At 36.0% G+C, this 72,089-nt stretch overlaps 2 protein-coding genes, 1 long non-coding RNA gene and 1 other non-coding gene across 4 annotated transcripts; 3 read left to right on the forward strand and 1 right to left on the reverse strand.

Annotated features, from left to right (window-relative positions):
• The first annotated feature begins 10,819 nt into the window (after window positions 1–10,819).
• LOC132054976 (U6 spliceosomal RNA) lies at window positions 10,820–10,922 on the forward strand. Its single transcript, XR_009414448.1, has one exon. It is a non-coding gene; the product is annotated as a U6 spliceosomal RNA (small nuclear RNA).
• Window positions 10,923–29,605: 18,683 nt separating this feature from the next.
• LOC132053493 (3-ketoacyl-CoA synthase 1) lies at window positions 29,606–32,128 on the reverse strand. The gene is made up of 2 exons (XM_059445554.1): window positions 30,730–32,128; window positions 29,606–30,347 (listed from the first exon to the last, which is right to left on the reverse strand). The coding sequence occupies exons 1-2, from the start codon at window positions 31,905–31,907 to the stop codon at window positions 29,924–29,926; spliced, it is 1,602 nt and encodes a 533-aa protein (XP_059301537.1). The 5' UTR covers window positions 31,908–32,128; the 3' UTR covers window positions 29,606–29,923.
• A 9,041-nt stretch (window positions 32,129–41,169) lies between these two features.
• Window positions 41,170–43,035, forward strand: LOC132054168 (uncharacterized). Its single transcript, XM_059446221.1, has 2 exons — window positions 41,170–41,213; window positions 42,423–43,035. Exons 1-2 carry the CDS (start codon window positions 41,170–41,172, stop codon window positions 43,033–43,035), a joined length of 657 nt encoding a protein of 218 aa, XP_059302204.1.
• A 13,479-nt stretch (window positions 43,036–56,514) lies between these two features.
• LOC132054846 (uncharacterized) lies at window positions 56,515–58,293 on the forward strand. The gene is made up of 2 exons (XR_009414377.1): window positions 56,515–57,642; window positions 57,747–58,293. It is a non-coding gene; the product is annotated as an uncharacterized LOC132054846 (long non-coding RNA).
• Window positions 58,294–72,089: the final 13,796 nt, after the last annotated feature.

The following is a 72,089-nucleotide window of genomic DNA, read 5'->3' on the forward strand; positions in this document are numbered from 1 at the left end:
CCCACATGTGGGAGCCTTTAGAATAACCTAAGGCCTAAGGTGAACCCCACCACCTCCACCACGCTCACCATCATCTCCATCCCCCTTCTTCCTCTTAATCCATACATGCTCTATGGCATGATCATCCTGTGTTCCCTTCCTTGGGAGCTTGTTCAAAAGATGCTTCCTATGGGAGATGACGGTGGCCGAAATGTGAGCTTCAGGAGACGACTCAATCTCAATAGGAGACGGGTCCACAGGCGCAGAAGAATGAACCTGAAACAACATATAAATAATTTAGTTTAGATTTATGCTAAACTAAACATGGAATAACATATAAACAATTAATTAATATATTATTTTATTGTAAAAAATCAAACCTGTGTGTCGATGGGCTCCTGAGATGGTTGGCGAGAGTGCTCATGAGTTGGATCCTCAGCAGTCTCATGAGCGGGCCCCGTAGCCGGAGATGTAGATGGTGCCGGAGCAGGAGACGGGTCCACAGGCGCAGAAGAATGAACCTGAAATAACATATAAACAATTTAGTTTAGATTTATGGTAAACTAAACATGAAATAACATATAACCAATTAATTTAATACATTATTTTATTTTAAAAAAATCAAACCTGTGTGTCGATGGGCTCCTGAGATGGCTGGTGAAAGGGCTCCTCAACGGTCTTCTTTGCAGGCCCCAGAGCCGGAGACATGTCGAAGTCATCGAATAATAATCGAAGTCCAGCTCCTGCCACCTTGTAGATCACGAGATGGCCGTTACCTTGTGGATAACGAACTAGCGGCTGTGCAGGCGATGGCCAGAACATGTGATCTGAAAATAAATCCGGTATATATACAAGTGTCAACGGATGCTCTGAAGTCGACGGGTTCTCTGAAGTCGACGGAGGCTGCTGGGCTAGAGCTGGAACTGGAGCATGCTCGTCAGGCTCATCTACTAGACCACCACCCCCTCTGTGACCAGCTCATTTGGCCCTACCACCTCGGCCACCAGCCCCTCTACCCCCTAGGCTACCAGCCCCTCGGCCACCAGCCCCTCTGGCATGACCACAATCACGAACACCCGCTGCCTGATGCGGGACTTTTGGAACACGCTCGTCGAGACATCCGAGCTCTTGGGCCTATAGCATACCACCCTCGGGTAGCTGAACCATCCGCGCTGTATATTCGACTGTCTCGGGGGTATCCATATGGTCTAAGCTCTACCAGCGCGTCCTCTGTACGGTCCGTAGCTGCATTTGTTTGGAAATATTAATGATTGAATAAATTTGTAACGAAATACATAAAACGATTAATTAAGTTTAAGACTAATAAAACTTACCAACGCCTCATACTGTCCTGTGAGTGCTGCATATCCTCGGCCATCTGCACGAGGCCTCGCGGGGTTGCTAATCAAGCTATGAATGATCCACGTGTACCACTCCATGTACCTCTGGACCGGAGTTGTATGTCCGACCACCACTAACGCCCCCACCTTCTGATCCCAATTGCGAACCTGGAGCTGTATAAAGGCCCGCCATGCATCCGTGACGGCCGCACTCTCATCCCGCGAATAATGGTCGTGCTTCCAAGTAGCCTGCTCAGGTATATTCTGTACATGGCCGAACTGTCGTAAGACGCGGTCGGACACGTGATCCTCAACGATATCCATATGTATCAACAGACACCGTAACCTTCACGTGTGTATACCAGTCCTACAAAACACCGACAATTGATCCAAAATCTGATCATACGGCATCCATATAAAAGCCTCTAAAAAGAATTGAATTAGTTAGCAAAAAAATACTAAAATAGTCAAAAAAAAAAAATACTAATGTTAAATTAAAAAAACTTACTGTGTCGGACGTCATACGATCTAGTTGATCCTTGAATGGGAGAACTCTGTGGTGCGTATTCACATCTCGGATTACGCCTCCCGTCCATCTCCGTCCGTAGGGCGCCGCCTCAACAATATAGTCAAGCGGAGGGTGAGCAGCTGTGAGCTGAAAAGGTCTCATCCTAGTCCACACCCATATCTGAAAGGGTCATTAAAAAAATATTTTATTAGTCATCGTTGCAAAAAGTTATATTTAGAATAAAATTACACACACATAAATATATTACCTGGAGGAGCGGGCAAAATGCAGCGACATCGGTCCTTGCGCCTATAGATGCTTGACAGAATCCGCGATTCATGTAGGCCAAAACAGCAACGCTGCAAATGTAACATCCCAACTCGCCCAGATGCTCCAGAAATGGCAATACCTCAAGCTCACATGGGAACCCGATGTGTTCGGGAACAGGATGCCCCCGAATATAACGAGTAGGTACAGACGAGCACGTCGATCAACATCCACCTGAGGTGTATTCTCTGTAATCGGATGCTCCATGTCTACGAGGCGTAAGTAAGTGCAGAGGGAATGCATCGACAGCCGACTCTGTCCCCATATGTCAGGCTCCTACGACGCGAAACCAGTGAGCCTAGTCAAATCCTGCCGATACGACGGCATCTGCTGAGGCTCCTCAATATACAAAGCGCGTCCATCTACCTGGAGATCGTAAATGACCTCCACATCCTGAAGGGTGATGGTGGCCTCACCAGTGCGGAGATGAAATGTATGGGTCTCCGATCGCCATCGCTCAATCATGGCCATCACAAGAGCCCTATCATGCTGTACGCGACCAATAGCGACGCAACGGTAGATACCGCCCTGATATAGTATATCTAAGCGGCTAGGATGTGGGGGCCGAGCTGCTAAAATATCCTATGCTTGTTCCATCAACCTGGGACGGACCAAGTGGCTGACATCTACATCCGAATCCCATACTAGCTAGGACCTATGCTGCTGCTGTAAATGAGGTACTTCTGGCTCGAAGGGCCCCGGGTGAAGTGGGGCGGGATCCATAGAGGTGTCGTATCTGTTTTACGCATTTTTAATTAATCATTAACATGTAATATTAATTATGTAATCTTTTATTGAAAAATTATACTAAGGATGTTCAATTATACTAACTAACTAAGACTTTAACGAAAAATTATATTAACTATCTAAATTTGCGAATTAATAATTGTTAATTAATTATTATACTAACTACAATTAACTAACTAATATTATATTAATGCTATTTTAAATCTTAAACTAAGGATGTTCAAATCTAACCTACGGATTAAATATAATTAACTAACAACTATAATCTTAAGGATATTAAGGTTTAGCTAAGGATGTTCAAACCTAAACTAAGGATGTTCAATTATACTAACTAACTAAGAATTTAACGGAAAATTATATTAACTATCTAAATTTGTGAATTAATGTGCGTTAATTAATTATTATACTAACTACAATTAACTAACTAATATTATATTAATGCTATTTTAAATCTTAAACTAAGGATGTTCAAACCTAACCTAAGGATTAAATATAATTAACTAACAAATATAATATTAAGGATATTAAGGTTTAACTAAGGATGTTCAAACCTAAACTAAGGATGTTCAATCCTAAAAACTAACTAACTAAGACTTTAACGGAAAATTATATTAACTATCTAAATTTGCGAATTAATAATTGTTAATCAATTATTATACTAACTACAATTAACTAACTAATATTATATTAATGCTATTTTAAATCTTAAACTGAGAATGTTCAAACCTAACCTAAGGATTAAATACAATTAACTAAAAAATATAATCTTAAGGATATTAAGGTTTAACTAAGGATGTTCAAACCTAAACTAAGGATGTTCAAACCTAACCTAAGGATTAAATACAATTAACTAACAAATATAATCTTAAGGATATTAAGGTTTAACTAAGGATGTTCAAACCTAAACTAAGGATGTTCAAACCTAAATTAACAAATATTTCACAAATAAAAATATAAAGATTAAAAATTCATTATCATACAATTAACAATTAGCTAGCAAACAATTAGCAAATAATTAATAAATAGTTAACAAATAATTAACAAATAAACAATTAACTAATGAAACTATTAACAAATATTTAATAAATAATTAATAAATAATTAACAAATAAACAATTAGCTAATCCGACAATTAAGAAATACTAACTAAATAATCAACAAATAAACAATTAGCTAACAAAAAATTAAGAATTAATTAATAAAAAATTAACAAATAAACAATTACCTAACAAACAATTAACAATTAATTAATAAAAACATTTTAAAAAAAAAAAACTAAAAAAAGGGGCAGTGGACTGCCCCATTTGCGCAAAAAAAAGTGTGTAGTATTTTTTTTTCGAAATCTGCAACTATTACACAACAATCATGCTTAGGATAATAATATATTTAATAATGTAATAAAAAATTCGTAGTGAAATACCTAGATTGAAGGTGATTTTTAGTTTTTGAAATCGAGTTCTACGCCACTTTATTCCAAAATCAAAGCTTTGAAACTTGTTCCTTGCCTTGAATATACCAAGAATATTGACTTTCGGGTTAAAAAACACGAAAACGACGTATTTGGAATGTGGGGACCACTGTTTTTGCTCGTTAATGGAGCTTTTTATTTTTTAAAAAGGGGGGGGGGGGCATTGGGGTGGGAAATGGTGGGGACTTTTGGTAAACACCTAGTGCGCAGTAAATTAGTGCGCAATAGGACTTAACTATAAATTTACAGTTTGGTCCTATTGCGCACTAAACAAGGTACTTCGGTAACTTTTTTTTTTAAAGATTATTTTGGTATCTTTTGTCACTTTTTGGGTCATTTAAGTTACGGACTCTAGTAAAAAGAGAGGTTTACATTACACAACAGCTAGCTCACAAAGCCCACAATAAAAATTACACAAATGACTACATTTTGGGGGTTTTTGTTTAGGCATAGCTACACTTTTACTAATTACATTTCGTAGCTACAGTAACATGTATTCAAATTTGGCTATATTCCAATTCGGCTGTATTTCGCTGTATTCCAATCCGACTATATTTCAATTTGGATGTATTCAAATAAGTTGTATTCATTCCTAACTAATTTTACACTGTATTCAACTTATTGTATTTTAAATTCGGTTGTATTCAAACAACATAAGTGCTAAAAAAATATAGGGATATTCAGTTGTATTCAAATTCACTGTATTTTTTTGTATACAAAAAAATGACGAAAAATACATAAAGAAACACTGTATTTTACACTAAAAATATGACGAATAATACACTCAGATTTGAGACACAAGACAAAAAAAATACACTCAAATTTGAGATACAATAAATAAAATACACTCAGATCTTAAATCCACCGCCAGAGATTTTTTCACCGTCGGCAACGGCCGTCGCCGGTAAGGATACACCGGTAGAGTATATTAGTAGGAGTAGCAAATTTTGTAAACTTCTTCAACTCTGTCCACTGGAATATACATAGAAACCCAATCTCATACCACAAATTAGTCAAGTTCCTTTTTTTCTTTTAGAAGAAAACCTTGAGGACAACGAAAGCAGAGCTTGTTTTCATTCCTTCGCCTGGAGCTTGAATACATCAGAATGATGCCAGATCTGAGAAGAACGGCTGTGGCAGTTTCTTCACCGTTAAAACGTCGTTATTGGCAGCATCGATTATCGCGCCGCCGTTATGTTCTACTAATATCGACGAAGGTTTCTTCACGGTGAAAACGTGCAAAAAAAAAAAAAAAAAAAGCAATGATAAAGAAGGTTTTATATGAGAAGAGGGAGCAGTGGTTTCGCCGGAGCTCCGGCAGCGATGTCAATGGTGAGGAGATGGCGCCAGATCTGAGAGCAGTGGTTTTGGCCGGAGGTCCGGCGACGATTTGTGGTGGCCGGACGTCCGGCGACAGTGGCAGACGGAGAAGAACATCTCAAAGCTAGCCGTAAAATTCTCAGTCAAGATAAAAATAATAAAAATAGAGTATTCTATTTTAAACATATAGTAAGCTATGATAGGTAATTCAAATACAACTTTTAGTTATGAGAAGTAACTAATGCAAACTATAGCTACTAAATATAATTACCTACTACAATTGCCACACCATGTAGATTTCCCTAGTTTTTTTTTTTTTTTTTTTGGTAAATTTTAGCCACTATGCAGGGTACGTATAATCAATGTATAATTACAGTATACTGATCATACACTAGTTATACACTAATACACCATTGACGCCTACAAACTACTACGGCTAGATGGGTAAAACATTTTTAGCTAGCTGGCTAAATATATTAAGATCCTTAGTAAAAAAAAAAAAAAAAATATTAGCTACAATCTCAAAACTAATTAACATTTAACCACTTTAATGCAGAAAAAAATATTTAGATAAAGATATTTTTACCTAAAATACGATACGGTGCTAGAGTTCGAAGCATAGGAAAACATACAGGGGCGGATCTAATAAGGAGATATTGAGTGCCACGCCACCCGTAAGCTTCCACCATTGTAGGCTCCCTCAGATTCCTTGTTTATTTCTTTGCCCTATTTGGCTATTTCCTTTTTTCCCCTCCATCAAGTATATATAGACTTGCTTTGCTTATGTTCTATTTAGTTGGATTTCGGCATTCTCAATAAGTTTTGTTATCATTATTTTGAATTTTTTTGTTATGTATTGTTTAATTTGTTACATAGAGTGATGTATTTACAAATGTAAGTAATGATGTCATTGAGTTGAACCGAATTAATTCAAAATGGATCGAGCCAACTAAACGTAGACCTTAATTCAATCTTATTAACTAGCGGTAAGTTTGCATTGAAGATAGTGCACTACTAAGAACACACCCTTTTCCGAGGGACAAAACCGACGGGTAGTTATCGAAAATTATCATCTCAGAAAAAATATCGATGGACTCCCTTCGATTTTTTTCGATAGCCTCAATCAATAATTAAATTAAAAACAAGATGATATTAGAACTTTCTTTTATAATTTTTGCGCATTTTTGAGCAAAATTAACCTATAGACGTCTGTCGGTTTCATTAAGAAAATTTTAAAAAATAATTTCATTAGTCTTATGTAGCGTCTATTACTTATCTTTACAGAATAATAGACCGACAGGCTCCGTCAATATTTATCTCTCAGGAAAATGCGGTTTTAGTAATGTTGGCAGCGTAGTCATCAAATTCTAGATCCGCCTCTAAAAACATAGATTTAAAACTATAGTCATACACATGACACATGTATCTTAATATCCAGTTGGAAAAGTGATTATCCCAAAAGTTAAATAGTAGTCTGCAATGCCTTTAAGACTTGCTTGCTTCTTGTAGTGAGTATTACACAACGAACATGGTAAAATGAATTGTTTGGAATTGAATGTGTAAATCGATAACGGGTTTGTCTCCAACTAGGACCACATTAATTTATAATACGGACGTACAATTTTATAGGATAGATATTTTGACATGAAATTTTTTGATATCACATATAACTAAATAATATGTACGAAAATCTTATCGTTTTGAATAGGCAGATGAGGATACGTTTTGATCAAAACTTGAAGTTCAATTAATACACAAGAATGATGTACGATTTAAAGAGAAACCTACCCTTAGCTTGAAAGGCCAGTATAACATTAGTTATGTAGATGCTAAAATATTTGAGGTTCCCCACACAGATCTTTTCTCTTTTGGAAAGTGCACATTACAAAAGGCAAAAAGTGGAGTTTGCACATTTGAATTTAATCAAATGGGGAAAGCTGGAAGACTTTGGAGTTTGAGGTCAGTGAAAGTAATAGCCCTGTTATGGGTGTCCGTGCCCCGACCTACGGCCTTTACGCTACTATTATTATGATGTGAACGATTTAAATTGGTTGAATCTTTCCTTATTATTCTGGCTGGACCTTGTATGCAGCACTTGGACGGAGGTGCATGCATAAAGATTTTGAAATCTTTTTCTTATATGAATAGGACCAGTATAGTTCTTTAAAACAAATGACTACCTAGACGTGGATTCATAATTTAAAGTTTATGAATTTTAAATTCTAACCTTTTAGCGTTATTAGATCCTAAGTTTATATTTGATATATATATATATATATATATCAAACGAATTATTAAGATAAATATAAAATTTAAACTAAAATTACTAAGTTTTATCGAACTCTTACAGTAAATGGTACATTGATCCCTGTCTTATTCCCTCCATCTGCTAATAATTGGTCTAACTCAACAACTGTACCTTTTGCATTAATTACAGACTTATTTATCACCAGACATCCATAACATGGCACTGCTTCCACTTTTATGTAGGATCCTTCCTTGTCATTTGTGTGATTTTAGGATTATGGCCAAAAGACCGATACACGAGGCATTGAAAGATCTATTTACAATGTGATTCTCAAGTCTGTACTTACTTCTTAATTCTCAAGCTAGAATTTTTGAAATAACAACGATAATCATATGGAAAATTGTACTTCCCTCGGTGAATCTTATCTTTTTCTTTTTAAAATAAAAAATTAAGGATTGTTCGCTTTTCAATTTCCCAACTAGGGTATATGACATTCATAACCAAATGACTTATCTAACTCGTAAATCACGCCCCTAATGCTCATCGTACACCGTATGGAAAGGTGGAGTTGAGTTTTACCTTCTTGGAGAAATCTTAAATTTTTACCCTCTTGAGTTCTTGAAGTTTGATTCTTGAAATATAGAGTTTTGCCGCCGTTTTTGATGTTAGGCGCATGATTAAATGGTGAAAATTTACTCAAATGGCCATTGAATTACTCACTTTTTTAGGATCTTGAAGTGCCTAGGTAGAAACCCTTCCAAGAGCTCTCAACCAAGTGTCCAAGTCGGAAAATAAAGTGTTTTTCTCTTTCCACGAAGTCCCTTTTCATTTTCTGGGCCTAGGCACTCCCTGCGCATTAGGCCTGTGCACGAATCGGTTCGGTTCGGTTTTGGTAAATCATCGAGTTGAAATTTCGAATTTCGATTTTAAAATTCTCAACTAAACTCGATCCATTCTAGGTCCAATTCGATTCGTTTTTTATTATTTCGGTTCGGTTACACAAATCGATTTGTTCGAAATTTAAACAAGTAACTATTTTCATTTTAGTTTTAGAGTAAACATAACAAAAAATAATGAGATAGTAAATTTGCAGCCTTATAACCAAGACATTAACGAAGAAAAAAACATAAACTTGCAAGCATAATAGCATATAAATAGCAAAACAAGAGCTTGATAACTTGTGCAAGCATACAAATCCACCAACACCACATTACATATACCAAATTAATAATCCAGCATCTTGCAACTTGCAAGCAGACAAGCATAATAACTCAGTTTGCATCCTCAAAAAAACCCAAAAAAAAAAAAAAAACTCTAATTTGTACAAGGCTAAGATCAAAGAACAAACAAAGCCATGGGTGGAGGCAATGGCCAAAAGGCAAAGATGGCTCGTGAGAAGAACGCTGAAAAGACGAAAGACCAAAAGGGAAGTTAGCTTGAGGCCAACAAGAAGGCCATGAATATTTAGTGCAAGGTGTGCATGCAGACATTCATTTGCACCACTTCTGAAGTTAAATAAATATTACTTCACTATAAGTATTAAGCGCATATATAGTTAGACTATTAGAGTATTAGTCATATTAGTCATTAGTGGCATATAAATTCGGTTTGTTCGGATCGGTTCGGTTGACAATTGAAGCCAACCGTATCCGAACCGTTAAACCGTAATATTTGACAATTGCATTTGTAAATCGAAATCGAATTGTATTATCCAAATTGAATTATCCGAATTGTTTCGAATCGGTTCGGAAATTCGGGTTGAACCAATTTGTGCACAGGCCTACTGCGCATTGCACATCCATAGCGCCAGAGCAAGATTTTTTCCAGGTCCCGCGCGACGCATGGCTAGAGCACTCATTTTCGTTACAAGAATATGTTTTGCGTCATTTCAATTGCGGACTCTCTTAATATTAAGATCTTATATCAAGACTACATTTACAGCGTGCAAAAGTCCAATTTTGATCAGATTTGATGAATTTTATCAAAATAGTACGGTATACATTTTCTAAAATACTGACTCAAACGAACCTTGACACCCTCGTAGTGTCAAAATCTCATTAATTCCAGACAGCTAAATATTGGGTTTCTTGCTTTCTATCTACATCTCTCATTTTCTTTTTGTCCCACCTTTATCAAGTAGTTATAAGATATCATTTATTTAAGAAGTAAATAAATGCATATGTCGATTGCTGATTAGGATTTACAAAGGGTTCACGGAAATATGCATAAAGATTTTTTATACAATTAATATAGTTTAAACTATTTTAGTAATTAATATAATTTTAATCAGATTATAGTTTTTCTAATATTTATAATAGAGATTTACATGTAATTATCTTGGATATAAATGCCCATAATCATTAATACCGCGTCCACTAGTTCGTTCTCAACAATAGCATGATAAGCATAATTTTTTTCTTCCATTCGATGTTCTATACCTGCTTCATCTGGGTCCTGGCCAATTTCAGGAACTTACACTCAATGACCTTGTAAATGGTTATCTTGAACTTCGATCCTCGCTTGGACTATGGGTAAATCTTTAAAGGTAAAAGGCAAAATTTGTTGACCTCGAAGTTTTGCTCATGGGACAAGCGATGTCAAAAGTTCAAGACCACCCACCTCCTAGGCCATTCTTGTAAATCACTCGACTAATTCATATTCGTGACGTGTATAATGTCCATTAAAGAGGGAAGCGCTCCCTATAAAGATTTTTTTATTCTTAGAATTCGAAACCAAGACCTTTGATAAAAAGTAAAAAAACAATCCTATCCATCCAATTACAATCCTCGGAGATGATAAGTAAAGTTAAGTAGCATGGTAGCCTCAAATATTACAAGTATCATTTCAACAAATTAAAGAAAGATGATAAGAAAAGCAAAAGAGTCTCTTCGGGGACATCCGATAAAATTGGAGCGATACAGAGAAGATTAGCATAGCCCCTACCCAAGGATGACATGCACAAATCGAGAAATGGTCCAAATTTTTTTACAGATCAAGTCACCCAAAAATTCTCTCTCTAATAAATAGCTCCCAATGATAATATTTCCCATAAGGAAAGTGTGTGCCCCTACACGCCATCACCATGGAGCCATCAACGGCAGGTCAACCAGCGCGTATTACTCAACCAAAGGACCCCTCTTCGGTTCCAATGCAGGCTGAGTTAATATCAAAGCAAAAATCTTGGTATATTAAAGCTTTCGCTGGAGTAATCTGCTTCTCTTTAAGATTTTAACTATGATGAACATCATAATATGGAACATTAGGGGAATTAAGTCAAAGGGTGCTACTGAAAGGCTCAAGAAACTGATTAGAAAACACAAAGTAGAGACTATGGCTCTTTAAGAGCCATTTCTTGAAAGTGATCAAATTGAAAATTTTCAAAACTATCTAGGAATGGACCATGCTACTTGTTGACACCTAATTTTGGCTCGACGTGCAGGCTGAGTTAATATCAAAGCAAAAATCTTGGTATATTGAAGCTTTCGCTGGAGTATGGAGCTCCAACATTTCTCAATCCATCGCTCCAGTGATAGCCACACATTCTACTCATAACGGTATGTATCTTTGTGCTTTTCAAAGAATCTGATTACTACGGTGTCATGGTGGAAGAGTGCAATTAGACTTTGGTTGGGAAATTCACAATGGGTAGGCCAAAAATTGAGATTATTAGGACGAAATTCAAGGGAGTAATTCCTCTTGAAGGCAAAGCTCACATAGGGGCATATGACTATAGGCACGTTTTTATTGTGTTTAATAACGAATTGGATTTTAACACTGCTTATTTCAAGAGATTCATGGAAATTGCTGGATCTATGATGCGAATGTTCAAATGGACTCTGGACTTTGATCCGAATGAAGAAACTTTCTTGCGCCAATTTGGGTACTTTTACCACAATTAAAATTTCATCTTTTCAAATGGGAATATCTCAAGCAAATCTTAGCAGTTGTTGGTACTCCATTGAAGGAGGACTCGGCAACAATGGGAAGGACCAGACCTCATTTAGCTAAAGAGAGAGTAGAAGTCAATTTGATAAAACCTCTTTCGACATCTATTTGGGTTGGCCTTGAGGGAGATGATCTTTGGTAGGAAAGGATATGACCAAAAACTGAAGTATGAAGGGGATCTTGCTTTCTGTATAACATGCAAGATGTAGGGTCATGATTTGGCAAGGTGTAAAATTGTAGCGAGGAAAAGAGAGCAAAAAGGAGCAGAAAAAGAAAAGCAAGCTAACAAGATTGATCAGCAAAAAACTACACAGAATCCTAAACTGATAGAGAAACAGGTGGAAACCAAGTTTGATGAGGTCAAGGACCAAGATGAAAATGAGGGTTTCATTAAAGTCAAGAATGGAAAGAGGAGAAACAACAATAAGACAACACATGCTAAGGAGACTGTTTTGAGCAATCCCGCAAGGAGCTCACCAAAGAACATGTAAGCACATCAGTAAATCAGGAGCAAGTAAAAGGGAAAATTACAACAACAACAAGCCCAGTATAATCCCACCATGTGGGGTTTGGGGAGGGTAGAGTGTACGCAGACCTAACCCCCACCTTGAAAGGTAGGGCGGCTATTTCCGAAAGACCCTCGGCTCAAGAGAGGAAAAGAGAGGAAAACAAGAGGAAAACAAGACAAAAGGTCAGATAGGGCCAAGCATATCGAAGACAATATGATAACAACGAATACCAAAAGCGAGAAAATCATGATAGACCAGTCCGGAAAGAAAGGAGCATTAAGTACTATAGATAAATAAGATAATTTCAAAGTACAACGGCCCAACATATATAAGCAGCAATCAAATGCATAAACAAAATGGCAATAAACAAATGAGCAAAAGCGTAACTACTATGGTGAAAGGGTAAGCCACACAGCCTCATCTAATCCCGAGTCCTCCACAACCTTCTATCTAAAGTCATGTCCTCGGTGAGCTGAAAGCTGTGCCATATCTGTCTAATCACCTCTCCCAATACTTCTTCGGCCTCGCTTTACCTCTCCGAAACCATCCATAGCCAACCTCTCACACCTCCGCACCTTGAGCATCATCGTGTCTCTCTCTTCACATGCCCAAACCATTTCGGCCTTGCTTCCCGCATCTTGTCCTCCACCGATGCCACTCCCACCTTGTCTCGGATATCTTCATTCCTAATTCTATCCCTCCAGTGTGCCCACACATCCACCGCGACGCATTCGCATTTTCGCGACTTTCATCTTACGAACGTGACATTTCTTGACCGGCCAACACTCCGCTCCGTACAATAAAGTTGGTCTAACCACCACTTTGTAGAACTTGCCTTTAAGTTTTGGTGGCACTTTCTTATCACACAGCACTCCGGAGGCGAGTCTTCATTTCATCCACCCTGCACCAATATGATGTGAAACATCATCGTCGACATCCCCATATCCCTGTATAATAGACCCAAGATACTTTAAACTTCCTTTCTTTTGAATGGACTGGGTACCAAGCCTCACATCCTCGTCGGCCTCATGCGGTACGCCTTTCGAACTGCACTCAGTATTATTGTCTTGGTCCTGCTAATTTAAATCCTTTAGACTCCAACGTCTGTCTCCGGCCCGCGGCTTATCGTTAACTCCGTTGCGAGTCTCGTCAATCAGGACTATGTCATCTGCGAACAACATACACCAAGGCACCTCACCTTGTATTTGTCGCGTCAATTCATCTATCACCAAGGCGAATAGAAACGGGCTAAGAGCTGATCCCTGATGAACCCCATCAGAACAGGAAAGTGCTCCGAGTCTCCTCCTACCATCCTTACCCTGGTCTTAGCTCCATCATACATATCCTTTTTCGCTCTAATGTATACCGCAGGTACACCTTTAGCCTCCAAGCATCTCCATGGGACCTCTCTTGGCACCTTGTCGTGGCCTTTTCTAGGTCAATGAATATCATGTGCAAGTCCCTCTTCTTGCTCCCTATCTTTGCTCCACCAATCTCCTTACAATATAAATGGCTTCTGTAGTCGAGCGCCTCAGCATGAATCCAAACTGGTTCTTTGAAATAGACACACCTCTCTTCACCGTCATTTCCACCACCCTTTCCCACACTTTCATATTGTGACTTAGCAGCTTGATACCTCTATAGTTGTTGCAGCTTTGAATGTTTCCCTTGTTCTTATACACGGGAATCATTATACTCCATCTCCATTCTTACGGCATCTTATTTGTCTTGAAAATGACATTAAACAACCCGGTCGACCACTCCAAGCCTACTCTGCCGCATTCTTCCAAAATTCCCCAGGAATCCCGTCAGGTCTGGTCGCTCTTTCCCTGCGCATCCTACGAACAACTCCCTTAACCTCCTCAACCTTTATACTCCTACAATAACCAAAGTCGCGACGCCTATCAGAGTGCTCCAAGTCTCCCAACACAATGTCTCTGTCCGCTCCTTCGTTCAAGAGTTCATGAAAGTATGACTGCCATCTCTGTCTAATGCGGGTTTCCTGTACCAACACTTGGCCATCCTCGTCCTTGATGCACTTCACTTGATCCAAGTCGCGTGCCTTCCTCTCTCTCGCCTTGGCGAGCTTAAATAGCTTCTTATCCCCACCTCTGTCCTCTAGTTCTGCATAAAGGCGTTCAAAGGCTGCCGTTTTAGCCGCCGAAACTGCCAACTTCGCCTCCTTTCTCGCCATCTTATACTTTTCCCTGTTCGTCCGCTTCTCTTCATCATCCTTGCTATCTACCAACTTCACATATGCCTGCTTCTTTGCTTCTACCTTCCCTTGGACTTCTCCATTCCACCACCAATCCCCTCGGTGCCCACCACGGCGGCCTCGTGAGACCCCCAATACCTCTCTAGCTGCTTCCCTAATGCAACTGGCCGTCCTATCCCACATACTGCTCGCATCCCCCCTACTATCCCACGCTCCCATAGCCATCAACTTCTCCCCCATCTCTAGGACACTAGACAGAGTCAAACTCCCCCACCTAATCCTTGGTCGGTCATCCATGACCTTATTCTTCTTCTTCTTCCTTCTTATCTCCAAATCCATCACCAATAGCTTATGTTGGGTCGTAAGATTCTCACTCGGTATGACCTTGCAGTCCTTACAGAGGCCTTTATCATCTTTTCTAAGAAGCAAAAAGTCTATTTGCGTCGCAGCCACCGAGCTACGAAAGGTTACCAAGTGCTCCTCCTTCTTCGGAAAACTCGAGTTGGCTACCACCAATCCAAAAGCTTTTGCGAAATCCAGGAGTGAGACTCCTCCACCATTCCTGTCCTCGAAGCCAAATCCTCCATGCACCTCGTCATAACCCCTCGAAACAGACCCAATGTGCCCATTGAAATCTCCTCCTATGAATAACTTCTCAGTAGGCGGTATACTTACCACCACTTCGTCCAAGTCCTCCCAAAAGCGCCTTTTTACCTCCTCGTCCAAACCCACTTGTGGTGCGTAGGCACTAATAATGTTCAAGGTGAACCCTCTAACGACTAACTTAATCGCCATCATCCTGTCGTTGATCCTCCCAACCTCTACCACCTGATCTCTAAGCTTACTATCTACTAAGATCCCTACCCCATTCCTATACCTCGACTTGCCCGAGAACCAAAGCTTGTACCTATCCACATCCTTAGCTTTAGGTCCTACCCATTTAGACTCTTGGACACAAGCTATATTAATCCTCCTCTTTTTAAGAATCTTAATTAACTCTATGGACTTTCCCGATAAAGTCCCAATATTCCAAGACCCTACTCTCAACCTAGAAGCTCCCTCAACCCTTTTAGCCCTCCTAACCCTAGTCCCCGATCCCAACCGAGAACATGACCCTTGTCTACCATCCCTCACCAAAGCCAGTAAAGCAAATATACGCTAGTGAAAGGTTAATCTAAGACAAACGAAGGATCATTAATAGAGCACAAGTTAGCAATAGTCTATAAGCGGAGAAATAGGTATTCAATTAGGCGGAGCAAGCAAAATTTATAAGGCTAAATGACAGGAAATGGGCTATTGGAGTACCCGACTCCAAGTAAGTAAAACTGTTGTTCACCGAGAAATCTCGTTTGCAAGTCGGAAATCTTTCTTGGCCGGAATCAGCATTCACCGACCGAAATCCTTGTTCATAGCCGGGGCTACCGAAAACTCGAGTGCAAATGCGAAAGCGCTCGAAAACCTGCGGTGGAGGGTTTCCGATCGCGATGTAGAAGAGAAAGGAAAAGAGAAAAAAAAACAAGAAAGGAAGAAGGAAAGAAAAGAGAGAACGGAGAGGAGAGAGAGAGAGAGACGGCCGGCGGAACTAGTGGTGGTGGTCGCCGATAGCCGGTGGCCTGTTGGGGTGGCTTGGTTAGGGGGTGGGTGGGGTGGGTGGGGGTTGGGGGGGAGCTAACTTACCGTTGGAGAGAAGATGAGAGGAGAGATAGTATACTTAACATCAAAAAGGGAAAATTGAATCTCCCAAAGTTTAGGACCAAGCTAAAGGCCAAGCTAAACATCGCAAAGTTTAGGAACAACTGGAGAGTGATAATGAGAAAGCTCAGGATGACAATATGCAGAAAAAAGTTGCCAAGAAAACCAAGAACAATATGATGCAGATGCTAACCAACAATTTTTTAAAACAGGTAGTTTGGGCAAAACAAAGGTTAAAACAAACACCTGAGGAGAAGAGCAAAATAGGATCAAGGAAAGAAGTGCAAAAACAAACCTGGGAGAAAAGAATTGTTATTGCAGGCAACAGTAAAGAGGGAAACAATAAAAGCAAGGACAACAAGAAGGTTACTAGAGAAGTGCAAAATGCAAGTAAAGAAAATTCCATCTACTATCAACAGTAGGATCAAGTCAGCAAGATTGGACACCATTTTGATAGAGGAGAGATTGAAGTAATATCCCCAATGACATAGGATCCTAATGACACCCCTGATCTTAGTGGTAAATGGGTGGTTGATTTGGGATCAATAAAAGTGATCCATGAAGATACTAAGAACAGACATGGTCCAGATTTACACCAGGTACAAAGACGGAAACAACATCAATGGAAAAGAGAAAACAATATCATCAGATGAAAAAATGACAGACAAGGAAGATAGAGATTACTCAGATGAGGAGGTTGCAGAAAGCCTTATTAAAACTTTTACCCCCAACAGGAAATATGATGATGATCTAGTTACGAAAGAAACCATGGAGGTGATAAACAAACAAAATTTATCACCAAGAGGTAACAGACACAAACAAAAGGGATTTAGAGGAGGTCATTCAAACCTCCCTGGTTCCCAAAAGTAATCTTCTCCTCTCTAAGATTTTAATTATGATGAACAACATAATATGGAGCATTAGGGGAATAAAGTCAAAGGGTGCTACTGAAAGGCTCAAGAAACTGATTAGAAAACACAAAGTAGAGATTGTGGCTCTTCAAGAGCCATTTCTTGAAAGTGATCAAATTGAAAATTTTTAAAACTATCTAGGAATGGACCATGCTACTCATAATGTTAATGGAAGTTATGGATTTTATTGAAGGATTTATATGAATGTGAGATTATTTCCAATAAGAAGCAACAGATAACCTTGAAGTGCAACAAAACTGGGGATGTGACTTATTTCTGGTTTTCAGCTGTGTATGCCAAATCTACTCAAGCAAGGAGGAGGAAACTTTGGAGGAACCTGAGGGACGTGAGCAATTTTATTAATGGTCCTTGGGCTGTCTTTGGGGATTTCAATGTTATTCTATCCCCTGAAAAAAAAAAGAGGAGGAAGACAACACAGGTTAAGCAAGAGTTTATACTTCATCAATTGTATAGAGGATTGTAACATGGAAGATGCAGGTTACTCTGGTAATGTTTTCACATAGTGAAACGGAAGGAGGAGAAGGAAAAGACATTGCAAGAGGCTGGACAGGGTTCTGGAATGACAAATGGCTAGACACTTTTCAGAACATCAGAGTGGACCGCAAGGCCAAATCAGGATCAGATCATAATGTTTTTCTCTTAAAGAATTACAACAACAATCAGGATATCATCAGATACTTCTTAAATTTTTGTGTTCAACAACTAGGATACATAGAGTTGGTTGAGGAAGCATGGAGAATTGAAGTACATGGTAATGCTCAGTGGTTATTGCAACAAAAGTTGAAGAATCTTTCAAGGAAGTTGAGTACCTCGTCTAGGCAAAACATTGGCAATGTATTTGAAAAAGTACAATAGATGGAAGAACACACCAATGCTATGAAAGAGGCTTTTGAATAAAATGCTACAGACATAAATAGAGAAAACATGCATAAGGCACAAGCAGAATACATTCACTGGCTTAAACAGGAAGATTCTATTTTGAAACAAAGAGCCAGGATTAAATGGGCAGAAGAAGGAGACTCAAACTCTAAGTACTTTCACAGTGTTATTAGGTAGAAAAGGAGAAGAACTAAAATCCACAGAATAAAAATAACGAGGGTCAATAGATAGAAGGAAATGAAGACATCTCTGAAGCAGCTGTTATATCCCGTATTTCGTACATTGGGACAATCCGAGTTAATCATGATAAGTTAAGGACAAGGTTATTCCGGGAGGCGAAGTAGAGACTTTTAACTACGATTTTGTTTTAAGACATGAGTTGCTTATGATTTTGTTGGCATAGAATATTAAGGAAAAATTTGGGGGTTAAAAGTGAATATTGGAAAGTTAAAATTCATGAAATAAAAAGGGCCATGTGGCCGGCCACATGGGTGTGGGCCATGGGCCACATGGATGTTTTATATATGTGATTAGAAGATGACTAATTAATCATCTTCATCATTTTCACCCTTAGAAGTTTATAGAAACTTGGAGAAAAAAAGAAGGAGAGCATTCGGCCAAGGGCATAGCCGAGCAAGGTCCAAAAATTTTCATCACAAAAATTATTTTCTTCTAGCAATTCAACCCATTGGAAGGTCCTCTTTAACGTGAGGTGGTTGTTGGAACAAGCAAAACACTTATTCTTGCAAGAACAAACCATAGCCAAGTTGAGAAGTCAAGTGCTAAGGTAAGGTTTACTCTCCTTCTATGTATGTTATGGATGATTTGTGTATGTGTAGTATGTAGAAATGGATGAAACTCATGAAATGTTGCATGTTGAAGTGGAGCCGTGTGTGTTGTTGTGGCCGTGTACATGTTATGTTATGTTATGTAAGAGTGATGAATTAATTTTATTTAGCATGTTTGGTTGTTGTTGTTGTGGATTCTAGGATGAAAATGAAGGTTTAGTAATTCAAGTTGAAGTTATAACCGTTTGTAGATTATGGTCGAAGCTAATGCGATTCTAATATAGTTTCTTGCATTTATAAGAATAATGTTGCTAATGTGTGGATTGTTGGTGTAGTTCATGAGTTTTGGAAGAAAGAAATGTGTTATTGTTGTTCATGTTGAGTTGGGGAGGTTTCGGGTGGAATGATGGTTTGGTTGGGTTATTTTGAATATTGGGCGGATTGCTTGAAATGTTCTTGAATCTGGTTTGAACGATCTCGGATTAGTACTTGAATGTGCGAGCATTAGTGTTGGCTTGATTATATGTAATTGAATTGAATGTAAGTGAATGTCGTCGCATTATGTGGGAGAAGGTTGTTAATGTTAGAATGCGTTTTAAATTGATTATTGATGTTGTTAACATGGTTGTTGGTATTGTTGTTGAAGATTTGGCCGAGTTGAATTCTCGCGGATGTTGAAATTACGGAAATCTTTTGCCCAAATTTCTCGTAGATAAAGTGCTAGCTTGGAATTGGATTCCTAAGTGCTTATGACTAATGTTTGGTGTTTAACGACGTTATTGTAGATCTTGAGAAGCCGAGATTTAAGTTTGGATTAGCTTAGGAAGCGGACGAGGTATGTAAAGCTTACTCTTTCCTTCTTTTGGCATGTCGTAGACGTAAGTAAGGTATGACGTGATATGTGCCTCGGGGGAAATTCCATTCTTAAATCCCGAGCGCGTCTACGATTCTGATTCATCTCTTATGTTGGCATTTTTAATATGGTTAAACTATGGCCCATATGTCTTTGGTATGATTGAATTTCAAATGTGCATAAAAAGTTTGTTCTAAAGGATTCTACGTCGAAAAAGGTTCGTAACTTTCATAGACGGAACCGGATTGCTTCGATATGCTCGTAGGAGGTTCTGTAGCGTATAATGACCCTAACATTCATAGGCGGGCTCGGATTGGTTTGATACTTGTCCGTGGGGCCCTGAGACTTTTCTATGTTTGGCTCTAACGGCATTTTGAAAGAATTTAGCATGATTATCGTTTGATACTCGAGCGTTGATTTGTTTACTTATCCATTGAGTCTGTAATGATGATTTATGTGTATGTGGTTACTTACTACTCTGCTCGTGCGTATGATTGTTACATCTTTTCGAGTCCCGGGCCAGGACATGCTTTCGTGCACAGCTCTACTGTATTATTCACCGAGTCCCTCATTAGAGGGCCGGGACACGCTATATGTATACATGATGGAGACAGGATCTCCTCCACCGAGTCCCTCACTAGAGGGCCGGGACACGCCATTCACCGAGTCCCTCTTTAGAGGGCCGGGACACGCTATTCACCGAGTCCCTCATTTGAGGGCCGGGACATGCTATATGTATATATATGATGGTAATATGATCTTGCTTACCGAGTCCCTCATTAGAGGGCCGGGACACGCTATATGTATACACATGTGCAGAATGATTGTCTGATTGTGTCACTAAGCCCATAACAGGTTGGATATGATATTGTTATGCATGGTTTGTGTTTAAGAGTAAGCAGGTCAGGTATTCTGATGTTCGTCCTCGCTTCTGTACTTTTATCTCAGTTATGACTCTGTAATTGTATTTCATGCTTTACATGCTCAGTACATATTCCGTCGACCCTTTCTTGAGCTGCGTTTCATGCCACGCAGTACCTACGGATAGAGAGGACGTTATTGAGAAGATGTTCCACTCGGGATTCGCGAGCTCCATTTCCTCGAGTGCCGCTGCAGTAGAGTATTTATGTTGTGGCATCATGTTCTATGTTAGAGACTTTGCAGATAGAGTCACATATAGTATATGTCAGTTTTGTAAGCGGCTCTATAAGCCGATGTATTATTATGCATTATATTACAGATTTCATATGATTACATATTTTATTTGTTTTGAGAAAGATGAAAAGCGTGTTGTTCTTGAAAAGCTTTTGTTATGCATTCTCGTCATGGTTTAAAGGCCCAGCATAATTATGAGTATAACGAGAGTCAGCGGGTTCGCTCGGCCCTAAGTAAGGGTCGGGTGCCCATCACACCCTATCGAAAATTAGGGTGTAACAGCAGCAATAGATCATTTCTCAGAGGAAGAAACAGAGAACCTGAACAATATTTTCAGATACGTGGAATCTATCATCTCTGATGAGGACAATCAAATGATTCAGGATGTACCTAGTGAAAAGGAGGTGAATGAGGCAGTTTTTTCTATCAATTATGAAAATGCTACTGGTCCGGATGGTTTTAATGGCCTATTCTTTCTGAATGCATGGGAAATTATCAAATCTAATATTTGCAACGATGTTCAAGCCTTCTTTAATGGGGCAAAGTTGAGTAGGTACTTCACCCATTCTTGTCTTGCCTTGATTCCCAAAGTCAAGATCCCAACTCAATTCTCCCATTTAAGACCAATAAGCTTGGCCAATGTTACTAACAAGATTATTTCTAAGATCTTGGCCAAGAGATTTGCACCACTTCTCCTTAACATTATTTCAGAAAATCAAGGTGATTTTTGTCAAGGGCAGATTCATTATTGAAAATGTGTCTCTAGCACAAGAATTATTCTATGGTATTAAACATCATGATGTTTGAGGGAATCTTGTTATAAAGCTAGATATGTCTAAGGCTTATGACAGGTTGTCTTGGTCTTTTTTGATGGATGCTATGAAAAAGTTTGGTTTCTCTGCCAGTGTGGTGAATATGATTTTCAGGCTTCTATCCAATAACTGGTACTCAGTTATCATTAATGGTACAAGGTATGATTTCTTTGGATCTTCAAGAGGTTTGAAGCAGGGGGATCTTCTTTCCCTTGCACTCTTCATCATTTCAGGAGAAGTACGCTCAAGGAGTCTTACCAACCTCAGCAGTGATCCAAACTATAAGGGGTTCTCAATGAGCAAAAGAGGTCCTCAAATCAATCACATGCGTTATGCAGATGATATGATTCTGTTTACTTCAGGGGACAAAAAGTCCGTCACAATGGTTATGATGGAGCTTAGCAATTATCAACAAGCTTCTGGCTAACAAATCAACAAGGAAAAGACCAATTTCTACACTTATGACTGTTCAGATTAAAGATCCAGAAGAAGGATTAGAAGATGGACAGGATTTAATAATGCTGAGTTTCCTTTTACTTATTTGGGTTGTCCAATATATATTGGAAGGAAAAGGGTGTCTTACTTTGCAGATATGGCAACAAAAGTTCTGAACAAAGCACGAGGTTGGCAAGGCAATATGTTATCAGCAGGGGGCAGAGCCATTATCATCAAGCATATCCTACAATAAAAAACTTTGCATATCATGGTTGTTTTGGTTCTTCCTAAAACTATTATTGAACAAATTGAGATGTATTTTGCTAAAATCTTTTGGGGCACAAAGGAAGGGGAAAAACAAGTATCATTGGAGTTCCTGGTTTTCCTGGGATAACATGTGCTATCCCTATGATAAAGGTGGTCTTGGTTTCAAGAAAATTCAGGATATCAGCTATGCTTTCTGTGTGAATAGATGGTGGAGATACAGAAGTGAGAAGTCTATTTTGTCTAAGTTCTTGGATGCAAAGTACTGCCCAAGATCTAATGCAGTTTCTAGAGTCAAGAATTCCAAAGATTCCTCCAATTGGAGAAATTTAATTGACACTAGAAAGAAAATGGAGGATAACATTTACTGGAAGATCGGTGAAGGGAATCTGCTATTCTGGTTAGATAAGTGGCTTGCCACTGGTCCTTTATACCTACAAGATGTGCAACATCCTAAGCCTAGAAATATCATGGTAAGCATATTTATTCAGAACAATATATGGGATGAGGAAGCTCTTAAAGTGGGATAAGGAAGTTCTTGAAGCTGTCATTCCTAGGCAAACGTACGGTGGAGGACATTATCGCAGTGAGGCTTGGGGATGGATAGACAATGGACAAGGCCATTTGGAAGCTTGAACCAAGTGGAACATTCTCTTGTGCTACAACATACCAGGCTCTAAGACAGGAGAGGGAGCACACTAGTCAACTTGATTTTGTTTGGAACAAATCTATTCCTTTTAAAATTTCTTTCTTGATGTGGAGGCTCATTAAGCACCACAAAAGTTGCAATTAGCGGAGGCTAAAACCCCAGCGAATTGCAACTTTCAACCTCCTCAAGTTACCCATTTTTTTGTAGTGAAGAAAGAGCTCCCACATGGGAATTCAGTAGCTAAATTCGGTGGCAATACTAATGTTGATTGTGTTTGTTGCAGGGTACCAATACAAGAGTCATGCACCCACTTATTTGCTATTGAAGAGATGGTCAAAATCACTTAGAAGTGGATATCAAGACCTCTTGGAATTGATTCTAGCAACAATAACATCATCAAATAGCTTCAAATTGGTGGAATAGCAAAGTCAACAAAGCAGTGAATAGGATGCTTGTAAGGATCACTCCTAGTATAGTTTCTTTGGACTCTGTGGAAGGCAAGATGTTCCAAAAAATTCAGCAACAAAGAAATTTCTAAGGCCAGGATTAGTCAGTAGATTATGTTTTAGGCCACAATTGCCATAGCTAAAAATTTTAGCAGTATGGATGATCTCTGGGGCTGATACAAAGTCTGTAACATCGCTATATCCCATAAACCAAGGTTAACTAGTACTTTGGTGAAATGGAACTGAAAGAAGTTATTTCCTTGCCCTTCACAACCAATTTCCCAATGATATATACAAGCTAAGCTACATAAGGTAAGGCTCTAAACTAGGACCTACTTACTTGCCATTCAGGAGCTAAATATACAATGTCCATAAATAGAAGATCTACACTAATCAGAAGATATTGACATATATTCTAACACTCCCCCGCAGTCGAAGCGGGAGGTCGTCGAACGCTTAGACTGTCCCGAAAATCCTCAAATAATACCAAAGGAGACCCTTGGTAAATATATCGCAATCCGATAACGGGATGGGACATGGAGCACTCGAACCCGTCTACGAGCAACCTTTTCGCGAACAAAATGAATATCCATCTCAACGTGTTTATGCGTTGATCGTCGAACGGATTCCCGGCAAGATATATCGCACTAACATTATCACAATAAACCAAGGTAGCCGTTTGGATAGGACAGTGAAGTTCCAAAAGTAGATTCCGCAACCAACAAGATTCGGAAACCACATTGGCTACCCCTCGGTACTCAGCTTCTGCACTCGAACGGGATAAGGTTGCCTGTCGTTTAGCTGACCAAGAGATCAAGTTATCCCCAAGAAAAACACAATAACCAGAAGTAGACCGCCTGGTATCTGGACATCCACCCCAATCTGCATCTGTATAAGAAACAAGAGTCGATGTAGAAGAAGGATAAAGATGGAGTCCATGGTCGAAGTGCCTCGAATATAGCGCAAAACGCACTTGAGCAGCGTGTACGTGTTCATCCTTCGGTCGTGCATGAACAAGCACACTCCGTTGCACGAAAGATATGTAATGTCGTGTCGCGTGAAAGTGAGATACCGAAGTGCCTGACAAGGCTCTATAGAGGGATGGATCCTCGAACGGTGTGTAAGAAGAAGCACCGAGCTTCGTTAGTATCAACCGGGAGTAGGCGAGGACTTACATGAAGACATGCGGCACGATCAATAATTGCTATGGCATATTTCTTTTGTGACAAAAATAAACCACGTACGATGGGTGGCCTATGCCCAAAAAATAGCTAAGCTCACCCAAGTCCTTCATAGCGAATTCGTGAGCTAAGAAGGTAACGATGTACTTACGAAGCTCATCGATAAGCAACAAGATAATGTCGTCCACATATAACAAGATAAGCCATAGATGTACCCTTCCGATAGACAAACGAGAGAATGATCGGATGTCTTGTGAGAAAACCCAAGAGTATGAACATAATCACCAAATTTCTTGTACCAAGCCCGTGGAGCCCGTTTAAGCCCATAAAGAGACTTCTTCAATAAACACACATGATTGGGTTTTTGCAGATCCCGAAACCCCATAGGCTGCGATGTGTGATGGCCTCCCTTAAGGTCACCATGTAAGAAAGCATTCTTGACATCAAGTTGATGAATTGGCTGCTTTAGATAAAGCCGAAAGCCGAGAACCGTGCGAATAGTAGCCGATTCGACCACCGGCAAAAGTGTCACCACAATCCACTCCAACCCGTCGAGTTTTGCCATCACCTACAAGCACGGGCTTTATGCCTCTCAAAAGAACCATCGATTTTTCTTTATGCAAAAATCCACATAGACCGAATTACATTAACATCGATGGACGGGCACCAACTCCCACGTCTTGTTTTTAATAAGAAAGCATCATATTCGCATCCATAGCCTTTTTCCAATTCGGGTCACGAAGGGCCGACACCGGGTTACGGGCAAAGGAGATTTAGAGACCGTGGAAAGAAGATTGAAGTTCTTTTTGGGCTTAAAGATCCCATTTTGGTCGCGGCACAAGCAAAGCGGGGAGGGAGTAGGAATTTGCGGGAGTTGGTATGGGAAGAGTGGGAGGAGATGGGGTTGTGTAGGAAATGGGTGAGGCCCGGAACGGGTTGGGGCGACGGCCCAGCAGTGAAACGGGGAGGGCGTGGAGGCCGGCGTGCCCCGGCCCCGGAGGAATACGGACGCTAGCAGGGCGGCGACACTTCGCCAGGCCGACAACGGGGAAGTGGGCTCAATGTGTGATTTGTGGCGTAGAAAGATAATGGATGACCGAGGGGGTAGTTCATCATCGAAGAAACTATATGTGTTATTTTTGGGGAGTATGCAACTTTGCAAACGGAATTGTGTTTCATCAAAATCACATAACGGGCCATGATGATTTTCCGAGAAGACAAGTCATAGCATTTATATCCCGGTGATTAGACGGGTATCCCAAAAAACACAAGGAGTTGAGCGGGCTTGGAGTTTGTTTATGGTAGTTGAAGGAAATAGAGGATAACATAAACACCCAAAAACCCGAAGACGTAAATAGTCGGGTCCTTTTGATAAAGAATCCGAAGAGGGGATTGATAGTTCAATAGCTTATGAGGAAGAATATTGAGAAGGTAAGTTGCCATATGCAAAGCATGATGCAAAATGAGGGAGGTAACGAAGCATGTGCAAGTAAAGTGCGAACGACATTGTTAATCGTACGAATTTTTCTTTCGGCTTTTCCATTTTGAGGAGAAATGCATGAGTGGCAAGACAAACGGAAAGAAAGCCCATGCTTTTTACAAAAATCCCAGAAAGGCCTATTATCAAATTCCCTACCATTATCACATTGTATGTTCTTTATTTCCCGTTCAAATTGAGTTCGGATGAAAGTTCTAAAATTTAAGATGGTGGAATAAGCATCGGATTTATTAGATAACGGAAAAGTCCATAAAAAATTAGAAAAATCATCCAACAACAAGATATAATATCTATGACCAGAAGAACTCAAAACAAAGTGCGATGTCCAAAGATCGGTATGAACGATATCAAATGGCATAAAAGTAGTAGAATTTCAAGATCGAAAAGGCAATTTAATATGTTTCCCGGGGACATGAATGACACATACTAGAATCTCCGCATTTATGACGATCAATAATTTTATTCTTCCTAAGAAAACTCAAAATATTAGCGCCCGGTGACCCAACCGTTCATGCCATAAGGAAGGAGCTAAAGCAAGAAAAGTAGAATGAGACAAGACATTCGGCGTGGTGATGGGATGAGCGCGCCCCGATCGTCACATCTCATTAGACGCATTCCCGTCCGAAAATCCTTCGCGTAAAACCCAAACGGATCAAATTCAATGGAAACATAGTTATCGCTGTAAACTTTCTAACCGACATGACACTAAATTTTTTGATAAGGTGAGGGGCATGGAGAACATTTTTAAGGGCTAAGGGAGGATGCGAAGACTTTAATTGTGTATGACCATAACCACGAATTGGAATAGACTGACCATTACCAATAGTTATACCACGGTTATTGCTCAAATTAAAATAAGACGTGAGATTACCTTGCCCGGATGTCATATGAGAAGTGGCACCGGTGTCCAAGTACCAGTTTGGATCCGGAGGAGTAATGCCGAGGGCGTGCACGCCGCTCTATATCGCCGGGGGGCCCGACCGCAGCCGAGCAGGCTTGCGTCGGCGGTCGAGGTCCAAGAATCCTGTGTTGCTGGTGTCGTCTTGTCGGGACGAGGCCTCGGCCCATGGACCACGGAAACGGGCACGGTGGAACCGCCCACCGCATCCATGGCCAAGGCCACTGCCGCGAAGACACCGACCGATTCTCGGGGCTTGGCGTGGCCGGCCACCGTTCCACCCGTCGGTGCCGCCGCCTTTGCCCCCACCACCGGAGTTACTACAGAATCGCCTTTTGCCGCCGCCACGACCACCGGACGGGAACGCCGCTTTCCCATAATTGTTTCGGTGTTGGTGCCGTTTCCACCATAATTATTACGGTGGTTAGAATGTTGATCAACATTCTCGTGGGAATCATCCAAGTCACGGGCCACCATGGCAAGACCTAATCGGTGGTCCGAGTCGCCTTCTTCGGTCCCGCCGCTTCAAGAACGAGCATTGAGCGGGCTTGATAAAATTGAGGCAGAGGTCACTTGACGAATTAGTGTGGCCACCCCTTTGTATGACTCGGTCAGTGCCCGAAACCGGTTGGAGAACCAAAGCCGGCTATTGTCCACCGGGAGAGCCGACGCTCTTAAGTCGATCCGACAACGACTTGAGATGTTGACAATAGTTAGGACATTTGGGAAATTCTCCATTTGTGTGTGAGTGAAATCATACCAAGTGTAACTAAGACGGGAGTGTTTGTTATCTTGGAAGATATCACGCAACCTATTCCAAGCCTCCATAGCGGTGTCGGGTTCAAGAATGGTGTGTAACGATCATGTGAAATAGTGGCGTAGATCCACCGAAGAACCGTTGCATCGAGAGTGGACCACGCTTCCTTCTCCTCGTCGGTCTTAGGCATCTTCTCCTTTGCTCCGAAGCCGGAGGAATAATATGATCAAGGACCTTAAGGGATCTTGCGTGAATTTTGAAGAGCTCCGCCCATGTCGCATATTGAACGTTCTCCATCTCGAGAAGTTGATGGGAACAAGATTCTTGATGTTTGAAAAGAAGAGCAGTGGTGGAAAGATGACTTTGAGTCACCCATGGAGGTGGAGAATGTGGAGAAGAAGTTGAAAGAATGGAGCAAGAAGATGGGCGGCTAGGGTGTGGAAGAGGTAGGATCTTTTGCTAGAAATCGATACCTATGAAAGAAGTTATTTCCTTGCCCTTCACAACCACTTCCCAATGATATATACAAGCTAAGCTACATAAGGTAAGGCTCTAAACTAGGACCTACTTACTTGCCATTCAGGAGCTAAATATACAATGTCCATAAATAGAAGATCTACACTAATCAGAAGATATTGACATATATTCTAACAGGAACAGTCAAGAAAATAAGGTAATACTCAATACTGATGGTAGTTTTTTGCCGAGTACCGGTGCTGGGCTGGTGCGGTGGCATTGCGAGAAGAAATGGAGACATGATTATGGCTTTAGCCAATCCAATCCATTTCTTATCTAACAATTTTAGTGAGGCAAAAGCAGCTTTATTTGGTGTTAATTGGTGCTGTGATCATGGCATAAGCAATTCCAAAGTGGAGCTAGATTCCATGCTTATAGTCAAGATGGTTAAAGGTGATATCAACTCTCCATGGAATCTGATGATTGATGAAATCAAAGATAGAGTCAGGGAAAGCGGTTTAGAAGTCTCTCATTGCTTCAGAGAAGATAATACAGTGGATGATGCTCTTGCTAAGCATGCACTCGTTTCCGAATCGTGACTCTATTTTTTCCGCAAGAAAATCATTTTCCTCGTGATGCTAGAGGTGCTCTAGAGATGAATAAATTGGATTATCCTTCATTTAGGATTTAAGGTTGCCAAACATTCAAGTTGGTACTTTGATCCTCCATGAAGTGAAGTAAGTTTTTTGTTGGACCTTAAAAGTGAAGGTTCTTCCTGTTTTGCTTCCAATAAGGCAGAATCATGAAAGAAAAGCTTTTTCTTTAAGTTCTGAAAATCCCAGACTCTTGGAGTCATATCAATGTGAAGGGATGGTGGGATAGTTTTCTGTGTAGAGCTATATTTTACCATTTCAGATCTTCGATTTTTTGGTATTACCTATGGAGTTAAGATCCTATATCCCCCTCCATTCCTGTACATTGTTTTTAATGAATAAATAAGGTAGGGGTCCAAGCCAAACCCCCCATCACCACGGGAGGTGAAAGCCAGGGTTGATGGCTTAATTTTATAAAAAAAAAAAAAAAAAAAAAAAAAAAAAGGCAAAGCAAAAGAAGAGAAGGTCAAAAGAACTCATAAATATAGTAGTAGTATTACGTCCTTTATACCGTAATCAATGAGGCTGGCAAGCTGCCCACCTAAAAGTTGAAACTAGACTTGCGTGAACAAGAATATTCTCTTTTACTAACCATAATAATCAACAAGGTCAGCAGACCACCAGAAAAGTAGAAACTAAAAACTTGCAATCGAACAAGAATGAGTGTAATTTTTCACTTATTAACCAAATATTGTATTACTTCCTCCGTCACAATTTACGTGTCAATGTTTGAACTCGAGACTCAAACATTTTAATTATGAATGCGGATTAAGACGTAGAATCTTTAAATTTTTGAAATAAAATTTACATAGTTGTAAAGAACATAAAAGTATTATAAGTCACAATACTTGACAATTTGAAATATTGAAAAGGCATATGAATAACTTGTGGTCAAAGAAAAACCGATTTGACTCTTAAAATCCGAACAGTGGTAACATAATTTAGACGCAGGAAGTATTGTCTAGGCCTCTATGACTTGGCATGGGCAACTTTCACAGGGTAACGTTGAATGCAATCAGCCCAAGGGTTCCCATTTGCATTCACTTCATTACTATCAATAGCCCTTAGTGATTTCCACACTGCACTGTTACATTTGAAACCTGAACCAAATGCTATTTGCCAGACTCTATCTCCTTTGTTCACCCTTCCTTTTGATTCTGTGTAGGCTAATTCGTACCATAACGAGCTGCTCGACGTGTTCCCGAACCTGTGCAATGTCATTCTTGACGGCTCCATGTGCCAGTCACTTAGGTTTAAGTTGTTTTGCAGTTCATCTAACACTGCCCTCCCTCCGGCGTGTATACAGAAATGCTCGAACGCCAGCTTGAAATCGGGTATGTAGGGTTTCACCTTGGCTTTCAACACTTTCCTCTTGACCAGTGTCATGAAGAACCTGAATGGAGACGAATTCAGAACTTAAAGTTAGTAGGTTCAGAACGAGTATATGTATATTTTAAATATTTTTGGATGTACATACATAATGTTAGTCGAAAAAATGAGTTTAGTTAAACCAGTGATCCTATCTTAAATTCGACCGCGTACATATAATTAAATATATGAAAGTGTAATCTCTCTAGAAGCTTAATTATTTACATGAGATAGATCACACATTTTAACGTGTTATCAAAGTCAGATAGAGGACATGCGTTTAAGTCTCATAACCACGCATTACTAAGGAGAACTTCACCTCTTTGCATCAAAAGAAATAAAGCCCAAACGTGAAGGACGTATTGATCGAACGTTTATTAAGTAAATAAAAGTATACTTTCTCTAACCTGAATTGTTCTGTAAGTGGTAACACCAATGGTCCTAGCGTGGTGATGTTCGTTTTTAGAGCATCCCCGGCTACAGCCATAAGTTCACGAGCGAGTGACACCCCTATAATTCCCTTGTCATCTTCTCTTTGGTACACACAATTGTAGCTATTGTCATCTGCTCCTTTATGGGTTCGAACCGTGTGGACAAGCTGGTACTTGGACCGGGTTCGGTCCTTCGACTTGTTAGACAACAGCATGGCTGCTCCTCCCATACGGAATATGCAATTGCATAGCAACATTGACCTATCATTTCCAAAGTACCAATTTAATGTGATGTTCTCCATGCTAACTACCACTGCATATGAATTCGGGTTTGCTTTTAATAGATTCTTGGCTAAGTCAATTGAAATTAGGCCAGCACTACAGCCCATACCACCCAAATTATAACTCTTGATGTCAGTTTTGAGCTTGTAGTGGTTGACAATCATTGAAGAGAGAGATGGGGTTGGATTAAACAAGCTACAATTCACAATGAGAATTCCAATTTCCTCTAGCTTGACTTTGGTTTTCTTGAAAAGTGAATCTAATGCACCAAACATGACTGCCTCGGCCTCCGCACGTGCCTCTTTCATGCTCAGGTTTGGTGGGGTGGATGTGATTCCTCTGGGAAAATAGGTCTCGTCACCTAAGCCAGAACGTTGAGCTATTCTTTTCTGAAATTCAATAGTCTCGTCTTCAAATGCACCATTTCCTTCCGTCATCTTCAAGAATGAATCAATGGACATTTTTCGTTCATCTTCGGCTTTGTAACAAGCAAAATCGACCAAGTAAACCTGTCTAGGTTTCTTGACATAGTAAAACCCTAACAAGAAAAACAGCACTATTAAACCAGTAAGACCGGTTGAAGTGTCAACGAATAAAGTTGGATCACTTGTCCATATATCATAAAACCGGTCAAACTTTAGACCGGTGAACTGAATAAGAGTGAGGGTAACCACAGGCAAAATTGTAGCCAGAAGAAGAAGAGTGACAGGGTTACGTGAATAACCATAGCCAAGTTTAACATATTTGAGCTTTACAGATTGTAAAAAATCCGGCAATTTTCGCCTGATTTTTATAACAACTGAGGATGAATCTTTGAAATCCATCTCAGCTGTTAGTCTCTCTTTTTCCATTTCTATACTTTCATTTGCCATTTTCTACTCTCTTAAACTAGACTAAGCTTCTTAAAAAATAATAAGAGAGTTCAAGATTGAAGTAGAAGAAGAATAGTCAACAAGAAGTTGGACTAGTTAAACCTCCAAGAAGAAAAATAATTGTGGGGGATGTGTTGATCAAGGCAAAGGAATGCAACAAGATTGATATGGCTTGTTGTCGGAGTGTGGAAGAAAGAATAAGAAATACGTACATATATAATGGTTACAAGAAAGATTTATAGATCCAATAGGTTATTTAGGAAGCTTTGTGTTTGTATGTAATCCGGGATGTGGGGGTGTGGGGTTAGGAATGAGTTGTTCCAAAAAAGGATTGATAGCTCAACTACCACAAGGAAAGAGTATTATTAGAAATTATTGCCAAACAAGTGCCAAGTACCAATGGGAACGAAGAGTCCCATTGAAGCACAAGTTGCTAGGTAGGCCAAAGGCCAAACATAATAGAATTTAATTACTCCCTCCGTTCACTTTTACTTGTCCGCTTTTGACTTTGCACGCCTCTTAAGAATTAATAAATGAAGTATGTATTTTACTATAATACCCATATTAATTGGTGTATAGTCTCATTAGACTTGGAGAATGATTTGGAAATGAGTAATTAATGTTAAGGGTAAAACAAGAAAAAAAAAGTTTGTCTTTTCTTGATATGCTAAAAGTGACAAGTAAAAGTGAAAATCTATTTATAGGATACTGGACAAGTAAAAGTGAACGGAGGGAGTAGCTTCTATACACGACACTGTAACTAAATTTACATTATTCACTATGAAAAGAAACTGAAATTAGCTATAAATTCATTGCTTTGGTAGTTTTCTTCTTCTTTTTCTACCCTCCACTTTAGATGTTCTGTAGTGTTTCCACACTTGCCCTCCAGCGTGACTCGAACCCTGGAGCTACCGGTCGTGGGTGGAGGTAATTTACCAACTGAGCAACCCTCACTTGTCCATCGCTTTGGCAAATTGGTTGTAGCTAACAGAATATTTCGATACTTTGTCACCAATCCATTGCTAAATAATATTAGCGACGAATTTTGCTTTTTAGCTACAAAATTGTCAGTTGACAATTTCTATCTTTTCGGTAGTAATTAGGGCAACCAAAAAAATAATTACCCGAAACTACTCATAAAAGTGAGATTACAACATGAAGAATAAGAGAAGTACATGCTCTAACAGGTTAAAATACATATATAATACAACTCTTTTTACACTATCCATGGATATATTAAGTTAAAATAAAACTAATAGTAGGGTTGTAATCATATTGTCAAGCTCTATTTGTCGTGGTTGAGAAAAGATGGGGTAATTGACCAAGAACCGAGTACACATGTGGAAATTGGGGATTTCGTCCAAGCAATCATATTAGGACCAAATCAAAGAGTCCCCCATACTTTAATTCGTATTCCATTGCCTTTTTCCACATGCAAATGGAGTAGCAAAATGTTTCGATTCGGTGTCGGGCCCCACTTTCGATACTTTGTTCCTTTTTTTTTTTTTTTTTTTTTTTTTTTTTTTGTTTTCCACCCGATATTCGGTATCTGCATTGGAGTCCAACTATATCTAGATTCACGTTGCGTAGGGCCCATTCCGGAGAAATGCTCTCTACCAAGAATTTTTCCATATCCAACGATCGAACCCGAGACCTCTGATTAAGGAAGGAACAGTCCGTTCGCTGCATACATCCTTCGGTGGTAAACACTTTCACTGTATACGCATGAGTTATATTTAGTGCATTAAAGATGGAAAAGAAATTTCTACGTTATGAAGTTAAGTTGTTCTGTTCTGGAACAAGTAACTTTACATATTAAAATTGACATGGTAAAATGAAAAAATAAAGTAATAACATGATATTAGAAATTAAATTATATTAATAGCGCAAAATGTATTTATATTCAATAGCGGATCCAGAATTTTGTAGTAATTGGTGCATTCAGTCCAAAATGTACTTATAAAATATAATCAACGGAATTAGCTGAACGAAACTTAATATTTTCAATACAGAGCATATAAACTGATGATAAAATTATGTAACATGTAAACTATAATAGATATTATCATTTAAAATATAGATCATTTTATTCATAATATAATGATTCTCATATTGGGAATGATTAATGATAGTACCAATCTCACACAAGATTTATTTTCCAAAATAACTACTCATTGAAAGATAAAAATTAGATTGAGGTCATTTTGTTGATTTTTGAGGAACTTAACTTTTTAGAGAAAAAATATTTACCAAAATATTTTAACAAACTAAACATGAACAACTTGAAAAATAATATTTTGAAAAATATTTTCCTTCATACCAAATACACTTTAAAATCGAAAATGACAGAAAAGGAAAAACATTCAAAGTACTTAGAAAATTAAAGAGTCTAGCATTAGAAACCAAAATAACCATGGAAAAAAGAAAGTAAGAAAAGAAAGCAAATAAAGTAAAAGGAAAATTTTGGTATTTAGGGGAAAATGAAAATGCAAGAAAGAAAGTAAAATGAGAAATCAAATAAGGAAACAAAAAACACACTGATTAGGTGAAAAATGACTATAGTGATACTACGCTCAAAGGATTCGGCCACTTATCTAATCCTCGTTTTTCGTCTCGGTGTGATATTCCGCTCGTCCCTTTCGCTTCACGCAATAGCACGCTCCGAAGTAAGCGGACTTCACCGTAAGTAGCCTCCCGATTAGTCGAATAGCTTCTTTTCGTGTTAACTTGCTCGAAAACCACAACACGAAATTGCTCTTATCCCGGATGCTCACATATATATATATATATATATATATATATATATATATATATATATATATATATATATATATATATATATATATATATATATATATATTGCGTATGTTTGAAGCCGATGATAAGAACATCTAACATGTAATCGAGGCGGATCCGTGGATTTTGAGGTTCCGGGTGCCACATTGTTTTGAACGCAGAAGTTACTATTAGAAAATCGCTAATTTTCGATGGACGTCCAGTCAGAATTTGGCTCGTTAGTAAGGGATTTTCAATGGAAAATTCGTCGAAAATATTATCGACGAGCCAAATTTTGACAAATTTTGTCTGAAATTAGTGATTTTCTGCTAGTACATATTGATGTTTTCACTGTCCAAATAAGGCTCACATTTTGTCAATTTGATCAATTTTAGGTTTCAATTTGGTTATTCGTCTTCTCAATTTATGTAGACGAATTGATTAAACGAAAAAAAAAAAAAGTGTTTATAACGACAATTTGGCTCCAATAAGAGTTTAATCCAAATGTGATTAACTTATAGTAAATTTTAAGTAAAAAAGAACCTTCAATTCTATTTTATACTTGAAAGTCTTAAACAAAGATGAGACCAAAGGTCAAGGATCAATTACCAAAAAAGAAAAAAAGAAAAAAGGCAACCAACAGAGAAAATAGCTGTTCAAGAGGAAAAAGGGCAAAAAAAAACAGAGAAAAAGGAATACGTGTAGGTGTCTCTCTATAGTTTTAGGCTTTCAAAACAAGCAAAAATCAATAAAATATCCGTGCTAGGGGATTCAAACTCCCACCACTTGGGCGGAATTAGAACCTTTCGCCATTGGCACCATGGGTTTCTTTTTAACTCTAGGTGGCCTGTGATTTATATATATAATTTCTTCCATATATATACATATATACACAGCGTTTCAACCGAAGCTTGCGAGTGCCGTGACACTCCCTCGGCCCTTAATAGAACCGCCCTGCATATAATCTATAATATAGGTAATAATAAATAATTATGTTTTGCGGTTTCATATTTTGGGAATGATAAATAACAATACCAGTACTTATACTAAATTTATTTTCCAAAATAACCTATCATCAAAAGATCAGAATTAGATTCAAGTCATTTTTATTTTTATTTTTGAGGACTTATTTTTCAGAAAAAAAAATATTTCCAAAAGATTTTACTGAACCAAACATGAAAGAAAAAGTTAAAAAAACAATATTCTCCTCCAAACCAAATATACTTTAAAATCGAAAATGACAGAAAAGGAAAAACATTCAAAATACTTAGGGAAGTAAGAGTTTAGTATTAGGAACCAAGATAAAAATTAAAAAAAGAAAGCAAATAAAATAAAAGGAAATTTTTGGTATTAGAAGAAAATGTAAATGGAAAAAAGAAAGTAAAATGCGAAATCAAATAAGGAAAGAAAAAACACGTTGATTAGGGGAAAAATGACTATAGTGGTACTATGTTGAAAGGATTCTGGCCGCTCATTAGCTTGTTCGAAAAATTATAATACGCAATTGCTTTTGGAAATCATGGGATCACAAGTATAATGTACGTAACTATATTTACAAATTATCTGTATAATATAAAAAACTCTGCGTCGAAAATAATGGAGTTTTGGGTTAAAATTGTCCCTTATCTATAGGAGTAGGTTCATTTTGGTCCCTCAAATATCACCCTGAGCATATTTGATCCCTTATCTATGAGAGTAAGTTCACTTTGATCCCTTAAATATAACGCTAAGCATATTTAATTCCTTAACTATGCTATAGTGGGACACTTTTGGTTCCCCTAATAGAACTCGTTTAAAAAGTAACGGTGCTAAACCCATCGGACAAAAATACTAAACTCATTCGCCTTTCTCCCTAACTTCATATGAAGAAACACTTCACCGGAAAAAAGCTCTAAATTACTCTCGTAGAAAGCTTCAATTGGTTGTAAGAAGAAGAAGCTGATTTTTTAAAACAGGCAGAAACTTTATCTAATATATTAAAATTTGCATTCACATGCTTCCAAAAAAAATTGGAGCGGTTCCACCAATTAAGATAATTTATAAAAGTTGTTAAAAAGAATTTTGATTTTTTTAATATTTAACAAAAATAACTTTATATTCACATGCTTCCAAAATAAGTGGAATGGTTCCATGTGTGCTGCCAGATTACCGTTTAAGAGTTGGTTACCAACCAAATATTGTGAGTTGCTTTGCTAATATCTTATATGAGTTGCATTTTTTAGAGAAATGTCATTACTATGCTTTGCATTTTGTCCGATGGGTTTAGCCTTTTACGAGTCACGTGAGTGTCACATGGGTTTAGCAACGTTACTTTTTAAACGGGTTCTATTAGGGGAACCAAAAGTGCCCCACTGTAGCATAGTTAAGGGATTAAATATGTTTAGCGTTATATTTAAGGGACCAAAATGAACCTACTCCCATAGATAAAGGATCAAATATGCTCAGGGTAATATTTGAGGGACCAAAATGAACCTACTCCCATAGATAAGGGACAATTTTAACCCAAAACTCAAAATAATGGGTGCTCGAGCACCCACTTGGCCAACATGGGGCCACCCCTCTTTATATCATTGATATATATAAAAGTTAAATATGAATTTAACTTCTATACATTGACAATAATAAATAATTCTTACAATATCAAGTCATTTGAGAAATAATTTTAGGTAATTATCCATAAAAAAATAATTTTATTAATCTAGAAATTATGATAGACTATCTACTACTGTGAGAATTATGTTAGTAATTTCTTGATTGGAAATGCAAAGTCAAAGTTTCCTTGTGAATTTTTTTTCTCTCACTTCTCTTTTATCCTTCATGAATGCAAAATGTCCCTCATAGGTGGTGAAAAGTTTTTCTTTCTACTTTATAATGAGTAGTCCTTTATTGGGTTAGTAAATGAGCTAGAATAAGATCGCCTAGAGCACATGCAAATTGGGCTTTGTAGGCAAAACGAATCAAACCCCCCCCCCCCCGCGATATAACATGAGGGCCCAATTCAATCTCATTATTCCAGAGTTAATATTTTCGTCCACTATCCATAATTAAATAGGTCGTTTTTATTTCGTCCATTATTCCGACTTAATGGTGACTTGTCAACACACCAAAAAATACATCTCTTCAAAATTATTCTTTTCTTCTGTCTTCTCGGCAATAGTTTGTGCAAACTCCAAACTTCCAGCCACGAGTGCAAGTATTTGGAAGTGTCGTGGAATGTTGGGGAGCAAACGGGCTAAACAATTTGCACTGTAGTCTGTCCGAAATCGCTTTGAAAACAGTGGCTTGCCACGACGCTGCGGTGATTTGATAAGTTGTTTTCTGTCTTACTTGTTATTGGTCAACATTGTTCTAACTTTTTACTAGCAGCTACAACTCTAAAATACACTAATAGTGCAAACGTTCTTTATATAAGTCCAATCAAAAAAAAAAAAAAAAAAAAAAAAAAGAGCTGAGAAAACAACTAGCCCTGCCTAAATAATGAGTAATTTGCTTTTTTTTTTTTTTTTTTTTTTTTTTTAATAAAGATTCTAACCATGAGAAATCGTTTAAAATTTTACGTGTGAACAATAACAAGTTAGTTACATTTAATCAAAGATATGGACGTAGGAGTAACATGAAAGGCCGGTGGATACAGGTGACTTACCATCAAGAAACTATTAAATGCCGGTGGTAGGTAAGAATATATATATATATAGATGGCCAAACCTATCCAAAAACACCCAAAATCCTAACATTTTGAAAGAATTGTCTAGCAAAATGTGAATTGCTAATATTCTAAAATTTACAAACCAAATGAGAATCTGGTGAACAATGTTCCTATTTTGAGGCTTTAAGCATGCATTATCCTACCAACACTTATTGTACAAGTTTCCATTAATTAATCCAAGTAGTACTGAACTCATTTCTAATTTAAATTATGGAAAAGGGTTAAATTGCATTTAAATTATGTTAAATGAATAACTTTATCTTCCGTTAAAGATTGTCCCGACTCTATCCTAGCCTTTAGCAAAATGATTCAAAATTATCCTTCTGGATTAACGGTCCTCATTTTATGTATTTATTATTTTTAATTAGCATTTTTGGTCCAAATTATATGTTGTATATCCTAATTAAATCAAAGTAGGCCATATTTACTCTTACACTTTATGTATAATTCAATTTTACTCCTTGCTTTGTAAAGTGTACTTTGCAGATAATGGGGCAACGTGTATTGGTTACGTAGTAAACAACAAAAAGATTGAATTGTGAAATTAGGATAAACAATTAAACGAGGTCTTTGAGTTTTGATTTTTTTTTATTTTGTTTGAAAATTTACTATGAATTAATTTTTGAGTCTTTAAGTAATTAAAAAAAATCTATTAAGCAATTTTGGTTCCAATTTAGTAATGTTCTCTGGACTTAGGCCCCAAATGAACGCTCAGAAGGTTATAACTTACGCCTAAGCGAATGCAAAACTTATGCCCCATGTTATATACTTGCGCTTCGTCGATGCACCTCGATGCGTTTTCAGTACGTCTCGACCCGACACTCATCCCGAAACGCTTTTTGAAACACTGGTTAAGAGCCTGTTTGGCCTAGCGGCTAAAAACTGCTTATTTTGAGAAGTGCTTTTTTTAAAAAGTGCTTTTAAAAAAAGTACTTTCGATGAGAAGCAGTTTGTGTTTGGCTAATTCATTTTAAAAGTGCTTTTGACTGCTTTTAATAAGCAGATTGTGTTTGATTAATCGTCTAAAAAGTGCTTTTGAGTGTCAAATTACAAAAAAAGGACAAGTATCAATGAACGTTTACTATCAAGATTGTTATACAGAGAGAAATTATTTTAAATATCTATTATGGAAGACTTAAATTAAGTTTTTACTTTTATTTAATTAAAATTTAATAAGACATACTATTAAAATTTTCTATTAATATAATACATAGATAAATAAACATAGATAAGTAAACAATAAATATTAGATATTGATATAATATCAACACGATGATTTAAATCTACTAAAAAGGTACAACCAAAATAAAATTCAAAATTATTCTACAAATTAAAATCCAACACAAAGAATTACTGATTAGAAATTAATGGATTAATGAGGGATATACTTGGTAAACATTTATTTATGGTAGCGATATTTTTGTCTTGAAAAAAAATAATTTTCTGCTTCTGCTTCTGCTTTTTTCAAGAAGCAGAAATTTTCTGCTTCTTCCCAACCGCAGAAAAACTGCTTCTGTTTCTACTTAAAAGTAGTTTTACTAATTGGCCAAACACTTCAAATATCCAAAATAAGTGCTTTTTATCGAAAAAAAAGCGCTTTTGGCCTCAAAACCGCTAGGCCAAACAGGCTCTAAGAGTGCAAAATCCACAAAGCTCAAACAAAAGAATAGCTTCGGCATCCAGTAATTGGAGTGCTAATATTCAGCTGATAAAAAGGAAAAGACAAAAATGGGAAGAGACATAAAAGATTCAAGCTAAAGGGATAAATTATTTCCTTAGCATTACATTGTTTTTTGGCTTGCCATACGAAATAAATTACGTATTTTGTTTTCTTTTCGTAAATATGGAATTCTTAAATCGAATATGTTGACTTGATTATAAAAAAATAAAAATAAAAAAAAAGCTATTATAGATTGATGGGGGAAATTAAATAAGGTCGACTAACACGTAACACCATAAAGTTATTTATTCAAAGTTCCGAGGACCAAATATTATGGGTCCGTTATTGTGATTTTCACTTCTTAAATAGCTTTGGCTCCACATATTTAATCTTTAATTTATTTTTGGAAAACAAAGTCACCATGTCTACAACACGTTAGGTGGCTCCCTCCCAATAAGTAGGAGTCACAAGTCATACAACTATGCCTTCATTCATAATTATTAGTGTCATTGCATACGCAAAAGTTTCATCAACTATTATTTATGGTTACAATCCATCTTGTAAATGAATTTGGTTTTGTAACTCATGAGATGATTCTAAGGTTCTACTTTCTGTCACTAATTAATAACTTTGTATTTTTCTTTTAAAAAGCGTTAAACTATTCTACACATACATATTGTTGTGAAAAATTGTTTGTACATATATATAAGTCAGATGACACCGTGAAAGAATGTAGACCGTAAGTAGTTCATCCGAAGCCAACCTTTACTCAGATCCTGTATGTGTATTAAGAAATTCAGTTAAATATGTTCAAATAATTGACTTAGACCCTAGCAAAAATTGAATAAGTCATGATAGATTTTCGAACTCAAACTCGAATCCATAAAATTCAAACCCTGAATCCTCTCCTGATCATGATCAGCGGCGGAGCCTGAATCACTAAAGGGATTGAAAATATAAATAAGTTACAAGTAGCCAAAGTAATTCAACATCTGTGTATACATATATACAAAATAATATAAACCTTGTATATAAAACCCCTTAAATAATCTAAACATTAAAAAGGACTAAGTGTAATTTTTTGACAAAAGGAATTCGGAAGAACTCGGCCGCCCATGATTATGACACCTCCTATGGTTGAGTATCCTTTAGACAGCTTTTTCAGGTCAGACTGGGGCCAAGAAAAACCAAAACGGAAAGAAAGAAAAAAAAAAAAAAAAGACGACAAAATGAAGAAAAGAATTAGTCAAAGTTGATACGCAAACAACACGCGTAATTTTAGCTGGAAATAGACTAAATAGAGTGCGGCTTGTTTGCAATTAATAAAATGCAACTGCTAACACCCATCAGTTAGCATGCAACTGTCTCCTGGAATTTAAAGTGTAGTAGCGAAGAATTAATGGAGGGTTGGGCCATTTTCATTAATGTATTATTGGAAAAACGAGTCATGTTTAAATGTTTAATACTCCCACCCTCAATATTTACTTGTCCATATTTGATTTGACATACCTCTTAAGAAGTAATCATTAATAAAACGATAAGTTTAATATATCACCCTTTAAATATAATAAATTCAATGTTTTTGGGAGATGCATTGAGAAATGATTATTATTAATAATAAGGGTAAATCAGAAACTAAGTGGTAAATTCTGTCTTGGGTGGACATCTATTTTTAGTAAATTGGACAAGTAAGTTAAAAGTGGACATCTACTATTTTTAGTATAGTGAACAAGTAAAAGTGGACATTTATTTTTGATATAGTGGATAAGTAAAACTGGACCGAATCACGGAACAAAGTACATTAATTAGACGGTTCACTGATATATTTAACTTGTATAGTCTAATTGGTGTAGAATAGGCAGTATTTTTTGACAACCAATCTAAAAGAGTGTTATCAAGAGCCAATGTGGAATTCTAACACGTCTAATTGGTGATAATGATAAAATTAGGTTTTTTAGGACCGAGGCTCAGTATAGATTAGGCTGTACCTTTTTAAATTTATCACCTATACTATACTATGCTACAAATTGGTAGTAGTCAAATGATAAGTTCCTTATTGAAGGACAACATGCTACTCTTAATAGAGTTAGGTTTGGATATATTATCCAAACTAAAACGTCTAGTCTTGAAAGATAAGTTGAATTTGTTTTTCAAACATCATGGTCGATAATAAATTTGAGTAGAAAATAGGTAATTGTCATTTTCTATACATATACTCGATAATAAAGTGTGTGGTGAATCGATCATCATTTGTGCGAGAACACTAATGTAAAAATGAAAAATACACGGCAAATAATGTAGGAAACTATGAAATTGAGTATTGTATTCCAGATGATTTTCAATATGCATTTTCATCCTATTTATACATTTTTAGTACAAGTTATAACTTAGAATTGCTGGGTACTGGAGATTTATTGCCACAGGTTGAATGGAACACTACCAAGAATAGGAGTAAAATCAAAGAGGTCTATTTGCAGCTATTGGACAGTTTACCTAAGGTGGAATGGAGACATATCATGTCTAGAAATTCAGCAAGGCCTAAAGCAATCTTTCACATGTGGTTACAAATACATAATAGACTATTGACTGTAGATAGACTCTTGAAATGGGGTATGCAAGTTGAGCCTAAATGTGTGTTTTGTAAAGGGGTGGATGAGACCAGAGACCATATATTTTTCGAATGTCACTATGCACAACAGGTGTGGTACAAATTGATGAGATGGCTCAAGATACAGTGGCCTGCTCATTGTTCATGGGGGCTACAATACTTGCTGATCTTGGCAAGAACCAGAGGCAAATCATCCCAAGCTAATGTTCTTAAGATGGTATATTCAGAGTTTGGGTTTGCAATATGGAATGAAAGAAACAAAAGAGTGTTTGAAGACAAGGAGCAGAATGCTGAATCTTTAGCAAGGGAAATTGCTTGCATATGTAATGTTAGAACAGTAGTTAGAAGTCGAGCTTATTTACAATCTTGTATCTTCTAGCTAGGCTACAGTAATTTGAGAGTTGTGGTGTACCTAGTATTGGGGACTGAGAAACCCTCCCTAGGAGGTGAGCTCATTACTTCCGTATGAATTTTGTTTGCTAGTTAGTGAGTGTAGTAGAGTTGTAAGATTAAGGAACAGCAGGCAGAGTTAGCCGCTGAATTTGTATTGTCCCATTGGTAATTAATAAAATGTTCGTAATTACCTAAAAAAAATAGAACTTAGAATTCTATCTAGACTATTACTTTTCAAATAAAAGAGGGAAATACTTTTCCAATTTTAAACTAAGTAATCGGATAAACTTTACCATGATAAACTTATCCATTGTCTCTTCTATCCTTATTAATGTTACATTCTTCAACATTTTCCCTTAAGCTAAGGTGGATTAACCACTCCTAGCTAGCTTGCTTCAAAAACGTGCAAATATCTGCGTGGTCAGTGGCTTGGTATGCATTCTCTCAGTTCATTTTTACTCATCCACAATAATTTTTTCATATCTTTTAAGAAATAATAAATAAAGTGCATATTTTACTATGATACTCATATTAATTGGTGTATAGTCTTTTTGTACATGGATAAAGAATTAGAATAAGCATTTAATGCCAAGGGTAAAACAAGAAAAAAAATTGATTTTCTCTTGATATGCTAAAATTGACAAATAAAAATGAAAAAATTATTTTTAATATAATGGGCAAGGACAAGTGAACGGAGAAAGTACTTCAGCTAGCTACTCTTTTGATCTAACAAATTATTTAACAAGCGGTCCACCAGAAACCTTTTCACCAACAAAATGATAGTACTCCATTATTTCCACATGTTTTTATCCTAGCATGCATGATTGGATTCACTGTCATGCACAATAATGCACTTAAAATGTCACAGAAACGAGTAAGGCATTGACTTCAGATACTTCCTTGTGTCATTTAGCTAGTTTGGCTAACATGTGAAAATCTGTTTATTTTGAGAAATATTTTTATTAAATAACTTTTGGAGAAGCAGTTTTGAATAAAAATAGTTTGTGTTTGGCTAATTCGTTTGAAAAGTGTTTCTTTCAATAATTGATAAGTAGGTCGTGTTTGACCAATCTTTTCAAAAAAGGTTTTGAGTGTCAAATTACGAAAAAGAGAAGTATCATGACAAATTTTACACTAGGATCCTTTATACAAAAAAATATTTTGAATATTTATAATAAAAGCTTTGAAGTATGTGAAAATTTTAATTCATAATTTTCTAGCAATACTTTGTTATTCCAGAGAGGGAGAGCAGCAATAGAGAAAAGGGATGGTAGGAAAAAGGGAGAAGTAACTCGTTTTTATTGTTGACGGACTACTCAAAAGAGGCAAAGGCAAAGGAAGAGATAGAAAAAAGAAAATTGCAGAAAAAGACATGATGGAAACCAAAAGAAAAAAGAAATAGTTTGTATTTAATTGGAAGATATAGTGTTAAATTAATGAGGGATAGTTTGTTAAATATAGATTATAGCGTGCTTCTTTCTAACGGTAGAAAAGTTGCTTCTGCTGCTTCTCAAAAACATTTTTTTTTGTCGGCCAAACACCTCAAATATGCCCCAAAAAAGAAAAAAGAAAAAAAAAAACATTTTCGAGAAAAAAAGCTTTTAGCCTCCAAAAAACTTGGCCAAACAATCTGTAAGAAACATAATAAACTAGATTATCTTAGTTGTAGTTGAGGCTAGTCAATCTGTAAGAAACATAATAAACTAGATTATCTTAGTTGTAGTTGAGGCTAGTCCTTTGTAACCAGCTTCAACACTGGACCTTGCAACTGCGTTCTATTTCTTAGAAGCCCACGATGTGTAGTTTGCTCTAAAATAGGATGCTATAACATATAGTTGAACCTCTGGTTATAGCACATCCTTCCTAATTTGCGCAGGAGAATCCATACAATCTAAAGGGAGACCGAGAAATTATCCTTAGTCTATACTAAATGGTACGTTTAATATATTCGAGTATCCTTTATTTTCACATCATGACGAAGAATATTATTTGGACTTTGTATAATTAGTTGACTTGCCAAATTCACTACATAAGGTATATCATGTGGGAGTTAAGTATTGAAACCTACTAACTATGCTTGTGTATAGTGATGCATCAATTAGACTTTGTACTGCCTCTTGTAACCATGCTTTTGAGCCAAGGATGTGCCCGCTGCTCCAACAGGTTTTATACGAACAATAGTTTATTTTACAAAGCATATATAATTTGGTAAAAACATACAATTATGTTATCGACTTATCGTATGTATTTTATATGTCACTGTATGTCTGGTGATACATTGAATATACATATAAGATACACCCTCATACAAAATAGGAATTTTTACTCATTGTAGCTTCTTTTAAGACCTAATTATTAATATTAACTATCCTTTTATTTAATTATATTTAGTAGCTAATTAATTTTTCTAAATTACAAATGGTAGCTATATCAAAAAATACATACCCAAACACATATATCTTTCTTTTTTCTCAATCACTACTCATTTCATATTTTTCATTTCTCAAAAATCTCTCTTCCCTTCTCTCAACCACCACCACCATGGCTGCACCACCACCATGGCCGCACCGCCCCCTCTCTTTTCTCCCTCTCCCTCTGTGCTCACCCCTCTCTCTCTCCGCCGCCCATCTCTCTCTTCTCCGTCTCCCTCTGTGCTCACCCCTCTCTCTCTCTCTCTCTCTCTCTCTCTCTCTCTCTCTCTTTTCACTCTGCAGATCTGGCTGTGTGCATTGTTGATGGCGGCGGTGATGGATTGATTTTGAGATGGTGGCGGAGAAGATGACGTAGAGGTGGAGAGATTAGGGTTTTGTTGGTGATGGAAAGATTAGGTTTTTTGGTGGTGATGGTGTCTCGATTTGGGTTTTTGGTGTGGTGGTGTCTTAGATTAGAATTTTGGTGGTGTTGGAGAGATTAGGGTTTTTGGTGGTGGTAGTGTCTCGGATACGGCCATGTGTATTTGTTAAAAGCCAAATACAAATACATTAAAATCTACATCTCACAAATCACTTTGTTTTTGAATGTATTTGTCTTTGTATTTTTGAGTGCATTTTTTAGTGTATTTTGTTAATAGCCAAACACATTATTTTTTTGAATGTATTTGTCATGTATTTGAATTTTTTGGTCTTGTATCGAATGTATATGTTGAAATCCATTCAAATACACGAAAATTTGAATATATTTGGCTTCATAGTAGTTGGATTGTACACAATGTATTTGAAATACATCAAAAAAATCGATAAAATACATCAAAAAAAAAAAAAATCGGTAGAAATACATAAAAAAAATCACTGAAATACATTAAAAAAAAAGACACGGAAATACATCAAAAAAATATATATTAATATCTAATTTAATAGCTCCACCATTAAAGGCTAAAATCAAGGATCATATATATATTTTTTTTTTTTTACCTTATTCTCATGTATTTGTTGGCAACAAATACACGCGAAAACATACACTATTTTGCCAAAATGTAGCTACAAATGGTAATATTTAAAAGGGTAGCTACAAATGGTAGGAAGCTACAATAAGGTAGTCATTTGAGAAATTTTACCTACAAAATATATACAATTTATTGTTCTTTCTCTTCGAGTTTCAATATGAAATTCAAACCAAAACCAACTCTTATCTACATTAAACTACCTCAAAATTGACATATAAATTTCAAAAGGACATTCACAATTGTTTGCAACGACACCCAATCCAAACAAATAACCATTTTGCAAAACCTGATTTTCGAATCAAGTCTTCGAAGCTTTTCAATAGTTGTCAATGAAGCTTTTCATGGAGTTTACAACTTTGGGTGTGTTTGGTGAGAAAGAGAGAGAGATGGAGAGAAAAAGAGAAAATTAGAGGGGAAGATTGGACCCTAATTCCCTCCTTTTCCTATTATTTTATTATAATTGATAAAGTATTGTTATATTTTATAATTAAGTATAAATACCCTAGATAATTGTAATTAGGAGTTTTGAACTTAAAAATAGCTTATCGGTGTTAAATTGGGTCATTGGCACTTGTATTCCTATTTTGTCTTTGGTCTTTAATTTTTGTACCTCATAGCAAATAATTTTTTCGCGAGCCATAAGTTTATATTTTCGCATCATAATAATCCAAAGTTATGTCTCGCGCCCTTAAAGAACTTATGCCCCGCTAGGCATGCGAGACATAAGTTCAATTTCCAAGGACAAAAGTTAAAGACCAACCAATTTGAAGGACAAAAATTAAAGAGCATCCCCTTTGGAAGTGCAATTTCTCTTTGTAAAATTGTCAAGAAAAACTACGACAGTTTTCATTTTTTTGCGCGGATTGCCCTTCTTTTGGGTGGTCTTTAAATTTTGCCCCTCATATTTGTGGTCTTTAAATTATGCCCCTCATATTGCTGGTCTTTAATTTTTGCCCTTCACATTGCAACTCTGAGCGTTCACGCAGAAATCATGAGGTTCTGAGTTCGAACCCCCGCTCAAGCATAAATTAAAAAAAAAAAAATTGCAAGGCAAGGTTTGGGTCGCGTGTATGCCGGACCCGGCATACACTTGTTAAGGAATTACCAAATTTATGCCGGACCCGGCATACTCATGCCTTATGGGCGATTGGCATAAGTATGCGAGTCCCGATAACTTTGGTAATTCTTAACAAGTTTATGCCGGTGAGGGCAAACTTTTAATGGGCAAACTTTTATGCCGGACCCGGCATAAACTCGAAGGAATCGCCAAAGTTATCGCCGACCGGCATACTTATGCCAAGTACGCCCATAAGGCATAAGTATGCCGGTCCATGATAACTTTGGTAATTCCTTCATAAGTGTATCTTTGGTGGGGGCATAGCGAAATTTAAACTCGCCTTGCGAATTTTTTTAAAATTTTGACTATGTGGGGGTTCGAACCCGAACCCATGAGTTTTGGCCAAAAATGAAAATTTAAAGATTTCAAATATGAGGGGCAAAATTTAAAGACCACCCCAAAAGAAGAATTGCCCACAGTTTTTGGGCTATTGGTCCTGGCCCATTGGTATATTCAGCTCTTTGCTTATTGTTTTGAGTTCAGTAAAGTTGGACCATTCAACCCAGTTGTGTATACATAATGTACACATTGGTCATTGGATTGTAACAGTTATCCCGGTAGTGGGAATTACAACAGAATAGGAGTACTCAATTGCCTTTATTGGACAAAAAATTATTACAGTCGCTCATTAAATATACAAAAAAATATACTTTTTGTATATTATATATTAATATACAAAAAATATATCTTTGATTACTATTATTTTGGTGGGCGACTATTTATATCAATTTCTCTAACATTTATGGGTGTTAAGTTTTACTTCCTCCATTTTATTTACTTTTGTCTTGTTTGCCAAAAATAGTTATTCCAAAGTACTTTTTATTTTAGAAAAACCAAGAAATAGTTAATGACTCTTATTATTAATGTTTTCTCTTAAATTAAGGATATGCAAACGGCTAATATGACAAGTAAATAGAAACATATGGCTAAAGTTATGGATCGGATCAAGTATTTGGTTGAATGTTCGCTATGTCCAAATAATTATGCAAGGATGCTAATGGAAAAAGGTGATAATGAAACAAAATATTGCAAGAAAGTTAAAGGAAAACTACGATCCCGAAAAGTAATTGTGAAAGTTAATTTATTACTTGACATCCACATGGAAGGGGAGTTAATTTGGTCTTTGATATAAATCCATAACATAAGTTAGAGCTTGTTACTTTATAATGATAAGAAAACCGCAGAAGCATCATTGATAAGAAGACCTACCTAATGTGAAACTTACATAAACAACTATCTTTTAATAGCTTCTAACAATTTATAGCTATTTTTTCTATATTTACAAACCATAGCTAGTTTTTGTCGTATTCGGTTGTATTTCACGTTTTTGAAATACACGAAAATACAAAATCCGTTAGAGTTTACGTTTTTGAAATACACGGAAATACAAAATCCGGCAGAGTAAAAATAGGCTTCATTCATGGAACAAATTCTCTTCTTTCATTTTAAATGGTAAGTCAAATTAAATCAACCATGTATCACGCATAACAGCTGAAGCTCCATAACAGCTCACGTTTGTCTCTCCAAATTACTCCATTCCAAACTTTTTGAATTCAAAAAAACTCAGCACATAATTTTCCAAAAATCAGAAGTCTCCCAGAATACATCTTTTTGCTGGATTCAGTTGTATTTCAATTTTTTTAAATACACGTAAATACACCAGCGGCTGTATTTTCGTCGTTTTGAAATACAACGAAATACAAATGTCTCAGCGGCTGTATATCATTGTTTACAAATGTCCCATCGGAACATTCACTATATTTACACCAAAAAAAGATGAATACATTGAAATACAGCGAAATATAAAAATTGTGAAAATAAAGTGGAGTAAAAATAGGCTTTATATTTGGAACATTCACTATATTTACACCAAAAAAAGATGAATACATTGAAATACACCAAAATATAAAAATCATGAAAACGACATTTAGTTGCCCGAATCTTCATAACGATTTACTGGAGAAGCTTAGCGGAGGCGTTAATCTTCACAGAAAAGGGTGGTGCGTAGGGCCTCTTTTGATTGCTCCGGAGATTAGGTAAGCAATAACTAAATCCTTCTTTGAGGTAAAATTTCAAACAGGTGGGGGGCAGGAAGGAATTTTAGTTGAAGTGAACAAACAAGAGTGTCAATTCTCCCTCATTAACGAATTTCAGTCACAGATTGAGTCTCAATTCATAGACCAACTGCAGGTGTTGTTTCCCAAGAGATTAACCCAAACAAATATAATCAAAGAAAGTGTGCAGAAGTTCGGCCAAATGACGGCTACTTTTTTGGTGGAGATGGAGGAGGGAGGGAGGGGTAAGGGCAAACGAGATCTGGGGGTACCGCTGTTTTTGGTGTTGACAGTGGCGTTATGGTGCACTACAAGAAAATATAGAAATAGCAACAAAATAATTTATATTTGGCAACAACTTAGTTTTATTGTTGGCAAATGATTTTTTTGCTGCCAAAGAATTTAATTTTGTTGCCATAATATTGATTATTGTTGCAAAAAGTACTTTTGGCAACAAAAAAAAAAAAAGTTGTTGCACGTTTTTGCAATAACAGCCGTTGGGAAAAGTTCATGCAACATAATATTGTTTTTGTTGCCAAAAGTACTTTTTGCAACAATAATCAATCTATGGCAACAAAAAAAAAATTGTTGCCAAATATATTTTTTCTTGTAGTGGTGGAGATGGAGGAGGGAGGGAGGGGTAAGGGAAACAAGATCTGGGATAGGAGAGGGAACGGAGAGAGAGAGAAAGAGAGGGGTGAGGGAGAAGATAAATTTGGTAGGTGAGATAAAATCAATTTACAAGAGGAACTTGTGAAATACAGGACACTAGTTATGATGTGTAATTTAAGAAAATATTTTAGCTATGAAAAATAAATAAAATAAAAGGCAGTTATTATTCATAAATAGGTCTTAGAGATAGATATGATAAGTAAATTTACCCTATAATTCCCTAATTTCATAGGACACAATATAACATGCATTGCAACAAACGATCTCGTAAGTAAACCAATTATCTAGTGCCACAATTAGGGGTTGTCAAATGGGCAGGTTGGACTGAATTTGGGCGGTCATAATGACTGGGTTAATAAATGGGAGGGTTGTTGACCCACCTAAAGATTACTTGGGCTGAAATGGGCTAAAAAGCGGGTCATAACCCAACCCGCCGAATTCTTACTAAGTTTTAATTTCTTCTTTTGTTCTTTTATAATTTTTTAGTACCTAATAAAACTATTTTCTTTCTTTATTATGACTATATATAACATATCAAATAAAAAAGATGTCTTCTTAAAAATATTTTGACAAGATTTCTCATGGGTCAATCTGGGGTGCATATCAACAGGGGCAGAGCGAGTAAGGACCAAGGGGGTTCATCCGAACCTTCTTCGGTAAAAAAATACACTGTATATACAAGATGAAAATTATTTTTTATTTATATATAGTGGACGCTGAACCCCCTTGACTTCTTCGTTTGTCTGCTTCTTTATATTTTTGAATCGCCTTTGTTAAAAATCTGGCTCCGCCACTGCATATCAACCCAATTTTTTATGGGCTGAAATGAGTTGGGCTGAGCTAATAAATGAGTGGATATATGATCAGCCAAACTTGGAGAGATTGGACGGATCATGCTTTCATGTACTGTTTTTGCCACCCTTAAGTGCCAGTTTCACTTTCAATAAATTCATTTTAGGTTTGTATTCCAGGCAAAGCACTGGCACGTTCACCAAACAACTTCCGTATGTACGTAGTAATAATATTAGACTGAACATTTAGAATAACAGAGATCTCTTAGAAAACACTATAAAGAAGACTAGAGACTTGAATTTTAGGGAAAGAAATTTTAAATATAATGTTATATATAGGGTTTTCGAACCTATTACAATATTGTGCGTCTTAGTGTTGTTCCAATTTGTCAGTTCTCAAATTTACCTTTTAAGTTACCCTTGCTTTTTTTACTTGATCATGTTTGTACATGATTTGAGCCAAGTAATTATGTGAGGGCAATTCTTTATTTGACATGTGGATTGTAACTTTCAACTATTGGAGGAAACAACCAAAAAAAAGAGGTGCATATATACTTCGGAGAAAGAAAAGGTAACAACTTTTTTTAGAGAGCCATATGACTAAAAATATTTGTATTCTTAATGCAAGGATCGATAGTTTTTTATAACTGAAAAGTATATGGGATCAATACAAATATGTTATAATCATGTGGTAAGTTAGTAAAACCAGTCAGCTATATAACAAGTACAAGTGATGATCAACAAAATGAAATACTTTAAGAAAAATTTCAATAGAGAGAAAAAGAAAAGATGAATAATATGCTATCGGGAAAAAATATATATATAATTAATGCCCAATTTATGTATTTAGGGACAATATTAGCAGCAAGAAGCATGCATGGGTGCAGGCTAAAAGACAATTATATTGGAGAGAAAAGGGCAAAAGGCATGCATGATGCAACAACACACGCGAGTAGCTTTCACTGACTTTTAACTTTTCTACTCTTTCTTCTTTCTTTTCTTCTCCCATCAATGGTACTCCCTCCGTCCCAAAAAGATTATTCTCTTTTGACTTGGTACAAAGTTTAAGAGATAAAGGAAACTTTTGAAATGTGTGGTCCAAAATAAGCTTTAGATATTTGTTTGGCTGTAAATCATCTCATAAAGTTAAATTATTTCTAAATATAAAAAGGGGACAATCTTTTTGGGACAGACTAAAAAGGAAAGGAGGACAATTTTTGTGGGACAGAGGGAGTAGTTCTCTGCCATAGACACACACAACTTTCACCTTCTCCATTTATATACTGTCATCGCCACCTCCATCATCACCCACAATACCAAATACCTACCAGCTTCTATCCCAGACATGTCTTTCTTCTTGATCTATATCTGGAGCTTTAAGCTTAGATAATCCTTAATTAATGATGACTAGAACTTGGACAAATTAATTTTTTGATGGTTTCAAAGCTTTCAGCTTGCCGGAAATGGAAAGTTAGAGGGGCAGAGGAACTGACGTTGAAGAAGGAAAAAGAGAAAAGTACTTCAAAGGAAAAAAAAATTGATTTTAAATGATTTAGTGGGTATGAATTTGATTTTAAATGATTTAGTGGGTATACATTTAATGTAAAAACATAGAAATAAAAAGAAAAAGACTAAATGAGAAAAGGGGGAAAAAGGGCGGAAAGAAAAAACAAATTAATTAGGTTTGTATTTTGCAATAAAAAAAAAAGGAAAAAATTCATAAAATTTTAACCAAAACATGCTTATTTTTTAACTATTTTTATATTTTGCACATCAGCTTGTAGATGATATTAAATTCACTTTTTAAATGTGTAGGGAGATAATAGATAGCCCGATTAGTTGGAATGTGAAATAAATATTTCGAATATAATTCAGGGTGCGATCTATGTCTTTTCCCTTTATTTTTTTGGTCGTAAAAACCAACAGCTTCTTATTCACACCTCAAACTCAATTATAGATCTGTCAAAGTAAAAGCAGCAAAAAAGAAAACATTAAAACTGAGCATCCAGCTCCTACCAATCCTCATCTATGCCTATCTATACATCACCTCTCTGTAGTATTTTCCATAGTCCATAATTTAAGGAGGCATAATATTATGGTAAATATAAGCTCTTGATATGTGTACATTTGTCCTAAAAAGTAATTTATGAATTCTGCTTCTACCTTTAAGGATTATGATATATTCTTTCCTTCACGCAACAAAAGAATTACGTACTTCTTCTAATACTCTTTCAAAAACTTTGCGAACACCTTGACTCTCCAAATAAGTAATACTCTCTTTTTTCTTGAAAAATATATCACTTTTGGTCCTTCAATTTTTGGTAAATTTTGATTTTAATCGGTGAAATATATTATGTAGCATTTTAAACTTTTAATTAATCGAATTATGCACTTTTTAATCCCGTTGTTGTAAATATTCACAAATTCACTATAATTGTTAACTGTTGCACCACTTAATTACTCTTGTGTCGATATGTTAAATTATAAATATTGTTACTTTATATTTGACAATAATATAGTTATATAAATAGTCAAATATTACATATTCTCTACAGATTTTTAAAAGGAGAGGGCGTAAGGCGGAGCGTTTTACGTCTGCCTCAGTGAGGCGTAAGCCCCGAGGCACGGGGCGTAAGCCCCATGGGGTTTTAATTTTTAGTATTTTATAAAATGATATAATTATAATAAATATTTTTAAATAGGTGAAGTAGCGTAAAAAATTGAAGAAAACTATAAATAAGTGATATCTATTATATATATATATATATATATATATATATATATATATATATATATATATATATATATAGATATAGATATGCTCCACCCCAAAAAAAAAACTAATTACTTGTACTTGTAAGTAGCGTATAATAGATTGTTCTAATTAGTTTTTTTGTGGGGGTGGAGCATATATATATATATATATATATATATATATATATACATATATATATAGTAGAAGACAAGATAAATAATTGGAAAATAATATATATTAGGCATTTTAGCAATAAAAAAAGGTCTTGCCTTTTAAATTTAATGTTTCAGTTCCTTTTTAAAACATTTGAGTAATTACATGTTGACTTTTGAGAATTTGGGCATTATATTAAGGACTTATTTAACAAATTTCGTTTTAGTTTGAAGAAGTTTTCTGGGCTTACGCCCCAACACGCCCCAACAAAAAAAATTCGCCCCAAATGCCTGAGCGTACGCCCCGAATTGCTGGGCGTACGCCTTTGGAGACTTTCGCCCCGACCCATCGCCCCGGGGCATTTTTGGTACACCCCGCCCCGGGACTAGCCCCGAAAACGCCTTTTAAAACACTGATTCTCTATATGAAGGGATAAAAACACACACAGTGTGATTAGTTGAAGGTTAAATATGATGAATTGTTTATCACAAGGACTAAACGCATAATTTACCACTACTTAGGACCAAAAGTGATACTATCCCTTTACTTCCAAAAAATTTGGCCAAATGGGCAAGCTAGAGTTTAACAATTCACGTTTAATTCTCCCATTAAATAACGTGAAACACTTGGAAAAGAAAGAATAAATTTCATCTATTGCCACCCCTAAATTGTTTCCCTCTATTGCCACCCCTAAATTGTTTCCCTTACTTTTTTTATTCGCGTAAAATACTTGGCAAGGGGAACACAATTATACGTATGCATAATCCAAATTTGATAACGAGGTTTAACAAAAATTAATTAAAATAACATAATCGAGATAGCTTGGCGTAATACTCCTTTTGTTTTAAAAAATTATTTATTAAATGAATTGTACTTATTCTATTTTATTGTCCAATAAGATGATAACAAAGGCTGCTATCCAACCCGATTAACTGTTGTGACCATCAGGGGAGGGCGGCTATAAATAAAATTTAACATTAATAACATGTGAAAAACCATGTTAGCTAGAAAGTAATGAAGCTGTATATAGCTGCCTCGAATTTTTTTTACTTTAAATAGGAAACAAACTTTGCCCCACCGAATTTAGTTCTTCAGGAACTAAGGAGTCCTTTGCTTACTACTAGGATGGATAGACAAGAATATTCAATTGATTGCAATATTTCATTGGATTAGCTATCCCCTTTTTATATTAGATAGATAATCTTACCATTTCAGTACAGAATATATCCCAAAACTAATTAATACTCATAACCAAACGTTGCATAAAATAATTCTACATTCTATTCTAGGATCATTATCTCTTATTCCACCAACCAAACGACCCCTAAGAGTTTTATTCGTTTTTTTAATTAAAACTCCAAGTACAACTGATACGTATAATTGGAAAAATTTAGTCCTTGGCTAAAGGGAGAGTGAAGGGTAGAGTTGGTGCTTGACCAGTTTCACAGGAGTAACTCAGTCGCATAAATTACAAGAGATATATATTACCCTAAAGTCAGACTTCCCGACTCGATTAATCAAGCACAAAATGGGTACATATTGAGGTAGGAAATTCAAAAAAAATATTAAAAGAGATACATTACGTGTTGCAGTTTTTTATTTTTTATATTTGAATTTTTTTCAGAGATCAGTTACGCACGATTCGATAATTGGTGAATAATGAATTCATCTATTTACCATTCTGCACTGAAATATCATATTTTGTTTGTGGCATGTCTAACTCACATACCACGTGTTACGCTTTTCTTTGCTAGACCAAAATTTTGAGCGTGTTAGAGTTTAAATCACAACAATAAGTATATGATTCATCGAGCGACTACAATAAGAATCATCTGTTACCCATCCCATTCTATTTTGTATATTACATTTTGATTAGGCTAAACTATTTAAAGAACATTAAACCTGTATAAATACATCCAGTATAGGGATAGCAATAATTACAATATTGTCGACTACGTTAAAAGAGTCATTCATAGTGGTGAAGTCTGAAATCCCAATAAAAAGAAACAAGAATTTAATATTGATACAGTCTAATGAAAGAACGTATGATCAATTTGAAATAAAAGAAATATTAGTTAGTATTGTAAAATTGTTACACCTCCGTCTCAATTTATATGACATACTTTTTTTTTTTTAGTCTAATTGTCCAAGAAAGAATGTCACATTTCTATAATTAAAAACAACTTAATAAAAATGATTTATAGTCACACAAATGTCTAAGATTTTTTAAACCATAAATTTGATAAATTCCCCTAAATCCACATTCCATCTCTTTTCAATAGAAAACAAGAGAAACAAAAAACTGTTGAGTACTGCTCGTCTGCTACTCCTAATCCAAACAGAGCAAAAAAATTACATTACTTAATTGAAAGAGCAACCCCGTACGCGACTTGTTAAATAAATTTGGACGACACTGTTAAATACTTATATTTAAAGGCTTAAGTTTTATATATTTACATTACATAGAATATATAGAATATAGTAACACAATAAAAGTTACAAATATTTATATTAAACATGATTTGATAAATTGGAAATATGTGTAAGTAATCCGTCAAGCGGCCAAATTATATTGACCATATACTGGACAAAAGTTAAATTCTATTGAGAATCCCATGAAAAAAAAAACATGAATATTGAGATTAGAGTTGCAGTTTAGTGATCGCAGCTTCACCCTGCATTACTTACTACTTAGGTATAGTGTTCTAATCCCACCAAATTCTTTGTTTTCTTCTATCTAGAAAAAATTGAAAAATAAGGGGAAAAAAAAAAAAAGAAATTAGAACAAGAAGAAGATTATAAGAATGAAACAAATCTACCCCAGATAAGCTCTGCCCCCAATTAATTCATCCATTAAGATTTAAGACAATTACAATACCAACCGATGTATACTGTATACTAAAAAAAAAAAAAAAACTCAACTAGGAAACGCAACCTTCTTCCTTCCTTCTTATGTCATAATCTTCTGATTTTAGCTAACAACTTTGATGAAGAGGCACGTTTCATGAAGCTCTTAATCAGACTTTATTTTCAACCCGTAGTCATCAACACGGCCAAAAAAATACAAACCATTTGTATATTCAAATTCAATCCTCACCTATTAATTTCTTTACTTTGTTTTCTTTCCTCTGCGTAGGCGGATTCAGAATTTAAATTCAATGGGTTTAACCTTCAAAGTTCTTCGTATTAAACACATATTAAAAACTTTAAATGGATTCATACCTATTGTTTATTGCAGTTGTAGTTATTTATACATATATACTGATACTCTGCGTCGGAAGTATTGGATTCAGATAAATCCCGTGCTGTCAGGCTACAACCGCGCGCCCTGGTTCTTCTAAACCTTGATCTTTACTTGAACACTCTCACTACTCTTTAATTAGCAGGCACCTAAGTATACCTACCCCAGAAATTAATTCTCTAGTACATCCCCTAGCTAGTTCTTTTTTCTTCAATACCACCTTTGACAACGGTTTGTTTATATACATCTTGATTTCTCTTTGTTTATCTACATCTTGATTTCTCTTTCTTACTAAATTCCCTCTTGTACCCTTTTGTTATTGGCTAGTATAAAGCATTTATTCATTGAAATCTTGAGAAGAACAAAAGGTTAGTTATTACTATCATCTTTTCTTGTGTTTTGAAATTTCAGAGAAAGAAATGAGGCAAGCGTTTGCGTGAAGGAAAAAGCTAATCAGTCCGAATTGAAACAGGTAAGAGAGATTTTTGAGACCGCAAACAGGAAGAAGGAAGAAGCTAATCAATCAATTGAGATAGGTAAAAGAGATTTTCGGGACTGCAAGCAACAAGGAACACGGCGGCTTTGTATTTTGGAGAAGGAGTTAGGATGGAGTACACTTGTACAGAAGAGAAATCTGAGGTAAGGGATACAAGTGACAATTATTATCTTGGGAAGTTAAAGAAGACATGGATTATTTGCTTGGGATTATTTTGCATAAGTATTGGAGGTGGAGTGATATTAGGATGGTGGAGTTTAAAATTTCATCCTTCAAACAGACAACTATGGATGGTTCCTTTAGGTCTCATTCTGCTGGTTACACCAATTTTAATTTTTCTTGCCATCCTCTTGGAATCTTGTAACTACAGGGAAACTGGTGATCACCACCATCTTGAATCTGTTTCCCAAGATTTTCCTCAGGATTTGGAGAGATCATTCTAAGTTTCTAACAATACTTACTATGTCAAGGTGTATAATCGTTGAAACATCAGAAAAGTTAGTTACTCTACATTTCTTCAGTGTTTATATATTGTTCTCTCCGCTTTACTAATCTATTTGTTTTTAGTTAATTTCAATATTCGTATTTCACCCTTAGTGAGACTCCTTGTGGTGTTGACATGGCATGCATGTTCAACACCACAGAATTTAACGGCTATTGTGGTATATTATGTAGATATTTAATTTAGAATCACTGGATTTAAAGTCTTAAAAGTTGTGCGTGTTGGGCTAAAACAGTCCAAAGATACTCTTAACATGTGATATTGTCCGCTTTGGGCCAAGCCCACGCGGTTTTCCCCGAAAGGCCTCACATCATTAAAAGTATCCAACTCCTTATAAGTAGCTCTTTTTTCTTTCCAACTACCAATGTGGTACTTTGTTCACACATCCAATAATTTTCCCCTCGAACTAAGTTCCACATGGCTCATTACCATGACTCACGAGTCAGAGATTCAACATGTATGTGTGTCACCCACATCGCCAGAGTATTTACGATCACCGAAGCCCAAAGGCTGTGTATGCGTCTTCAAAGCTACAGGTAAAGGTTGTAAACCGGCCCATAGACGGGCAAAGGCATTAAGCCGGGCCCCACGCCACACTCCGCCATCTTCATACTCGTCCCGCCAAACCTTTGGCTCTGATACCAGTTGTTGGGCTAAAACGGTCTAAAGATACTCTTAACATGATGTGATATTGTCCACTTTGGGCCAAGGAGGCACAGTTTTTCCCAAAAGGCCTCACATCATTAAGAGTATCCAACTCTTTATAAGTAGCTCCTTTTTCTTTTCAGCTGTCAATATGGTACTTAGTTCGCACACCCAACAATGCGTGTGTAGGCCCAAAACGAACAATATCACTAGAGGATCGGGCTATTACAAATGGTATTAGAGCTACTCTGCATGGGATTGTTGGGGTGATGATGGGGCATAACCGTTAAACTGAGGTTACACAATCCCATATCCTTGAGATATCGATGGTAACGGGACAAACCTCAGTGAGGGGCCGAGTTGCTAAGAGGGGGAGGGGTGTATGTGACCCTCTATACAAATCTCACATGGGAGAACATGAGAGATGTTGGGCATTTAAAGAAATAATCCTTAGACCCTAGTGAGGCATTTTAGATCTTGCTAGTCTATGCTTAAAACGGACAATAATATCACACTTGCGTTGCGTCATACTCAAACTAAAAAATGGAGGGAATAGTTTGTTATTGTTGGCATTAGCACGTGTAAGTTTTGATGATTGACAAAGTAAGTGAACAAGGCGAATGAACCAGGTTCGATGAACATATTCTATCTCACACACTGAGATGAGTCAAAGTTGAATGAACTAGGTCCAAGAACATGTTCCAGCTCAAGTCCTGCAGCGCGTAGGATTTGTGATTTATGGTAAGGACTTGGCGGACAAGTTACAAGATTTCTTGCCATATTTATCAAGATATAATTCAGACTCCTAAAAGGATGCTGAAGCCACGTGAATGCAAAAATCTCTACCCTAACGCTCATAATGGGCCTCGTTACATAGAGTTTGAGTTCAGCCGACTTGATGCAAACCTAAAACTATATATATTCAAGTCTTTCCACGAAGAAGTTTTGCGCACTCATATAGAGGGAAAATCAGAAATTGAGCAACCCTATCGATGCAATATTTGAGAAAGTTTTGATTATTGAAGTGCGACCTGTTACAAAAAAGAAGAATAAAGAACTTGTTTCATAGAGTTTATGTTTTACAGTTTTTGAGTCCAAAATGTTGTATTAGGATTATTTATCGAGTTGTACCTTTATCAGCTTTCATAGAAGCAATTACTTTAGGTATAAGCGTTTGTCAAATTCAACGCTTCAAGTTGAGGGCAACTTAAAGTGGGCTCATTAGTTTAGGGAGATTAGTGAGATAGGAATTAGAGTTTAGTTCCTCGATTACAGAGTTTGTAACTTGAATTTGCATAGGCTCATAGTTGTAGTAGAGTTTGGGAAAATCCTACAAAGGTGTAGGTCGTGATTTTTTCACCCTTTGTGAGCCGGGTGGTTTCCACATAAAATTATTGAGTCCTTACTTTTCTGTTCTTTATTATTCTGCAAATGCTAGCTTGGAACAGGTAGAATAACGCGGTCTATCCTATAGGGGAAATCTGGTATACAGTAGGATAGATAACTGGTCGTGCAGAATATCAGATATAATTAGCACGTTTTGATAATTTGAAGAAAGTAACTACGGATTACTATTGTTCTTTTAGTAGTTTTCTTTTCACCTTTCAACTTATAAACCATTGGACTTTGGAAGCTTGTTCTCGTTTTGGGTTATGAATGGGCCTGGACCAGTATTGGCAAAGCAGCCAAAAAGAAGATTAAGTGACTATGTTTGGGATTCGGGTTGATAACTAGCGGCTCGTGATAGCAAAATAGGTTTATGAGTATATTGTTGAGAAAAGTATGTTTCCTCTCATCCTCATTCTTAGTGTCTGTATCTCCTCATCCCCTTCTACTCTATGTTACAATTCCCCTGTTATCTTTTCTATTCCCTTAGTTTGATTTTTAAGATTTCCATTATAATTGCTAGTTTGAGTTTTCTATCAAAGAGATCAGCTCCCTATTGTTGAAATTTTGAAGCGTTCACTTCATTATGCGTCCTTATCAATATATGGAGCGCCACAGATGGAAGCAGAGATACCTTACATATGGAAAAGATTTTGTTATGAATGCTTAAGTTCCTTTGATGAGTTTATTGGCAGTGTTCATTATGTTGGTGCAGTTGGTGATTTTTTGAAAACAAGAAATGGCAAACATGAATTTTAAGTAATTAAATTAAAAGATGACTAGTAAAGTGCACGTTAGAAGACTTTTGTGTATTTTGAATGGGGAAAATTGTACAAATATATAACTCAACACAATACATTCCACCCACATAATTATATTTTTCGGTTTACAGCCACATAGCCGACATTTATTTTGCACAATGTTTGTACACTCTTATCTATCTATCTATCTATATCTATATCTATATCTATATCTATATTATTATAAAAGCATGAATATAATTGTTGGTTGCCCAAAATATCCTTCAAATAGTGGACGACTTTTATACCCTTAATAACCTCTAATCCTATTTCTTTTGGACATACTTCTTAAACCTAAAAACCTAAAACTATAAACCTAAAAACACTAAAACTAAAAACCTAATTCACGTTAGTACAATGAATAACACGAGGCTAAGAAGTCTTTTTGTGATAGAAGTCATGTAACCACCGAGTTTCAAAATGGTTAGGAAAAAAATAAAACTCCATAAGTTAGTATGTAATTAGTATAGAAACTAGGGGTGTACAAAGTAAACCGATAAACCGCACCAAACCGTTAAACCGAGTCAAACCGAGAAAAAAACCCGACTAGTGGTTTGGTTTGACTTGGTTTGGTGTTGGAAAAAAAAACCCGACCATAATTGGTTTGGTTTGGTTTTAGCTAAAAAAAGTCAAACCGAACCAAACAAACCCGACCTTACATGTATTCTATTTTTAAAATATTTTATACATAAAAATATTTATTTGTAATGTAATTTATAAATATTTCTTAAATTTTTTCGTAGTTTTTTTTTTTTTTATCTATTATCATATTATTTAAGATTGAACTTAGAATTTTGAATGTCAATAAGTTTTATATCTTATGGATATATTAGTAACTCATATAAAGTCCAAACCAAAACTAACTCAACACCAATACTAACAAAAGAAATTCAATTTACCACTAGGAATGGCAATAATGTTGGATATCTATTCTTTGTTTTACATAATTGGTTTAGAGAGTGAAAATACATAACTTAAGTTTTTTTTCTTGTCATGTAATTAATACTTATTAGCCGTACTTATTTTAGCATAACTTAGTATTTTTAGATTATGGCCATTTTCTTTATGGCTTATTAATTAGCAATATTTATTTTAACCGATTTTATTAACTTTTGTTGAATATTTTAATACAATATCATCACTCTTCTCACATTTTGTGTTATTTTCTTATGAAACACCTTAATTATATAGTTGCGTCTTACTAAGACTAAAGACATATTTGAAGTAAAAGTTATATGTTTCGTACCAAGACTATTCCGGAAAAAAACCCGAGAAAACCGAATAACCCGAGAAAACCCGAGGTTGGAAAACCCGAATTTTATTGGTTTGGTTTGGTGAATAAATTTAAAAACCCGACGCAATTGGTTTGGTTTGGTGTTTAAAAAATCCGAACCAACCCGGTCCATGTACACCCCTAATAGAAACCTTGATAATGAAGTGACAATTAGCCATATTTTTAAAGTTAGATTGTAAAACTTTTTACACCCTGTAGATTAAGAAATTGATAACACATATATTAAAAGAAAAGAAAGTCACAGTGAGATTTAGCGTTTTTCCTTTTAAGTTTTACCATCAATAAAAATTTAATAAGTAATAAAATTAATAAATCCAAAATAAAATTCAATCTTTAAATCCAAGGGACATTCCTGTAACGCAAGTATACGTAGAAAAAGCATGAATACTAATGTTGAATGACAAAAATTTCCCCAAAATATAGATCGACTTAAATACCCTTTTAATCTAATTCTACTATATTTTTATTGACTATTTTGGTGAATTAAAAAAAATATCACCGTGAAAATAGAGTTAAAAAGATTTTGATTCCAAATTTTGATTCCTAATCTAATCACGGATGGATTTGTCTTCAATCTTGAATTTTCAATTTGAAATTCAGCTCAAATTTGTCTCAAATCGTCTCAAAGAACCTCAAGAACTGGTATTAAACTTTTTAAAATGTTCTAGCAAAACCAATAACACTCAGTCGTAACAAAACCAATAACTCATAATTGGTTGCTCAAATTTTAGATACCGAACTACCATACCAATTCTTGATACCACAGATTTCGCTATTACGGTTTGTGTTTAACCCAAAAACTAACGTTAAGGGCATAGGGGTCCAGTAGGTGGAAGAACAACAAATTTAAACTATTTTCAATACGTTAGAGGCATTTTTGACGCTTTTCGACTTTGTTTGGCAGAAAACGTCTGATTTCTTGTAGTCTTTGCATTTCAAGTTTAAAGGCATTGCATAGGTAAAAAAAATGTATGAAATGTTGATTCAATAATATTTATCGATTTTTATGCCCTTCAAAATTATATTATTTTTGTAATAAAATTATTCCTTATTGGATAAAATTAAACTACTTGATAATTATTCTTAAAATACATATAAGCTGAAAGTCTTACTATTTCAGAATGCATTTCATGGTATTTGATGATAGATATATTCGTGCAAAGCACGAACATAGAGACTAGTATTATTTTAAAAGCATGAATATAAATGTTAGTTGACCAAAATACTATTCAAATATTGAACGACTTTTATACCTTTCAAAAGTTAAAATATATTATTGAAAATTAATTATTGGTTGATTAAGATTGTAATATCTAGGCCTCATCCTAATACAAATCTGCATGTAATTCGTCTACCGTGAAGTGTCCTAATACTACTAAACTACCTGTTGGGTTCCTTGAATTTAAAATATCGAAGCTTTTCCCTACTTAAACCAAGTCACTTAATGATGTTTTTTAAGCCAAACGTCGGCTAATTCTTGGATGTCGGACAATTCAAAGATGACGCATATATAACTTAGTCTTTTTAGTAAGATTCCAATGCTTTTTAGAATTAGGAGGAGTTAGGCATGAGGAGCATCAATTTATAATTTTATGTAGAAATTATAATAGTTGGAATGTTTAAAGGAGGGGTTCAATTATTTTAAAAAAATATTAATCTGTATAAAAAAAATAAAAAAAATTGTGGAGGTTGAAAGTGCAATTCGCGGAGGTTAAAAACCTCTGCTACTACTTGAGAGCAACTCAAATTATTTAAAAATAAATAAATTCCTAAAACTAAAAAAATTAAGTATATTAAATATCTTGCCATTGGCAAGTACAATTAATTTCTAAGTGTATAAGCTTCTCATCGAAAAGAAAGTTAAGATATTTAAAAACAATACGATCCATTGGTGCTACCAATATAATAGAATAGAATAGAGAAATTCATACGGAAAAAAGAAGCTGCGTTTGAGAAATATTTTTCGGGATAATATTTTTCATAAATAATATATTCCTATAAAATGTATTTTCAATTGTTTGGTTGGTGAAAGAAAAATACCTTAGCAAATTAAAGATTATAATAATTTTGGCATATTACTTTATAATAGAATAGAGAAATACATACGGAAAAAAAAAAGAGTTGCGTCAGAGAAACTTTTTTCGGGATAATGTTTTTCATAAAAAAATATATTTTACCATAAAATGCTTTCAGTTGTTTGGTTGTGAGTGAAAAATATCTTAGCAAATTAAATATTAATAATAATTTTAACATGTTACTTTTGTTATTGATAAAACTTTTTCTCATTTACTAATGTTGGATTGTTTTAGACCTAACATATTTTTAATTTCCACAAAGGTAAAAACATAAGGATATATACCAAAAAATATCTTAATGAAAGAGTAAGTGGATACAATCAAATAGTAATTTTGTACTCATAAAATATATAATATGTAATTTTAAATAATATTACCTAATATTTTTTATAATTGACAGGGGATAACGTGTGAGGCACATTTATTGAGACTAATATTATTTTAAAAGCATGAATATAAATGTTGGTTGACCAAAATATCCTTTAAATATTGAACGATTTTTATGTCATTTTACACTAATCTTAATATAAAATAGCAGGTTATTTTAGTAAAAAGAATATAAACAAAATTTTAAAACAATACTACTTCCAGATGAAATAGAATTCTTATTGAAAACTAATATGCCGCGAAATTACGGGATATTCGATGCTAATTCCTTAAGCTTTTGTGACTCTTCAAGCACTTTTGTTGTTACTTTTTGTGTATTTATGTCGTTTTGTAGGATAAGATGCCCGGAGAGCATAACGGAGCAAAATAGAGCAAAAATAGAACAACGAAGACTTTCGGCGGCAAAGACTTGCGCAAAGATGTTGTGCATGCGCAAAGACTTGTTGCAACATGTCAGTGCATGCACAACATCTGCTAGTAGCAACTTGCAGTAGCATGTTGTGCTCGCGAGGAGCACTTCTGCGCATGTCTTTGTGTCGCACGCAGGCATTTTTGTCCACAATTTGTTCCCATTTTGGAATGTTATAAATACTCTTTTAGGGTTTGTAAAACATTATCTTTGGCCATTTCATACAAGCTTGGAGAGCTAGGGTTTCATCTACACCATTGGAGGAGAAGATTGGAGCACTTTAATGAGATATTTCTTAAACCATGAGACATTTCTTAAACCTTTCTTCAATTCCTTGTTTTGTATTGAATATTTAAGTGTGTAGTATTTTCTTCTTTCACTTGAATCTTGTTTATGATATTATTCATTATCAAGTGTTGGATTAAATCTCTTGTTATGCTTAGGTATTGAATGATTTTTATTTCTCATGAAGTTGGTCTTTGTTTCTTTAATTAATCTCATTTTGAATGATTCTTAAGGGAGTAGCTAACCCTAAGACTTGCCCATTTACTTTGATTGAGCTCGGAAGAGGAAATCTAGGTTGGGAAAGATTAATTAACAAGAATTTGGGTCATTAAACCCATCTAATAACTTGAGCTAGGAATAGGAAAGTTACTTGAGATTCAATTGGTTGTGCTTGATACCACACTCTAAGGCTTGGAAAAGCTTAGAGTGAAATTCATTGATTTGGTGGGAAGACTTTCAATGAGATTTTAGAAACCATTATCTATTAACATAAACCCACTCTTAGTTGTAATATCATAAAATATATTGGATCGTTACTTGAGAGTTCCTTGTATCCAAGCTTGTGGTCATTGATCATTTTACCCGCTTTCTAGTTAGTTTTATCTTTGTTAGTTTCAAAATCAAAAAACCAAATATTGAAAAAGTGTTTGGCTTAGCTTAGTTGGTGATAATTCCTTACTTGTTTAAATTGCCTAGTTAATTGGTCCCTGTGGGATCGACCCCGACTCATAGTTGGGTAAATTATATTGCGACGACCGTGTACACTTTCTCTTTGAGGAGTGGATTTGGACGTTATCATTTTTGGCGCCGTTGCCGGGGAACAATTTGGTGTATTTGGGTTAGTTTGGGATTTTAAGCTTGCTTGCTTTGGTCCAAATTTGTGAATATGTGTTTGTGATTTTTCGTGTTTCTTTGTGTTAGTTTTCATTTATTTATTTTTGCTATTTATTTTTGTTACTTGTGTCTCTATGGCATCTTGGAATGAAAATGGGTTTGATGGTTGCAACCCATATTTCGATGACCCATGTCCATATTGTGGAGGATCCCACTTTTGGCAAGATTGTGAAAATACTCCCGGGAGAGAGATGTGTGCACCGTCTCAGTCCTATGATGGGAATATTTGTAATATATGTGGTGGTCAAGGTGGACATTGGGGTAATTGTCCTAATTATTTTGCTCCCCCTCTCCCAAGTTGTTCTAACGAAAATGCTAGTTGTGCTTTTGAGTTTGATAGGGACAATGACATGGCAAGTGAAGGACAAAGTGCCGAATTTGAAGGCATCATGGCAATGCTCCAAACATACTTAGATCGGGAAGCGAAAATGGAGGAAGAGCGAAAGCTCGTCCAACAATCCATTTTAGAAAATGGAGAAGCTATGAAAAGAATGAATGATTCATTTGAGGATGCCAATTCCTCAATTGTCATGGAAGTGTCTACTCCTCAAAATGAATTAGTTGAAGAAGAGATTTCAAATTTGAAAGATGAGCCCGACAATTCTTGTGACCACAACGAAAGTTATGAAAGTGAGGAAGTGGTTCAACTTGAAGAAGAGCAAACTATTGATGAAGAAATCTCCAATTCTCAAAAAGAAGAAGTTGAGGAAATTTTGAAAAGCATAATGGGGAGGAATGGAAAATATGGGCAAGTCTTGACCAAATTGTGGGAAGAAGTTCAACATGGAGATGATGAAACTATCCAAAAGGTGTATCTCACCATGGATGGATTTTTAAAAGAGTTGGACGACTCTCACAATGAAGAAAAACTTGACAAATTTGAGATTTTGAGCCTAGATTGGCTAATGAATCAAGCTCAACAACTTGGAGTCTATGGGGATCACCGTGAAGACATTTCACGGATGATGGAAGAATTTCTAAAAATGCATGTTGAGCAAAGTCAAGAAGTGGAGCTACTTGAAATTGCTATCCAAAAATTGGAGGCCGAAGTGAATGCAAAGATTGAGGCATGTGATGCTCAATATCAAAGGGCCATGGATTGTAGTTTTGAGTTGGTTTCCAATGAAGAAGAGGTCAAGATTAATTTTCATGAGCTAATGGTGAATTGCCAACCGACTAACCCAAAAATAGTGAATGATGCCGAAGTTGAAGAAATGATACTAGAGTTGCATAAAAAAGTTCATAAAATAGTTTTTGAAGACTCTAGTTCATTTTTGGGTGAGGATGTCAAAATTCATGCAAGTTTGGAATTTGAGCGTGTTGGACCTCATTCTAACCATCTTTCAACGTTGTGCTTGGTGGGTGATATGGAAGTTGAACTAACCGAGCCTATGGAGAATTTTGGAGATGAAGATCAAAGCGTTTTTATTTTGAAGTTTGCTATGCTAAGAAGACAAAATGGCATGCCTCACTTACGGGCCAAGAAGTGCAAAATGCGACACCCGAGAGTTGGCCTCTTTGCTTTTCTACCACCGCCCCATGAGCGTCATCATAATCTTGATTCAAAGTTGGGGCGAAAATTCATATCCTCCAAGTGGAGGGAAAAGTGGTAAAGGTAACCGTCGTGCCGTGACGTTAACTTAAGCGCTTGGTGGGAGGCAACCCATCGTTTTAAAAATTGTAAATCGACTTTGAAATTTTATTTTTTAGACTAGTTTATTTTATTGTTTTTGACTAATCTGCAAAGTTTCAGAATTTTTGGAATTGTCTTGAGCAGGTCGGGTTTACAGGTGACCACTTTTGAGGATTTCGAAATATGTTTCTGTGTGCAAAAAAATATATCGGTGTGACATCGCTCGCGATTTGGTCATGCTTGTGAGTCATGACAAGAAGTAAAAAAAAATTCGGTGACATCACCGCAAATCGCATGTCATACCTCGCGAGTCGCAGTGAAATGTGTCGTGCCGCAAAAAAAAAAAAATTCTTATTTGCCCTCAAACTGTTTTATATTTTGTTTTGATTATGTGCAGCGAGGACACTGCAATGTTTGTAGTTGGGGGTGGCATGTGGTAGCACATTATATTTTGGAACTTTCTCAAATTTTTGAAAATTTCGTTCTTTTGACATGTTGTGGATTAGTCACTTTTTTTATTTTATTTTCTTTCTTAGGTTCTTTAATTAGTCTTGTAGTTTATGTGTAGGTGCTCCTTTGAGAAAAAATGTGGAAACTCTTGGCTTGTTTGGTACTAATAGAGTTAGCCTCTTGCATGTGAAATGTTGAAATGTGAATACCCCTTCAAATGTTTTGGATAAGTTAGAAAGCAAGGTGCATAGGAAAGAATGATTTTTGTGATAGCTTTTTGGCTCATTTGGTGACTCTTTACCTACTAGTTGGATTTTCTTTGGATTATGAGATATTGCTCTAGTTGTCCTTGCTTAGAAAGTGAAATTGTTCCATCTTGACTAGTTCATATGCCATGTGTGGTGAGTGTTTGTTGAATAACTCTTGTGCTTATTTTTATCATCTAGAACTTGCCCGGTTAGTCTTTCAATGCTAATTTTGATTATGTTGGTTGGAGAGATGACCTTGGGCTATCTTTGTGATTTTTGAAAAAACCTCTTCAACCTTTTTAGCCTACCATTGCATAAATAATATCACTAATAACCCCATTCGAGCCTATGACCTCTTCTTTGATTGCCACATTACAAACCTTTACCCTTTTGATGAAAAGTCTCTCTTTTGAACCTTTCCCTCCTTGAACATGAAATTGTGAATTTGAGGGCAAAAACCTAAGTTGGAGGTATTAGTGTTGCTTGAGAAATGGTGAAAGGTTGGTGTTGTGAAAAGTCAAAAGAAAAAAAAATTACAAAAAGGTTGCAAACTTTTTGTGCCAAAAAAAATGTATCTTTGTGAAAAAAAGGAATTAAAAAAAAAAAGAACAAAAACATTTGAAATCAAGAAAATGGTTGCACAAAAAGAAGTTGGAATAATTGGGGAAACTAGTATGCAAAGGAAGGAGTGATGTTTTGAAATGAAGAGGAAAGTGGAAAAAAAAATAGTATGTAGTGTTCGAGAAGGGCGTAGTCACTTGTATCCCAAATACTTATCCTACCCTTCCCTAAGCCTACATTACAAGCTTAAAAAGTCCCTATGTGATCTCCAACCGAACGTTCTTGAGTTAGTGATGAATGAAAATAAGGGCAAGCTTATGGTGTGATATTTGTTAGCACTAGAATTTCTTTGTTGAGTGTGAGCGACTTTGTGTATATGTCTCTTGTGTTGTTGCTGTAGTTGTGAATATATTGATTTTGAGACTTTATTTCTTGTGAGGGCATATGAATTACGATAGATTGGAAATGTTGGAAAGTTTCCAAGTTAACTAGGCATATCTAGTAAGCTAGTGGTTTTGAGTCACTTATTGAGGCTTGAATGTTGTTGCTTGATTGTTTTGAATCTCCATTGCATTCTTGAAATTGTCTTTTTAAATGAGGGAGTTATTTGGTTGAAGTTTCACATGCTTGTAACCTAATTGTTGGTACCAACCAAAGTCATGAGGGTTGTGCTTAGTTGAAGAATGCGCTTTGAAAATGATAGTAGCACTACCTAAGCCTATATTGATGGATCCTCATTGAGATTTTAGTTTTGTTTTGCTTGAGGACAAGCAAAGACTTTAAGTTGGGGGTGTTGATGTACCGCGAAATTACGGGATATTCGATGCTAATTTCTTAAGCTTTTGTGACTCTTCAAGCACTTTTGTTGTTACTTTTTGTGTATTTATATCGTTTTGTAGGATAAGATGCTCGAAGAGCATAACGGAGCAAAACGGAGCAAAATAGAGCAAAAATAGAATAAACAAGACTTTTCGGTTAAAGACACATGCTAGCAAAGACTTGTCGCAAAGATGTTGTGCATGCGAGCGACACTTGTTTTGCAGCATGTTGTGAATGCAAAGCATCCGTGAGTAGCACTTGCTGCAGCATGTTGTGCCTGCGAAGAGCACTTCGGCAGCATGTGCTGCACGCAGGGCATTTTTGTCCACAATTTGTTCCCGTTTTGGAATGTTATAAATACTCTTTTAGGGTTTGTAAAACATTATCTTTGGCCATTTCACACAAGCTTGGAGAGCTAGGGTTTCATCTACACCATTGGAGGAGAAGATTGGAGCACTTTAATGAGATATTTCTTAAACCTTTCTTCAATTCCTTGTTTTGTATTGAATATTTAAGTGTGCAGTATTTTCTTCTTTCACTTGAATCTTGTTTATGATATTATTCATTATCAAGTGTTGGATTAAATCTCTTGTTATGCTTAGGTATTGAATGATTTTTATTTCTAATGAAGTGGGTCTTTGTTTCTTTAATTAATCTCATTTTGAATGATTCTTAAGGGAGTAGCTAGCCCTAAGACTTGCCCATTTACTTTGATTGAGCTCGGAAGAGAAAATCTAGGTTGGGAAAGATTAATTAACAAGAATTTGGATCATTAAACCCATCTAATAACTTGAGCTAGGAATAGGAAAGTTACTTGAGATTCAATTAGTTGTGCTTGATATCACACTCTAAGGCTTGGAAAAGCTTAGAGTGAAATTCATTGATTTGGTTGGAAGACTTTCAATGAGATTTTAGAAACCATTATCTATTAACATAAACCCGCTCTTAGTTGTAATATCATAAAATATATTGGATCGTTACTTGAGAGTTCCTTGTATCCAAGCTTGTGGCCATTGATCATTTTACCCGCTTTCTAGTTAGTTTTATCTTTGTTAGTTTCAAAACCAAAAAACTAAATATTGAAAAAGTGTTTGGCTTAGCTTAGTTGGTGATAATTCCTTACTTGTTTAAATCGCCTAGTAGATTGTTCCCTGTGAGATCGACCCCGACTTATAGTTGGGTAAATTATATTGCGACGACCGTGTACACTTTCTCTTTGAGGAATGTATAACCATGTATCAACCTTATTGAAGTTTATAATGATAGTGTATAAACATCTATCAACCTTGTGTAAACGTCGCTAGCTACTGTAACGAACTTCTTCTACGATTGTTGCAGTTCTTGCTCAAAACAAGTCCAAATCTCCAAAAAATTATTCTAATTTTGGCAACCTCCTTAGACTATTTTTCAAGAAATGTAAACAACGCTCACTTCAAATTTCTCACAAAACTCATATTCAAAATACAAACCCACTTCTTTAAGCTTGTTCAACAACAGCGAATTACCTTTCTAATCTAATTTTCACCGCCCAAAATCTTACAAAGGGGTTTTTGTCAGTATGCCTCATATTTTCTTTTTTAGGTTATCCGCATTTCGGAGAGGTGAAAAAGGAAAAATAGAGTACTCCCTTCGTCCATTTTTACTTGTCCACTATATTAAAAATTGATGTCAATTTTTGCTTGTCTAGTTTGAAAACCAAGAGATAATTTACAATTTTATACCTACTTTAATCTTATTATGAAGTACTATTAATTATTTCGAATTTATTTCCCAACATATAATAATTAGGAGTGATATAGTAAAATTATTATTTTATTTATTATATTTCTTAAGGGGTGTGTCAAGTTAAACATGGGTGGAAGAAGTATTACTAGTCAAATTTAGTTTATTCAAAGCATAGTTGATACAAGTAATTTAGTAAACAAACCTTT

This window comes from Lycium ferocissimum, chromosome 4 (assembly GCF_029784015.1).
Source record: "Lycium ferocissimum isolate CSIRO_LF1 chromosome 4, AGI_CSIRO_Lferr_CH_V1, whole genome shotgun sequence".
Taxonomy (NCBI): domain Eukaryota; kingdom Viridiplantae; phylum Streptophyta; class Magnoliopsida; order Solanales; family Solanaceae; genus Lycium; species Lycium ferocissimum.

What these genes read in the sequence shown, in the direction of transcription:
- LOC132053493 (XM_059445554.1), bottom strand. Translation starts at nt 31,907, where the DNA reads ATGGCAAATGAAAGTATAGAAATGGAAAAAGAGAGACTAACAGCTGAG. An exon ending in CCACTTACAGAACAATTCAG is followed by an intron (nt 30,348 to 30,729) that starts GTTAGAGAAAGT and finishes GTCTCCATTCAG; the next exon opens with GTTCTTCATGACACTGGTCA.
- LOC132054168 (XM_059446221.1), top strand. Translation starts at nt 41,170, where the DNA reads ATGACACCTCCTATGGTTGAGTATCCTTTAGACAGCTTTTTCAG. An exon ending in CCTTTAGACAGCTTTTTCAG is followed by an intron (nt 41,214 to 42,422) that starts GTCAGACTGGGG and finishes ATACATTTTTAG; the next exon opens with TACAAGTTATAACTTAGAAT.